Raw genomic sequence first — 72089 nt, 5'->3', positions numbered from 1 at the left:
AGAGTTTGTGTGGCAGGAATAAGAGTGCAGCAGGGAGTTATTTAGCTGCAGAAAACTACAAAATTATGCAGTGAGGAATATGGAAAGGCACTAAGAGCTACAACAAACAGATCTGCCACATCTCTCTCTCTCTCTCTCTCTCTCTCTCTCTCTCTCTCTCTCTCTCTCTCTCTCTCCCAGGAGCATCACATGAGCTGCAGAAGCAGACACCTCCTGAATTATTGAAGCAGATAAGACATCTCTCAAACCCACACACACTTACACACAAACAGTAACTGTATCCCTGTCCTCAGGGGGAAAATTAGATAATGACCTATTCAATCTGACATGGTTTTAGAGACCATAAACATCAGAGTGAGAGAGAGAGGGAGGGAGAGGAGAGATGCTAACACTGATCAAAAGGAGGGCTAAGGTTTGAAAAAAAAGGCTGCCTGTGATTTATTTCACACTGTGACACTCAGGGTTGGGAAGGCTACTTTTAAATGTGATCTGTGCAAGCACCACTAGACAACTCATGTCAAATCATCTACATCCAAAATTACCCTATTTGAGCTCTGATTTTTTTCCTCAAAAAGAGGACATAGAACATCCTATTTACAGAGTTTACCTCCCTTGCGGTGTAAAAATATGCATTTGGATTTAAGGTGTCTATTGGGTTATATTCCAGGGCTGTCTTGCAAGGCAAAAACCCAGGACCTCACACTCTCAATACAACAATACTATCATTGTGCGAGCAGGGACTTTCTATTTGGCAGAGTAACAAGCGGGCAAATAGGGCTGCTATGGCTCATCTCCACTCATAGATTCAACTTATAAAATGGATTACAAGACAAATCAAACACTGGCATATGGAGAGGCATAGAGAGAGCCAAACCCCGAGGAAGAAACATCTGATCACTACCAGTGCACACTGGGGGTGACAGCTTTATTAATTGCAATGGTAACACTCACACAAAGACATACAAAACTATTCTGACTTATAGAGTATGCATCTATATTTTCACTCTGACACAAAGACGTGATGATCAAAACAAGCTATGCATGATTTATGCATGAAACTATACACAACTCTGTTCATAGGTTCATCCGCAGGTTTTCACACACACACACACACACACACACGCACACACACACACACACACACACACACACACACACACACACACACACACACACACACACACAAACACACACACACACACACACACACACACACACACACACACACACACACACACACACATCCTCCCCTTCCATCAAAACCAGCTGCTACAGACATAAATTGAAACCCTACAATATTACAGACATATGTTGAAAGAAAGCTGTCTGTCTGTCATTAGAACAATGTGTTTTTTTTAACGACTGCAGAGATCCATGCCAATGAAATATAGTGGAATATAGTAAAGACAGCTTGAAGCTACATTAATCACTGCTGCATGCAGGGTAATGGAATATTAACACTTGGAATTCAAATAAAAGTGAATGTGTTTTAGTGCTGAAATGATTAGTCAGACAGAAAATGAGTGAACAATAACTTTGGTTATTTTATTAATTGAATAGTTCTCATCAACTTTCACTGGTTCTACATTCTCAAATGTCAGGATATGTGGATTTTCTCAGTTTGAAATCAGTGGAAACTGAATATCTTTAGTACGTGTCAACTTGGGCACTCTTTCACTATTTCTGACATTTTGTATACTATATAATCAATTACATTTTTAAAAAGTCAACATATTAATCAATGATAAGGGACCGTTCGGTATTTATGGAATGGACCACCGGAGGAAAATAGGGGAGGGTCATGTCTTTTTATTCTTTGTTGAGGGGAGGGTCATCCAATTGTTTTTTTAGTCTACGGGGAAGGGTCACCCAACTTTTGTATTCATGAGTAGAGCAACATTTCAAAGTGCCTTGTTTGGTGCATATTTATCCATGTAGCTCCATGTAGCTCTCTCAGTCTCAGCCCCTATCGCTAGCAGATGGGTCCCTCCCTGTTTAGTCAGCCAGACCTGTAGCTTTAGAGACCGTGGGATTACCCAAACTGAATAAATCCCGCTCGCCCATAAAAACACAAAACTGCTTTGCTAGCTCAATCGTGTTGTAACTAAGACATCTGATGACATTTTTTTTTTATTCATTAGCATGATTGCCGTACTGTTTAGTTCAAAAACATCCAAAACACCGTATGGAAACATAGCTGACCAGACGCAAGCTTTTATTTTGAAAAGCTGAAACTCGCGCCGCGGACAGCACCATCCGGCAGCCAGGAAGACATGAGACGGGAGGTATATCCTTTCGGTCCCGGTGATTATTTGTGAAAATGTGCAAACGACAGCCTTTTCAAGGCATTTGAGAAGGAAGAAGTGGTAACATGCAAGCTCCCAAATTGACGCTCATCTGAGAAATGGAGTTTTGGATAATGTTCAGCTTCGGCAAGCTTACCTATGCTAAAATATACAATGACTGAGGAAGTCTAGCAACCAGTGTTGAATTACCCAGTGTGCTTTGCTGAATGGTCTCAATGTTTTATTGTTTTATTTCATGTGAATACAAGTTTACTAGAGGAGTAACTTAGTATTTGAAGTAATGCAGTAATGCAGGAAGTGTGCATTTAGTTTCCATGCTTATTGTGTTTCCACAACAATGTTGGTGAGTAAATCTAATGAAATGGCCACCACACCATAACAGAGGAGTGGGATGCGTCAGATGAGAATGCAGAGGTTTAGTTACATATGTTATGGCTGTAGAAAAATAATGTGTACATCTTTGCCAAGCACAAAGAAGTCAGAATCATCCTCTTAAAACCATAAATTCCTGTATAAAAGTTCAATACGATTCATTCAATAGTTAAAGTGGTCTGACCATCACTATGGTGGATTCACGCCACTACCATGGCTAGAAGGCCAATATTGCTATAAAGCATTCCTCTTCAGATATATACTAATCAGATAATTTTTAGATCTCTGATGGAAGACAAATGTATAAAATATCATGGTCATATCACCTGCCTAAGGTCGAATTGTTTTTTTTAATGTGTTTTAGGGTATTTTCTAATGGTCTGAGGGTGTTTGTTCTCTATCTTGGTAAATCTTTAGACATAAGCAGCAAATCAAACAGAATCTCTTTAAAAGAATCAACAGCTTAGCAGGAGTGCTTCATATCATCGCCAAATAGATGGACAGAAAGACAATCCCCACAGAGAGAGAGAAGGGAGTTAAGAGGGGCTGCCATGACAAAGCTGACTGAAGTATACACACACACACACACACATTTTATTGATGACAGATTCCACATTCCTCCCATCCTTCAATCCTCCGTCCGTCCATCTGTTCTGCCCACAGTGTTGATGGGCTTCACATGAATGCTCCTCCTCTTCCTCTCTTCTCCTACCATATCTCTTTTTTCCCATACGCTCTTTATCGTTAGCCAAAATTACACTGGCAATCCTTTAGCTCCCCTGTTGTGTCTGTCTCTCTCTGTTCTACCCTCCAACACGCACGCACGCACGCGCACGCGCACGCACGCACGCACGCACGCACGCATGCACACACACACACACACACACACACACACACACACACACACACACTATTCATCCTGGTCACAGGGGACAGTGACCTTTTGTCTAGCCTGTGACCTAATTGTCCTCCAATGTATTTGTGTGCCTGTGCTTGCATGTGTGTTTGTGTGTGTATTCCTGCCTCTTCACACTCATATTGATTATATTAAGGCTCCAATCACGGTTACCAGGCTCTGTAAATTTACTGATCGATCTTTCCAAGAGCCTCAGGGTGGATGGGAAGCTATGTGTGTGTGTGTGTGTGTGTGTGTGTGTGTGTGTGTGTGTGTGTGCGTGTGTGTTTGGGTGAGCATTGGTACACATGCAGAGACAGCAGTTGGAGAGAGATGTGAACATTTTCCACGAGTCAGTTTAAAGGGGTACGACATGACACAGAAGAATCTCCGTCAGTGCAGAGATAAGAATCAGCCTTCTCTCATTTGAAATCAATAACTCGGAGGAAGGAGTGTGCATGCAGAAGGAAAGCATGGAAAAGGAAATAAGGATGAAAGGAGTAGAAAGTGTGAGAGTCAGGTTTATTTTTAAGGGCGCTGTTTCATTAAGAATTGGTCATGAATAAAACGAGAGGGGGGAGGGGCCAGGAGGAGAACGTGGAGGTGATAAACGGTATAAGGAGAAGGTAGGCTTAAGAGAAGAAAGTGAAATGGAGGACAGAGCAAAGGAGAGATAAGAAAGAATGACAGGTGCTCACCCAAGTCTTCACTTAATTGAAGGGAATACTGTATGTCTCCAGGGTGTGTATGCGTATGCGTGTGTGTGTGTGTGTGTGTGCGTGTGTTTGAGAGAAAAGTTGAAGGTGACTCCAGTGTTCGTCACGCCTAAGTTGCTTCTCTAAACTGCATCCCGCCCTTCCCCCTCAGCTGCGCAACCAGCCAATCAGGACACACACAAACATAATACATAACAGAAGACGACCAGTTCATCTGGATGCAGTGGGAAGCTCCCAGGTGTGAATGTGTCGGAGTGGGGCTGAAAAAAAGAACGTGCAAGCTCAGCAAAACCCTCTCCTCCATAAATGGAAAAGGGAAAAACATGTAATACAAGCTACCACACTGCCCAGCTTTAAAAAGGAAAATAATAGTGTCACTGAGGCTGCCTCTATTGCAGAAAAACACTTAACTAAAAAACTGCTGTACACACACACACACACACACACACACACACACACACACACACACACACACACACACACAGTCCTCTTCTTTTGATAAAGAGAGACAGCAGGGGTCGGTGACTGGCAGCCCTGAGAGATTGTCTTCTTCCAAAAGTGAATACTAATGATAAAAGATGACAATATTTAATTGTTACCATGAGGCTGAGCTGAGAAAGGCCACACACTCTGACAGACATAGTCACAATGCAAACACATACTTAGTACAATGAGGTTTGCGGCTTGCCAAAGATTTTCCCCCTGCCACCAGCTAATGTATAGACAGTCTGGAGACGGCATGTATTTACACAAATGTATGAAAAAATACGAAGCACACATCCTACGTGGTTCGCAAAAAAGATTTAATGCATTTCTGTAAACGTGACAGCATGCAAGCAGGAAGGAAGACAGGTTTTGGTTAGGAAACAAGAAAAAAGCAAGGGAAGGAGGACAGTAAAAACCAACAACAGGCTCAGAAGAGTGAAAACTACTTTTTCTCCTCTTGAGGATAAAAGTAGGTCTGCCTAAATGGCAATGACAAGCTTTTCTGTCACTGTTTGCAGAGAGAGATTCGGATAAGAGATACCGGAGAGGAGAGGAGAGGAGAGGAGAGGAGAGGAGATACAAGACAACCCAAGACAAATAAAAGCTGGGTATTTTTGGCAAAATTTGATTCAAATCAGTCAATCTGATGAAAGAATTAGTAAACATCTCTATAGATCTGACCTTTCTGTGCTTTGGGTACAACAGATACATTATGGTCTGTACCCAAAAAAGTATGCAGGTCATTGCCCACATACCCACTTGCCTGAGATCTCAGATATTTGATCCCAGTCTTTTACAGATTATATACAGACTATCAGACACTAACGCTAACTGTACCTTTACCTCAATACAAACTACCCAATCATTTCCACGCACAACATAAATTCACTAATAATAGGCTCGCTCAGGCCTGAACCAGCCAGCTCAGCAAGAAACAGACCATGATATTATGTGCAGTATTAGCTGGTAAGCTTCACTGCTGTATAAAAAGCAATTACACCAGGAGCTTTTTTAAATGCTGGTCTCCAATCTTCCAATAACCTCTAGAATAGTTTAGTTCCAAATTATCAGTATTTCCTTTCACTGCGGAGACCACAGAAGATTGAGGTCAACGGTTTTAACACGCAAGGTGAACGAGGTGAAGTAATTAGGAAAAACCTTTAGAAATAGTGAAGGACTATAATTAGCAGCTAAAATTGTGTCTATTGCTGTGAAAACACTTCAGAAAAGAATCCTCAGGTTCACTCAACTTACAAATATATGGATTGTAAATCTGTCTGAGCAGAGCGAGAGAGCACACATGCATTACCAGAAAGTGTAGAAATCACTGTAGTTGCACATTCAAGCGCCACAGCCTTAACCCTACATGCTGTTGTTACCAGATTTATATTGGTTAATAAGATTTTTTGTTTTACTGCTGCTGCTACTACCAATGTTCCAGCAACAGGACCCCCGATATTCACTTCTGTCCTGAGCAGAACACTCTGATGTAGCCAACAACACGAGGCAGCGGCAGGCTTACGACAGAGTTGACCCTGCATGAAACAGAAACTCAGTCGAACTCAGCACTGCATACAAATGTGTGTATATTCACTGCTGCTATACTTGATTTGCATAAAAGCTCATGCAAATTAAAGTGCTGATTGTAACCTAAGGAAAATGAAAACATTGTTGGCATAGATTAAAACGAGCGATATGGCAAAAGAGCAACAAAGATGGTCAAAAAAATGTAAGATTAGGAAATATTTATTTGGTCAAAAGCATTTAGATCCTTTAACAAGCTGAGCAAGCTCCACACCATGTATATAGGATACTTGAACCAAAGCCACTGCACTAGAAAAATAAAATAACACTTTTGAACAAGACAACTCAACTAATCAGACAGTTACACAATGGAGGCATGTGTGTATTCTAGCTCAGCCAGCAAGCCTGTCCACAAACTTCAGTCTGAAGCCAACACACTGTCATAAATTCCACAAATGAGTCCTTTTGTTAGATGAATCAATTATACAAGCAAGTAACAAAGACTTTGGCTTTGTTTTTATTGAAGAACTTCTTTTTTTTTGAACTGACAATATGTGATGGTAATGATAGACATTTGTTTTTATTTCTAAAGGATATCCTTCCTCAATAGATGTGGACTAGAATGAGACTGTCTCTGTCCATAGGCAAAAGAAAAAATCAAATTCTATTTTCCGTATGTTTTCAAGATAAGCCCCATGAACTTTGACTGTTTTACTATTGCACCAGCTCCCCTGCCAACAAATGGACACTCATACATTATGCAGGAGGGAGCAAGTGGCTCATCAGGGATGCAGAGTGAAACATGGCAGGCAGGGGAGAACAGCAGAGAGGAGGAGTCATGGGTGAGGGCAAAGTGAGAGGGAGGGGGATATGGAGAGGGTTATGGTTGAGGAAGCACAGGGTCATTCACAGCTCCAGAGACAGTGGAAGAAAATGAGTGAAAGAGAGAAGCGTGGAAGAAAAATGAGGAGTTCATGACTCGATGAGAATTAAGAGGAGGGGGGTGAGATTGACTGACAGAGAGACATGAAGGATTGTGAACAGATATTGTCCTTCACATGTTCAGGGTGTAAAGGATAATAAATGATTAAAATCTGGTGGCCAATTATGACATCAAATCAACATAGTTCCATAATGGAGCTCACTTGAGACTTGACTTTAAAAACAAGGATAAAAAACTGGCTGTTTTTTTTCCATATATATATATATATATATATATACCGTATATACCTATATATTTTTTACCAACGTTCCCATAAATATTGCCATGAAAGACCAAGACAAAATTATGTACTGCTGGCAAGGTAAATATGCTAGCTAACTACTGTATTCTGTGTCATTTCAATTCATATTCTTTGTAAATTTGGATCGTTGCATCAGTCACATCAGTGTGGGATTTTGAACCTACATTTTTGAATTTATAAGCAGTCTGCTTTTTGTCATCTCTAAATAAGCTGTCATGGACATGTCACACAGTACGGTTTAAGACCATGATTGACAAGTCATTTCACAACAAATTTCTCACAATTGTCAACTCTCATCAGGGAAAAATCGCATAATGTAAAAAGGGACTTTGAACACATCATGATCACATCTTCAGATAATCAAATTTATGGTGGTTGATGGTTTAAAAAATGGTTGTTTTTTTAGGTTAAAATTGACTCATACAGAACCACATTTTCCTTATCTAAGGCTTTGCTGTCTGTCATATTAAAGGGGTTGGTACCAGAGAGGGGAGGAGAGAAATGAGCAAAGACAGAACGGAGGAGGAAAGAACACACAGTGGGACAAAAGACAGCCAATGTTGCAGGAGACAAATTGCGACCAGCAGGTACACAATACACACAGACACACACATAAACACAACAGCAGGTTGGTAGCATTGCTTGAAATATTAAACATAAATGTCACAGCCTTTCCCTCTATCCATTTGCTCCTCTTCCCCCCTCCTTTCCCTCCCTCCTCTCTGCTCCTGTCCTCCGCCTTCCACTGACAGGTTCCTGTTAATGAGTTTCACTTGCACAGGAGACCACAGAGCGAAATAAAGAGTGGGCAGCACAAACACACACACACACACACACACACACACACACACACACACACACACACACACTGCAGGTAGTAGCCATTTCAGAACTGTAAGGGGAAGGCCAGCTCTAATAAGGCCGATGTTAGCCCATTGCCAACTGAAATCAAAATGGAATGGAAAGCCAGTGGTTACACTACTGTCTCCAGTAGTCTGATGATGACTGATGATGGTTAGACTGGAGATTATGTTAGTTTAGCATTGCTGTCATTCTCCAGCTGAGGCCAGAGACAGAGCTTAGAGTAAGACGGTAGAAGTCAACATATTGTGAGAAGAACACATACTTGTCCAATACCAAGAGTAACTGAAGTCATTATGTCCATGACATGATGCATTCAGTTCAAATACAACCAACCACTTTAGATTCCCCTTAAGTAGCTGTAAGCTTGTTAAAATCACACCGTCTGGCAGCGTCACACATATTCTCTTCCAGCTCTTCACTGAAGCTGTATAATGTTAACACTGAGTAAAATATTCAAACCCAAGACTGCATGTGTTTTTATGGCTGCATGATTTCATCAAATGGAAATACTCTAGATGTCTTGTGCAATGTTTTATACACATTTCCCTCAAAATTCAGCTTGATGTATCTGGTATCTTTGGTTTTGAACAATGTGGCTGCACAGCAACTGGCTGAATACACACTTTAGTTCTTATTTCACAATAATTAGGCCTACATGTGGGTGTCACTGCAGAGAATCATGCTTAGACTTTCAGCATCTTTGTATGAAGCACCTGCTGTATTCACTAAGTTGTTCTTAAGTCAAAGCTTCAGGCCATTTTTTTCAGAGCAATTCATTGGCATTTTAACCATAGCAACCAAGGTTTCAAACCTTGACCAAATCTCAGACAATCATGGTGGTTTATCCAAGAGTGAGACATAAATGCTTACACATCAATATGCATCTGTATTGACTCATTGAGTCAGCTGGCCCACAGTCAACTAAAGAGCTAACACAGCCACTTCTCAGTAAACAATATCATCCAGCTTAGGCCTGATATCCCTAAAGACTTGAGCCTCAATGATTCACCATAATGGATTTACATCTGAACTACGCACAGACATCTACACATACGCACTAACTCCTGTGTAGACAAAAGACTTTATATATATGTATAAAATATAATACAAAACCTAAACCATTACTGCACAGGTTGTTATTTACTGTATGTTATGAAATGCCACTGGACTTTCAGCTGTAAGTCACAAACTCACTTCTTGTGATTCTGACTGATATAGATGATCAATTATCAAAAGTTATAAAGCCCACAACAACAACAACATCAACGTTGGCAAATAAAAACAATTTGGTTGGGGAAATAATTCAGTCAGTCAAGTCATAAGCATCATTTCTTTCATCATATGCAAAAGTCTGATGTTCTCTGTCTATGAGTCTGCTTTCAACCAGGATTCGAACCTGCTGAGTTTCTAAAAGGTGGATTATGCCTGCTGGCGAGTGCTTAAGTGCTCACAGGGTGTATCAAGGGCGTAGCTCTTTACACACACACACACACACACACACACACACACACACACACACACACACACACACACACACACACACACACACACGCACAGACACACACACACACACACACACACACACACACACACACACACACACACACACACACACACACACACACACACGCACACACACACACACACACACACACACACACACACACACACACACACACACACACACACACACACACACACACACACACACACACATACACATACTATAGCCAATTATGATGCCCCTTTTGGCTAGATGTTGTGTCTCTCATCAGTTAAACTCACATCTCTGAATCTGTTCCAGGATCTGTCCTTATACTGAGCCACGGTGCTCAGCCATTTGTCGTTATTGATACCGGAGACCGCTGTTTCTCTGCTCAGCAAGAGAGCCACGACAGGTAGCAGAAAGAAGAACATCTTCTAAAGGGAAAGACAGAGAGAGAGAGAGAGAGAGAGAGAGAGAGAGAGAGAGAGAGAGAGAGAGAGAGAGAGAGAGAGAGAGAGAGAGAGAAACATAGGGACATAAGATGGATAGAGACATTCAGAGTGAGAAAACAGAAACAGAGGAGCATGCAGCAAAGTGTTAGATAGCAGAATGAAGTAATATAGAACACTTTACAGAACACAGAACTCTCATATTGTGACGCATACTGGCTCAGAATGTCAAAATAAAATGTAACAAGCAGCTAAACGAACCACAGTTTATGACTGTGGAGTGCTCATTTTATCTAATTGCTGATCCTTCTTCTAATCGGATAATAAACATTGGAGAGTTGTCACCGCGGCAGATGGGGCACCGCCAAACGATTAGCTCGCGAGCTTCCCCTCCGCCAATTTAAAAAAAAAAAAAAAAAAAAAGCTTTGTTTCGGCTCTCATCTGCTTTCTCCTCCGTCCAGCGGCAGCAGCACCATGAAAGTCGACAACTACTCACTTTCATTTCCAGTTTATATCTTTTGTTTAAAAGCCCAACGACGGCCAGCATCGGTGCTTTACCTACCTGGGATAGTTCGCTTGTTTCCAATTTATCTGATTCCAAGGGGAAAATAAGTCCACGGGCCCGGGCACTCCGGTGGCACCTGACTGCTTGTAGGATAGACTGCAAAAAGGGAGCTGCGAGGACGAGAGGACCGGGAGCTTTCTCCTCCTCCTCGGTCACCAGACACCGCCTCCTCTCTCTCTCTCTCTCTCTCTCTCTCTCTCTATATATATATATATATATATATATATATATATATTTATATATATATATATATATATCTCGCTCTCTCGCTCTCCAATACGCGCTCACAGTGTCATTGATTTTCAGCAGGGGTCTTCAAACACAAATTTCATTTTAGTCACGCGCCTCTGTTGTGTTATTCAAGCTCGTGTCCACTGTAGTAAATACAATTATGATACATAAACCATAAAATCAGCGCTGTGTTGGTGCTTGGAACGTCTCCAGTTTCAGCTCCCTGAGCGGATGGCTTGATACGCTTTTTAGCACCATGGACAGAGGCAGGCCACATAAAACGCTCTTTTTCATAATGAAAACACAATTCATAAACGGGCCACATAACTAGGGCGTTCATTTTGGTGGGGAATAAAACGATATATGTTGAAATATTTAATATGTAACTCTCTGCTTAGCTGTGTCTGGGTTTTCTTCGCTTTGGCAACACTAGTGTTTCTCTTTTTCTCTCTCTCTTTGCGTGAGGTGTGTCTGGATGTGTGGTAGTTCAGTGAGAAGATTGTTTCTGCTGTTCACTAAAGCTTTGGCGCTAGTGTTCGTGTCTGTGGACTGTTTAGTGGCATCACTCTCCTTTATGTGTGGTTCAGTTCAAGCCTGTTTTATTGACTTGTTTTGGCACAGAGAGAGCCAGGAGTTTGGTACAGCTCCTTATCTCCCGGTTTCACATAAAATCCTATTCTAACTTTTCTGGCTGACACCACAACTCTGTTTTGTATTGCTTGCACTTTTGGAAAGTATTACCAGTATTCATTTAGTCAAGAACAGTAGTCAGAAGAAAAACTGTTGTTTCCTTTTGCAATTCTGGATTGATGTTTAACTCACTGCCCTTGCAAGGCAGGTTTGGTTTTATATTTATATGCCTGAATTTGATTTATTTTAATGAGTCTGGATTGTTCCGTCACCCAAAGTTTAGTGTTGTTTGAACGCTGAACTTTTTTCCTCCAGGGAAACTAAACTTTATAGATTTTTCTTTTTATTTCCTGTTTTTGGTCCAGAAACAGAGCTCATTAAAAATGAAACAGGTTAAAGAAGTAATACGCACTAATATAAAATTGTGTTTGCTGTAGTGTAAAATTGTGAGGTCCGGTCAAGTGACCTCCTAAACCTTTATTTATGAAATACTGTATTTGTTTAATATGTATCCCCTTTATGTAAAGTTTTAAGCAATAATTGTGTGGAGAATGCTCATCACATCAACGAGCCTTGCTGTGTTTTGGAGCCTGGTGGTGCCTTCAAAATATACAAAAGCAGAATGGTTGGAGGAGGCCTGTGAGGTTTAATAAAGCCGTTAAACACTGCGGGTGGAGGAGCTTTTCATGGTGCTGAGAGTTTTTAACCCCAGCTGCTAAGTTGAAAAACAACTAACACAACAGAGACTAAATTATTTTTTTTCATTTAACTTTACAAGGATTAATTCAATTTCAATTCAATTTTATTTATAGTATCAAATCATAACAAGAGTTATCTCGAGACACTTTACAGATAGAGTAGGTCTAGACCACACTCTATAATTTACAAAGACCCAACAATTCCAGTAATTCCCCCAAGAGCAAGCATTTAGTGTGACAGTGGTGAGGAAAAACTTCCTTTTAGGGAGAAACCTCGGACAGATCCAGGCTCTTGGTAGGCGGTGTCTGACGGTGCCGGTTGGGGGTGTGATGAAGTGGCAATTATAGTCACAATAAAGATAATGGAACTATGACTAGAAATAGTAGTTGATGGCATAGCAGGGTACTGCAGGGCGTTACAGGACGTAGCAGGGTGTAACAGGGCACAGCAGGGCGCGCAGCAGGGCCACGGCGACAGTTGCAACCTTGATTTAGGTGCCACCCTAATCCAAGGAAACATGCTGGGCGAAAAAAACCATAAGGACTCCAGGGAATAAGCTCCCCAGAGCTAACAAACATTACAGTTTAGGGTACAAAAACAGTAACTTATGTACATAATATGCAGAGAAGTAGGCCTAGTTATTGGTTATGTGACATTTACAGTAGCAGCTGATTCAGAGTCAATCAGTGTATTAAGAAAGTGGTCTGTATACAGATTCACATATGTGGAGGAACTACTTAGATGCCGGTTAAAAACTTTGTGTTTAGAAGCCTGTTTTCATGTATCTTATTAATAATTAGCTGTAAGTTCCCAGTTTTAGTGTGTTAGCACAGTAGGGATATTTTTTCCCTGATCTGCAGTAGTCTATCTCTTCTATTCAGTCTTTCTGGACAGATAGTGTGATAAGATGAGCAAGTGCTCCAAGGCCACTAAAGAAAGCCTTAAATGTATATAGCTGTGACTGCATGTTTTTCTTTTTTTTTAAAGTTATCTTAATGTCCTGCAGATATATATAACATATTATTAACAGTGCAAAGACTGAAAGAGGAAGCAAAGATTTTTAGGTCCAAAACTTCCAGCCGTTTGATTTTTTGGTCATCGCAACACTTTGTCAGATAAATATAATGACAAAGAGGAAACTACCAATGTCATGACCTGGCTCAACGGTATGACAACATGTGGAGAACACACGTTTGCTCAATTAAATCAAATGTATTTAAATAAACAAAGGTAAACGTGCTATCAGTTTATCAGTAATGTGTGTAGTGTATGGAGGTGTGTAGGTGTAGCAATGTTAGAACGCAAAAGGAACAAGCAACCTTGAGGAGGGAGAGAGGAAGGGTGACTGCCCAGGCACTCCTATTTATGGACATGTGAGCAATCAGTTCATCCAGGTGTCAGTTATCAGTCCTTATTAGCCAATCCCCAGATCCCAGCAACCAAAGGGACTTAACAGGTCTTGAGGTTATATTTCAACTCACATTTTAAAAGCTGGGGAATATTGGAATTCAAGAAATGTCAATTATTGTTTTTGTTTTTTTAAGTAAAGTTGCTGACATTGAAGTTCTATATTGAATTTTGCTTGCGTTTATATCTACATCTAAAAGAGAAGATGTTAACTCATACTACAATTTTTTCTTTAAAAAAAGTAATCAAATGATCTGGACGATAGTTAACTAGATCCAGAAGGGAGGTTAGTCATGAAATGTGAGTAAAAGCCTGGCAGAAATCTTACATTATTAAATTTAAGAGCACATTGTTACTACCATACATTTTTATGGTTTAAAAAAACACTCAATTTGTGACATCAACATCATAAAGCTATTGGACAGAAGTGAAGGTCTGCATAATTCAGGCTAATAAGACTTTCCCTTTTTAAAAAAATGTCTCTCACTGTGCCATCTTATACTGTGAAGTACTGTGTGAGTGGCGGAATTGGAAAGTCCAATAGGCAGCCTATGAGCTGAATGATTATGAGACACTTGACTTTGACAGTTAGAGGCTCTTACAAGACATTTATATGCAGTGTATGTTAATAGTTATGTAGCCTATGTTAAATGGGTACCCTGACATTTACAGTAAATCTGGGTAAAGTTGGGACATTTGGAAATGAGATCGAGTATTTGTCCTTTAGCTCCTGGCAAGTGGCTTATTTACAAATCCCATTTCACATTTTAGCCTTTTAGCTCCAGAGAGACTCTACAATGTGGACAGCACAAATACATTCGCTCCAAGGGCTGGTGAGATGTAACGAGATAGCCTTAGATCTTGTTTAAAACATTGGCTGAAACCTGAAACTTAAGGCTTAAAAATAAAAGGTTTAAAGTATAGATGACAACTTATGCATCTCACATTTTGTCTTACCTAAAGTAGTGAAAATAGTGATGAAAACGAAACATGTATATATTGAGAAAGAACTAGAGAAAAGAACTGGCTACCTGGTAGTGTAAACTTTAATTGACATCATGGTTGTTTTGATGGATGTGTTAAGAGTGAGCATCAGAGGTTCACAGACATGTTTTTATTTGTTTTCTTTCAGATTTGACATAAGCCCATGCTTTCAAACATCAGGAAAAATGTCTCAATATCAGATAGATACCTTAGCATATTTTTTATGTGTTTGAATAGAAAACCAGATGGCTATATATGTTTGTGTATCATGTATCATTTTTCACCATTGTTCATTTTCATTGTGTTGTTATAGTAGCTTAGTGACAGACTCACCACTCTCTGAGTTCAAAGGATCCAATCCAGGCCCACTTCAGTCAGGTATTCCAGGGGATGGGGGGCTCTGGAGGATAAAGGATAAGAACATCTGTAGGGGATCCAATTTTGAATAAGAAAGATCGAAATATATAAAAGAAAGCAAAGGGGAGCTGTTTGTGTCCCAGCGATACATTTACTGTCGTACGTAAATCCCCCACATGGCAAATGTCGACAGTAAATGGAATAGAGGGAGGGAGGCGAGAAGGAAAACAAATATGATGAAACCACATCAAGTTCTGATGTTGTGTGCATGTGTGTTTATGCGTGTTGGAGACAAGCGTGAAAGAAACGAGATGGGAAAGTATGCGGGTGATGTTTGAAAGTGAGCAGTGGGGTGTGATAGACTGTTTCTTAATGAGCTACGTGTCTGTAACTTAACTTGTGCATGAGAACTTCAATTCCAGTTGAGCGACTCTGGAGAAAAGCTCTGTCTGCCTGAGTAATGGACCATGATCATAAAGCATATAAGCCTCCTAGATGATATCTGCCTGGGCTGTCCCACTGTGCAAGGTAGAAAATGTTGCATTCCCATCACACAACAATTCACATTTCAGCTGGGTGCTCTTGGGGGCATTTGTAAATCCAATAATACATCTGATGTTCCACATAGGATGAAAAGAGAAAACTCATAGAGCATGAAACCCACCAGCAAATGGGATAAAGAGTATAAATGTCTTAGCATCCCGATAGATGTTTTTTTTAAAATCCTAATCAGTTCTTCATCAAGGACTTTAGTGACAGTAAACAGAATATGTTGTTGACTTGCCCAATCTATAAACAGGAGTAATCTAGCATCCAAATAATAATGGGATAAAATACAGCATGTAAACACATGAAACACATCTGACTCTTTTAGAAACAACCCACCAATCGGCTTTGATGTTTTCATCTGTCATTCGGGCACTACTGCATTTATATGTCATCTTTTTCAAAGCAAAGAGATGGGTGCCTTTTTTGTCATTTCCCTTGATATCTGAGTGAAAAGCTGGTTTGTCAAGTTTTGAAAAAGTTCTAAATGATCACAGCATTTATTTGCTGAGCTAAAAAATAAGTTTTAGCCTAAAAAATGAGAAGAAACAAAATAAAAAAAGAAAACTATATGAACATGCTCTGAATTGATTAAAAGGGAACACACTTATTCTTACAAAGTACGTCAGATAGTTTTTCTCTCCACTGACACATCATTGGAGAATGTGACACCACAACATCCAATTATAGATAAGAGTACAACTTGTTTTAAATGAAATGTAACTATTGTTAGATGTTGACACATTGACATTTCAATTCCAGATAACTTAGCTTCGTTTGGCCTCTAACTACAGGAGTATCTGTATTTAGAGTACATGTACTGTATTTTCCAGGCAGCTGTGAAGGCTTGAGTTAGATAGCGGAGTCATGGGATTTGTAGTTATTAACTGGCATGCTCATCACATGAACATGTAGAAGCGTTTTCCGTTTTTTTTGGGCATCAGTTGGTGCTTTAAAAATACACATATCAGGATGGTGCAGCAGGGCTGGGTGGTGTAATGAAACAGATACACGTTGCAGACAGAGGAGCTGTCCAGGGTGCTGAGAGTAGCCACCCACCACAGTGCAACAGAAAAACAATCATCTAACAAATCAGTAGCTGACTTTTGGCTAATGTCTTCAAATTAGGAGAAAGAACATTGGTGCTCTAAAGTGGGAACCACATTCAAAATTCCTCCAACCTCTACCACAGAAAAAAACTGTTCATTTTAGTTCAACACACAAAATATAACGTGTTAATCAGTGAGCTTTTTAAAATACACAAACTAGGATTGTGCAGCAGGCCTGTAAGGGTTCATGGAGGACTGCAGGCAGAAAATCAGAGAACGACTGACTTGACTGATTTCTGTTTTAAAAGTAAGAGTGATGCCCTAAAGTAGAGGACCACATTCAACATTTCTCCATGGGAAAACTGTGGGTACTCTCTATGCAGCAAAAATTTCTGAAGAATGTGTTTGCTTTCTAATCAAAAATCATTAGGTACATAAATAACAAACAATTATCCATAAAATAACTAAATAGCCTTAAGTTATTGTAGACCTCTGAGGGAATCCAGTAATGGGGCATACAACATGAAATTGATCTCATGGTAGAACATAGAGAACATAATACAGAATATGGTCTTCCTGGAAAGAGTCTCTGATACTGACAGACAAATAGTGTAAATAAAGAGAAGACACACAGAACCAGAGACAAACCAGAAGCGAGAGAAAATCAAGAGAAAGGAGAGTCTAACTAAATAAAGGTTTGCTGAATTTGTCTATAGTATGACAAGACAGACAGTGCAGTTACAGCCAAGGACAGGAAAGTGAATAGTGAATAAGTAAAGAAAGAGTGGTTCAATGGCATAGACCCAGAATCAGGAAAAAGCCGTTCAGGGGTTCTAACAACACTGTACTCTGCTGCAGTTGCCATGTTCAGGGTCTAAAGATATTCCAGAAGAGAAGAGGACACAGAAGAAAAGAAAACCGTTTAGTGTTATAAACTAGCAATGACACCGAGAGGTTATCTTCCTAGAGCAGCCCACTGTTAGAGAGGACACAGCAGAAAGAGAGATGCCCTGCAATGCAGCACAGCACTAACAACTGCTGGGCCTCCCTCCAGGGTAACAGTGAAGAGGCAACATGCAAGGTCACCAAGGTTTCTTGACTCAGGCAGTTAGGAGAGACATTCTCAGGAGGAGGTTCTCAACAGTAGCCTACCTTGGGCAGGATGTTTGTCAGAGCTATTATCTGCAATGAAGCAGCCCTCTCTTCACCTTGTTCACATATGAACAACTGAGAGCTATATCCTCCCATGAAGAAGTTTATTTCTATTAGTTATGTTTTTTTGATTTTACTTCATTAGAAATGCCATGTTCCTACTTCTGTGTGTTTATGCTATTATAACATGTATGATTTATCTAACTGGTTTGTGCTTCACAGACAACAAAACAACAAAAGGGGGGGGAATAGAATAAAAGAAGAAGAAGAAATGCTCAAATCAGAGCTAAGTCTGGGCTTGGATAAAGGACATTTTCATATTTTGCATGTCTTAAGTGAACTGCTGTGTGCTTTTTTTAATGGTGTGAATATAGTTTGGATCAGCCAAAGTGTTCCGTCATATGAGACACTTGTTGTGAACTCAAAAACTAAACCATATTTTCCTGATGTTTCTACCAATATTGGCAACCATTTATTCCATAATCTTATACTTTCCTAGTGGTCTTTGTTATTTATGATAGGAAACAAAAACAGTTTCAGCCTTGAATAACAATCACATTTAAGTATTCTTTATTTCCGTGCTTGTCAGACCACCAGAGAAGGAAAACACCTTGAGCACAGTTATGTTTTTCTGCGAATCTCAAGAATAAACTGAGTTTGGATTTGGTGCTGATGTGGAAAGTTGATTAATCACTGAAATGTTCCAGTCATGAATGAGTTACCGGCTATATGGATCAATGTTTCAACAAACGTTTTTGTTGTTGTTGTTTGCACTGAGGCAGTGTGAGCTGACTAGAACACAGTGTCATTTCCTGGTTTGGGGGATGATCCAAAATAAAGGTGTGAACACACCCTGCGTCATCACTGCTTCCCAGTTTGATAAGACCCAGCACATTCTCTACCCACAGCGACAGAGAGGAAACTCTGTAGCTGACCACAGCGGTGGGCTCCCAGCTGCCTCAAAGTGGGAGGAAATAGATTACCCTTATCAAGGTTTTCTCAAAGGAAACGTGCAGCCGTGAAAGCTAATTACACTCTGGATCTGCAGAGAACAACTATAAAACCCACTGAGGTTAGGTTTCTGAACTTTGCTGGCAAATTGTTAGTTCTTCTGCGCAATCGTATTATGTGGTATGTGATTACATGTACAGTATGTGTTGATGCCAATCCTACTACAGGCAAAAATGTTAGGGGCATTATTGTGGATTTTGTCATCTTACTGCCAATAACCAAACACAGAAAAATTAAACAAAGAGAGGAAAGACAGGGACTAAAGACCAAAGGAAAGAAGGAAGGTCCACAATGTGTGTGCAGACAGTGTCCACATATTATCCTCGCTGCTAGTTTAATATGATCAAATTAAAGCTCGAAAACAACTCACTCAACTCCTTCAAACCTGTGTCACATTTGCAAATACTGTCAGTCTAAATCAGTCTCAGGCTTTCACTGCTCAACAAATCACTCATTCCTTCAAACATTTGACACTGACAGGGTCTGACTGCCAATTAAAAGGGATTTTTCTCCCTCTCTTTCTATCAATCTATTTCTATATGTCTTCCGTTCGTTTTCTTTTGTGCAGGACAAATTTATCCCAGGGGAGCGCTCCCCGTCTCATACCAAGACAGTCAATCTAAAAGACAAATTCTTGGCATGGCTGATCGAAAATGTATTCATATTCCACAAGGAGGCATTTAACATTCAACTGGCAGTTTCTCAAAGTTCAAGTGCAGCCTGACACACTGATCGTTTTGGCAAGACAAGTGAAATAAAAGAATAATAAATTGGTATATGTGTCTACAATAGAATCTGAAATGATTGGCTCTTAAATTGCAAAAGAGGCGACAACTGTCAGATTGTAAGTTATTTAGTAGAGTAGAGTGGGCAGAGAAGAGTGATTCCTGTGTAAAAACTAAAAATTATCATATCAGGTATAATATAGTAAATACAACATTCAATGAAATTTCTACATAACGAATAGAGAATAGTTAAAGACTTCACTTAGTTTTTTGAGGTCTATTTGCACCAGGGAGACAGGATCGTCTACAGTTCTATTTCAATGGAGAGAGAGTAATTGAAAGAAGGGCTTTAAGAACAACTAAATTGATTTATTAGACATAGTGTGCATTACAGCCTTGACAGTCTTTGACATCTCCTGAATGCATCCCCCAAACATTTACATTTCTTGAATTAAAAGACAACCTCTAGTTGGCTCTGTTGACGATTTAGTTTTTGTCCCGGGCATGTACATGCGTTTAAAGACCTTTCAAAGATTTGGGAAGGACATCAGATTCCAGTTAAATGGTGATGCTGGTGGATTGTTCCTTTAAATCTGTGTCATCAGAAAATAAGCCCACAGGGGACATTCAGTATAATCAGCATTTTTTTCTTTTTTCTTCTGCAATCTCATCTCATTTGTGTAGAATGGAAATAAAATGGTGGGTAAAACAAACAGCCTCAAGGGTAACGTAAATGAAAATTATCTTATTATGTTGTTGCAGATTGAGGATGTCCTGTGACAACAATGTATCTCCAAAAAGTCAACTTTTCATGACTGGGGTAAACACTCTTGGTTTAAGCTAGCTCACATTGCAGCCTAAGAAACCATCAAGAAATCATCAAGTCCAGATACATCACAATGCCGATACTCTGCAAGTCACTTATTGCCTCTTTCTGACTCCCATCCCTTTTTTCGCCCAATCGAGTGGTTGGTATATTTCCTCACTTTTCCTCCACCACAAATATTCCCTCACTCACTTGAGTTTTTCTCCCACTTCTCACCTGGTCTTTCTAGCTTGTTCTCAATTATTTCAAGAATCTGATCATCCAGCCTATCATCTTTCTAATTTTTTCTTGCTCCCACAACCCAAAATTGTTCTAACTTTAAGCTTCCTCTCTCATCTCTCTCAAGTTATCATTCATTTAAAATGCTGTAAATATCGAGTTTATTCTCTGTGCTTTTTCATCCTCAAACTTTATATTACTCTTACTGCCCAGTCTCTCAATTGCTCCCCCTGAACTCGCTGTAGATTTTGCATCATGGCTCAGGATGAGTCTCAGAGCACGCCTCTTATGCTTTTCACTTGGTGTGACCCAAATTGTTTTGGACCGACACGGCAGGCTGCCTGTGCGAGAGGTCCTATTGTTGGGCAATGATTCAGAAAGCGTAGTGGAAAACATTCGCACACTGAGAGACACTCAGATAGAAGGATGCAACACAGAGAGACAACACAGTCAGGTTAACTGTCTCTTAGAGCTCCACAGCTTGGTCAGGCAGGTTTTTACATTAGATGCCAGTCACACAAACAGCATCAAAACCTTTCCAAAGGCAGTGGAGAAGTTTCATGAGTTGCACTGTTACAGCAGAACTTGAATCATGCAGCTGCTGTCAGTATATGTCAGGGACCAAGCAGTTAAGCAAGAGGAGTCACAAGAGGATTTCAAAAAAGTTTTTTTTTTATTTTACCCACAAAATCATTACAACAAAATAGAGATAAAGTTTGGGCCCTTAAAAGAGGTCAAACAAACAAACCGAACTTAAGCTCTGAACATAAACTCAAAAATACAACTGACCTCCTATAACAGAAACAAAAGGGACTTATATACTGGCTGATCAGACCAGGTTTGACACCCAGGGGAAGACTAACAATAACACTAATACATAAACTACAAATAACCAAAAAAAACAACGAAACCCTTTTACAAAAGAAATGTAATCTTAATTAACATTAACCGAATAACTGTACTAGATACAACACGAATCAAAACTCAAATATCTTGGGAAAAATAAAGCTACACCCTCCCAGACATAACAAGTAGAAGTAGAGTCCAATTTGGCCACCACCCCTTTAAAGCTGCTGTTGTTCCAGACGCCACCCCTTTGTCCCAGCAGCCTGCATGCCTCACTCCAGGGTGTGGAATCCGCAACACTGGTAAGCTCAAAAGAAAACCATTATAGCAAAAAGACAATCCAAAACTAATAAAGTATGTATGTAAACCAAATCCAGTGTCTTGTACATTATTTAAACTAAATAAATGTTTACAACAAAATATATATTGTGTCTGAAAAGATATAGAAACCAATCTTAAGGAAAACAGCATAAACTAAGATAAATGTTAGTGTATGAGGTTACCGCCTTTAAGATGGCTGTGTGGCCACGGCTGTGGCCATCACAGTATACAAAAACATCCCAGAATAGTAGAAAGATTATTTTGATATTATGACATTTTTTTGGGAGAAAATGTGTCAAACTTGTTGCTTAAAGTGTAAAAGACCAAGAAGCTTACTGCTTAATACAGATAGAGAAGAGGAAATAATTGACCAGGTGAGGAAGTGAGTCTGGCAGGATCTGTTTTGCCATATGAATAACCCATGCGTTAGCTGGATTTAGAGGCATGTGATAAACTCTACTTGGGGCACTGACATAGATCTCTCATATTCTCTTATCACACACTGAGAATAACTTTCTACACACGTACAAACACACACAGGGTGGGAAATCTAATCTGCACCTACTGTTACCACAGCAGCACTTGTGAAGATGCCTTCCTCTTGCCCTCATCTCTTTCCACAGAAAAACAATTGAATCACTGGTGAAGAGAGAAAAGTAGGGGGGAGGAGGGGGGGCAGACAAGTGAAACAGAAGCTTGGGGTGCCACGTTGGCAGCTTATCAGCATCTAGTAACTGCAAAACAATACATGAGGCTGGAAGAAGACACGCTACTACAAGGAAACCTAGTGGTAGATAGATAGATAGTAAAGCAGCTGTTAAAACAAGGATAAACAAATGAGACGGATGTACAAACAGTGTAGCTATACAGCAGTGCATATAGTGGTGGAAAGTAACACTGTATATTTATTCAAGTAATGTGTTTAAGTACAATTCTGAGATACTTGAGAATTTCCCTCTTATATTACTTTATATACTCCACAATGTTTCAGACAGAGATGTTGCACTTTTGCAAACATTAAAGAAAAGACTATGACTATGAATAGTGATTAGTTTTTTTTTTGTCTTTCTTACCCCATTAATCATTTCACAACCCCTCAGAGACTTGTCTTGGGACCCTTTGGAGGGGGCCTGACCCCTAGGTTGAGAACCTGTGGACTAAACTACCTGTATATAAAGTAATTAGAGCTAGCTCCATCTCGACAAGCAACAACACTAAAATTCTACTTACACACTGATGCATCAGTATTAACAATCTAATAAGAATTGAACATTCTACTTAAGGATCTGCATACTTCTTCCAGTACTGGCACAAGGTTAACACTTGAATTATCCCCGCTTTAATATGGTGTAGACTATCACTAACCCCTTTGCAGAAAGAGAGAAATCTGCCACAACAGGTCAAACTGATATTAATCGACAAACTATTATAAACCACAGTGGTTACAGCTCAAGTAAAAGGTGGGTTTATTATCCTTTTAGAGAAAGATGTTATCAGACAATATAGTGGTGGATTCAAAGATCAAAACAGACAATAACTAAAGTAAACCTACAGTTTAAATAAGGGCTACATTACAGCATCAACCATTGGGACGTGAAAAATTGGAGAAACGAGATTGTAACTTGAACAGCCGCCGCTCCAATCACCAGTCAATGGCTTTCTTTTTTTTTTTTAAGATAATTTTTTGGGCATTTTAGGCCTTTATTATATAGGACAGCTGAAGATGTGAAAGGAGAGAGAGAGGGGGAATGACATGCAGCAAAGGGCCGCAGTCGAACCTGCAGCCGCTGCAACAAGGACTGATCCTTTGTACATGGGGCGCACGCTCTACCAGGTGAGCTATCCAGGCGCCCCGAGTCAATGGCTTTCTTAATAAGCTACTGCAGTCTACAGTAGAGGTGTTTCTGTTACTGAAATGAAATAAAGATTCTCCCCATTAAGGCAGTGGCATTAATAGTGGGCAATAAAAAGCAGATAGCATGAAGGACAAAAAAAGCAAGCTTCTGACAGGAAGGTTGCTGCTGCTTCTTACCAGAATGTAAGTGGAATGGGATCACATTGTATAACAGGGGCCAGTGCTGCAGAAGCCCAGAAAGTTTTTGACAAGAAGTTTGTTTGCTTAAATTCATTAAGCAGGTGGAAAAATCTGGACTGCAATGGTTAATGGAATTATCAGTGAGATATCCTTGAGCAATGTGTTTTTTGTTTTATCTTTGTCGAGAGTTTCAGATGCAGAAAGAGAGAATAAAGGCTCCTGAGCCAGTCAAGGTCATGTATGAACATGAATAGTGATTAGTTTTTTTTTGTCTTTCTTACCCCATTAATCATTTCACAACCCCTCAGAGACTTGTCTTGGGACCCTTTGGAGGGGGCCTGACCCCTAGGTTGAGAACCTGTGGACTAAACTACCTGTATATAAAGTAATTAGAGCTAGCTCCATCTCGACAAGCAACAACACTAAAATTCTACTTACACACTGATGCATCAGTATTAACAATCTAATAAGAATTGAACATTCTACTTAAGGATCTGCATACTTCTTCCAGTACTGGCACAAGGTTAACACTTGAATTATCCCCGCTTTAATATGGAGTAGACTATCACTAACTCCTTTGCAGAAAGAGAGAAATCTGCCACAACAGGTCAAACTGATATTAATGGTAAGGCATAGAAAGTGGATCTATTGGTTGGCATTGAACAAGTCAGCACAAATAGATTAGGACAAATTCTGATTTGAAATACAATACAATACAATATGCTCCCGTAGTCCACTCTTTATCTTTGATGTGCTATGCTGAGCACAAAGCTGCAACATTTAATCTTAAGGCCTTATATGGCTTCTCTATGTTGTCACTTGTGTGGGCCAACAAGGAACAGCTCAGGAGAAACTATTGATCTGTGCCATAGGTCAATTATCAAACACTGAATTATGTTTAGCTCAGATCAACTGAGAATGGCATAGCAGAAAAAAATAATAAATCAGTTATTTACAGATAAAAAAAAAAAAACAGAGTGACAGCATACTAACTAACATAAACAGAGGTGATGTCCTTTTAATTACTCTCTTAGGATTCCAGTTTATCGTGACATGTTGCATTGTTTTCAGACAGAATAACAATGCAGCCAAGTTGCATTGGAATTCTGTTACCTCAAAAAAAGAAGAAATTACAACTATTGTAACCTAACAACCAATTCTGGATTAAGCTGTGAGGGGCCAAGGACACCGTTTCCAACAGGCCTGATATTTAGGCTATTGAATAAACTATCTGCATCCCTTGCTTTATATTTCTTTATTGAAAAAATCACAGCAGTGATTCCAGTAAAACTAAAAGCCATAGTGAGCCTCCTCTAACAAACCAAAATTATGTGTCAGTGTTAACTGTCAGCTAGCAAGTGCATGCTAAAAGACGGCATACTCTATGCTGCAAAGTGTCCATATTTCTACTGGACTGTTAACAAGAGCTCTCTCATCATCCGTTTATTGCCCGTCTGCGAATGAAACTCAAAATGGCATTGCTAGGATAGAAAACCAATCTATTTTCAGCAGAACAAGGTAATTTTGATGAACTTTGATGCTAACAATAGCTAACTGCCAATAGGAAGTTCTGGAGGGACCAGACTGGACCAGACACACACCACCAGCTAGCTAACGTTAGCTAGCTAGATAGATACAATAAATCGTCAGAAAAATAAGCTGCTTGACATTGTGTATTTCAGACATAACGTTACTTACGTTGTTATGGAAGCGGTACAGTGTGGTTTTGATGACGTTTGCAAACTTATGCAACGTTACTGTTCTGGTTTTCCTCCAGCAACAGCCTGTCGATATTGTGACAAGTGTGGAGGACATGTTTCATCCTTACATTCGGAATAACGTTAGGACATTGTCAAGTACGACAAGAACAAGAAGTTCAGCACATGGACACATAACTTCGAAGTAACGTTACACCTAGCTAGCTAGCTACAAACGGTAAGTCGTTTTTAATTTGCATTAGTGGTGTGTTTATGTCGTGTCGGCCGCCGTGCCACGTACTGTGCCTAAAGTATAGCTAGCTACTTTGTGTGACCTCCAAAACTTGTGCCACTGCAGCTCAGTGGTTACAGAGTTTGTTATGATTAGCCTCTGTCAAACTATGGCACTGTGGTGTCATTTAACTGGGTGTGGTATGGTGCATTTATACTGTACATAGATAGTGATGTCTGTTCACATAAAACCCTGCTTTTGTATTTGCATAATTGCAGTATATAGTCCCAAATACTTGCGTCTGTGTGTAACATTGATACCTAAACCAGGACCAGAACTAAACCATGTTCAGCACACTTGAATTATTTGGAGATTGAGTCATTGAAAAGGAAAGCCAGGCGTGGTACATCATAAATCCTATTATAATTTCATGTCTTTTGGCCTAATTAGCTAGTTTGTTTTTCTTGCTAGACTGTAAGGGAGGCATTTTTTTCTTTTGCATGCTGTTTTTGGGACACTTCTGGCAATAAATGTGACTGCTTCCTTTCCCCCCAAGCATCACTTAAATTAATACAGTGTGTTGTTATGTATTAACTTGAATAGACTATAATGCTGGTTATCAGGACTAGAGTTTTTCAGTATTTGCTGTAACTGTAAGTGGCAACATACCATATTAAAATATTGTATAGTATGTAAATATTGTAATCATTCAAGATTTACAAGTGAATCTGGCATAACAGCCAGTGCCTATTAGCCACCTACATGCTGTTTGAGCTGTGTTGTCCTACGCTGTCCTTCATTGTTCTGTCCTTCATCGTTCAAGCTATCTATCCCTTCGCTCTCCTTCCTCTGCTCTGTCCTTAACACAGGCTCATTATTATAATTTTTCTACTTCAATCATTCTGTTCGTGTTGGCCTCCAACTTCCTCACTCCCATGCATCTGTATATCCTTGAGGTGTGTTTTGACAGGCACATTTCTGCAGCTCTCGTGTTAAAAGTTTAAGAACTGAATTTGGAGGAAAAAGCTAGAGAGAAGAAGAAAAACTACATACTGTATTTCAAATGACAATGCACCATCATTTAACCATGGGTCATAGGGTTGTAACCAGGGCATGAAGTTAACTTTTTTGACCACCAGCCACTGTGGCAGGTGGATTTTTAAATCCACCTGCCACAGGGACTTTTTAACAGCCACTTTTTTTTTGCGTCATAAAGGTGAAAAACAGGAATTGCTGTGACTCTATGATCCTGTCCTGTCCTATTGATGGTAGCCCGCCTTGATAATCCTGCATAGGGGCCCGGTGTTGGCTCGTTATGCCACTGCATATAAGAGATGAGATGACAAAATCAGGAGTAGCCTACGCACACCACAACAACAACAAAACACTGGTGAATGCGCACCATAACACATGAATGTTTTTTGTATAGTTCTTAAAAATAAAAAAATAAATAAAAAGGAAACTTGTTTTGGGGAGAATAATACTTATTACTATTAATTAATTACTCTAGGCTGAGATTTTCTAGGAACTTTACCAAAAAGGCTCAGGATGCTGCAAATGTTGGTAAAATATGAAAAAGGCTGGTGGATTTAAGACACAAAATAATTTATTGGATGAATCAAATATGAACATATCTGTCATTGTCATTGGCTTGTTGATCTTTACATTGTTTAGTTAATTTCCTATCCTGGCCTGGGACACACATTCATACGGTTTAATAAAGTACTTATTGGACTTTAACTTATCATTGCACTTACAATAACGTAGCTGTCCTCAATTTAGGCCATCCTGTACGTCTCATCTGCGTTTTTTCCTGCATCCACCGTGTGCGTTTGTGTGTGTGTCTGTGCGTGCGTGCGTGTGTTTGTGTGTCTGTGTGTGTGTGTTTGTGTGTGCGCGTCAGTCGCGGGGGAAACGGAGCAGCCCCGCCCGCTGCAGAGAGCCGACAATTTGAAACAGCAGCGCTGACTTTAGAGTGAAAAATCGTTACAGCGTACATTGATGTTAAAATGTCTACAGGTTGGCAGGACGGTCTGAAATGTTTTGCACGGTCTTTCGCTGTACGTTTTGTTTGTAATGTGAGATGTTCGAGTCACATACACGTCTCGTCTTCATATCAGAAACTAGAAAATTAATTTGACCCGTTCTCACTCCCGCTTGGTCAGTGGCTGCACGTGGGATGCTGGGATTGTGTGAGTAATGAAAATGCGATAGGGGGCCCCGGCTGTCAATCAATGTCTTCCAGTGATGCGGGCCCCTGATTGGACCAGGCCCGTAAGCAACCGTGTACCCTGCTTACCGATAGTTACGAGTCTGAATCACTCAATTCTCATTGGCTACGCAGGTAGATTGACAGTTTCACCCGCCAATCACAAAAGTTACCCGCATTTGGCGGTTGGGCGGGTGCCAATTTCATGCCCTGGGTGTAACGGTAGACAAAATGAATGGTTTGGTTTATACCACAGTTTAGGAGTCACGGTTCAGTGCAAGTTTGGTACAGTGGAAAAACCCCAAATGCATTAGGATATCTTTTTTTCATTTATTTTGAACAGACAGTAGTATTAGTTTCAAAGAATGACAAAATCCCCCTGCCTGGGACCGAGGTAACATTTACCAAAAGTTTCCGAGTGGAAGTCGTGCTTGTGAACTTTGGTTCCGCATTACGTGCATCAATCTGCATACTAGGCCTGGCAAACACAATTCCTTTTAAGGATTCAGGTTATATTCTTAGTCACTCACTAAACTGATCCGGGTTGTGCGAGTCACTTGAGTCACTTGAGTCAGTATTGATCTGTAGGCGAGCCGAGGCGAGCTTGCAATGTTTCGGACTGTCTGCTCGACCTAATTGCATTTTAATATACTACATTTATACACCAAACCTACAGTAGGCCTAGCTAGGCTACGTGCAGAACATTGTATTGTGTTATTTCAGAAGTGAAAGAATGGCTTTTGTTGTGGATTTGCTTTTCACCCTGACTCAAGGAGAGACTTCACTTGCTCGTCTGCTACAAAGCCACTCATGACAACGTAGCCGGCTGATTCGCGCGATTGACTGACTCACGCGACAACTCATGAGTCATCGACAACTCATGAGTCATCAAGGACTCACGAGTTCTCGAGTGAATCCCATGGTCTGCAAGTTTCCGGCTCTGAGTCTGCGGGTCGGGAAGTTCCTATAACCTGTCTCGGACTGTCTCTCTACTCACTCAGTCGCTTGAGTTGACTTGTGGAGTTGTGGTTGCCTACGAAATTGTAAGTTATTAAGCTTTTGGCAGCTAAGATGGCTAGGACTAGTAGTAGCTAATGTTGCAAGAGGTTTGTGTGTGGCGCTGTTATCATTTTAGATTGAACTGTAGTAGGACTCAACTGATCCGAGTTAATGATACTAGAGACTCGCGACTCATGAGTTAATTTAAAGAGTCGGGCGAAAGATCCGAGTGAGTCACGACTTAAACAGGTTTATTACATACTGTATTGTGCTTGCATTGGACCGTAACCCCCCCCCCCGTACTGTGACGGTTAGGTACGAATACACTCATACGAATAAACTGTTTCAGCCCCAATTGTTCAATACTGTTTGCAGACCAAAATTGTTGGAATTATTTGACAGTCATGGAACACAACAACGTAAAAAACATATAAAACAACCGTCCTGAAAACAGGAGAGAATTCGAGACGTCATTCCTCTGCCAAGGCTGAACACGGGTCCCACAAATGGTTTGGTGACAGCATCTACATCTAAATACACATAGAGTATAGAGAATCATGGGATGGGATGTGCCATGAAGATTCTTTATTTAAGTAGCCTACTGTAAGTGTAGTAGTTCATATGAAAAGTAATATATTCATTCATTCAACCTTTATTTAAACTCGAGAAACCATTGAGGGGCTGCCCTCATTTATAATTGAGACAAATTAAAAAAAAATATATATATATATATATATATATGTAATGTTGCTTACATTTGCTATGTTGTATTGATTTCAGCAAAAATATTTTTATTCATGTTGTAGTATGGATTTCAGCCATATCGTCCAGGGCTAATTGTAATTTGGCATAGTGTTGTTTATAGTGTTGTTTATGGTAGTTCAATTAAAAATCAGCATGCCTTCCTTTACAGGCCAGCGGGTTATCTTTGCTATATTTGCTCTTTGCTATATTCTCTCGTGCTACTAACCAGCCAGAGGAAGACACAGAAAACAAAGGAAACAGCAGGACAGAGGAGCTAGGAAGTGTGATAGCTGGAAAAGGCAATGATGGAGAAAAGTTGTTGACAGCACATAAATGGGTGAGAGGTAGACGGAAGAGAAGTGAGTGTAAAATAAAAGATTGGGGAGGTTTGACTGACAAACACCCCCCACACACTCAGTTAGAAAATAGGTGTTGTCAGCAAGCATGAGGCAAAAATACTTCATCTGCATGATATTTGACAGCAACAACTCTGCCCTGAGAGATCCTGCATCCCTATGCATTATATCAAGTTTATTTACTGTGACATGCAGTCAAAACAGAGGCAGCAGTGGGGAGTAAAGAGGGGGAAAAGTTGTAGTGTGAATGTAAGAGAGAGCAGAATGGACATCACTGGTCATTTTCAACTAACTCTAATGATGACCATAAAGCACAACGGACAAAAGAACAAGAAGATCAGACACGAGCAGATGAAAGTCAGCTCAGGAAAGTGCTTTTAGATACAATGATATTTGGGAGAGAGAGAGAGAGAGAGAGAGAGAGAGAGAGAGAGAGAGAGAGAGAGAGAGAGAGAGTGTTGGTTTATTTGACACAAATACGAAATTCAGAGTAGAAGCAGAGAACCAACACTGGAAATCAGTGTAATGCTGTTGACACAGTCCAGGATCTGAAAATAGATCTAGTTTCTCTTCACCCACACAAATCCACTCCCTTAACTCTCAGAGTCAAGCTCTCAGCACACCAAACACATAATTATAGTTTCTATTGAATAAAGATGGAGGGGAATTAATTAGGCAACAGTCAAGTTGGTAAAACACTTCTCCGTTACATCAACACTCTCTGTTCCCTTCATCCTTCAGCTTTAAACTAATGAAGGACAGAATTAGATAAAGAGAGAGCTGTCATTAATTGTCAGAAGCTTTTCTTTTGTGTTAAATGCGCCTGATGAACGTCAGGATTCATAAAAATGGTTTCTTATCAGAGAGTGATTAGAAAAGACCCGTCAAGGCAGAATACCAGTATGTATGTGTGAACAGTATGTGTGTGTGTTTATCTGAGCCACATGTTGCATTGGATTACTAATTATGATATCATAACATTAACATACTCTTAATAGCCTCCATGCGGTATTCATTATTCAATCTTTTTCAGCCTCAAGTATTGACATATGGCAGATAGATACATTCTCCAAACATACTGCTTCTAGCCACCCACTGGAAAATTCCCACACTGAAAGAAATGTTAGAACTGCTGTGTAGTTCCGTACATTTACATTACATTAGCAGTTTGCAAAATAAATAAATGCTGGCTGCACCACAAACTTGGCTACTAGGGCTGGGATGGTATGGATTTTTTCTTACCGCGGTTGAAAAGCAAGAAATTCCCGCGGTATCACGGTATACCGCAACCCCCTTACGAGAGTAGCGTAAGTTAGAGCGAGAATGGCAGGGTGCCTTAAGTGAGTGACGTCGGTGCCCGTGTGTTCGCGCAAGGAGAGCGAGCGGTAACGAGTGCCGCTGTGAGGAAAAGAGAGAGGAAAAAGAGATAGCAAAGTTGACGTAAAGTGAGTTAAAAGTGAACAATAAAACACCAAGCTAGAGCTTCCCATGACACGGTGGCTTTATCTGTTGTCAATACTGCCGGTAAAGTGAATGGCGTTACCCCCGAAAAAACATCGGCTTAAACCTTACAACATATGTTGCAGCCATAGACTGTATAAAAAGATTGCAGCACAGTGTTTCCATTTCAGCTCAAGGTGAGAGTCTTTACTGAGTTTTGCTTTCATTTAGGGCCACATTGGTTTTTCTCATCTCCGTTGATTCATTCCACAGACAAGCTCAGAAAGCTCTTTTGTCAATAAAGTAAAATATAAATAAAATAGTTTGCCGACAATGCCGAGTGCAGCCCGTCTAGCAGCTGAGAAGACAGAGAGCAGAGAGGACGACTTGGCAGTCCGCTAACTTGTTGCTCTCTCTACCAATATAAGCTGATCCGTTTTAGGCTACAAAACGTGCATGCAGGCTGAAATTCGTTTTAGCGGGATAAAGCTATAAACAGAAGGAAACTCCGCTAGCTGCTAGGCTAATGTGCAATGGTAAACACTGCAGCTGTAACGTCAATGTGTCTACCTCAGCTGAGAATGGAGAAATGTCTTTGCCTTTCCTACCGTGTATTACGGTAGGAAAGGCAACGACATTTCTCCGATACAAGACGTTATACCGGTACTCTTGCATATAGGCCTAATAGTCGACACGAATGGAATGTTATGTGTCATGGAACATTGCGCTCCCCAACTCACGAAAGGTCGGTAAAGTGAATGGCGTTACCCCCGAAAAACATTGGCTTAAACCTTACAACATGTTGCTGCCCGAGTGCAGCCCGTCTAGCAGCTGAGCAGAGAGGGCGACTCGGCAGTCCGCTAACTTGTTGCTCTCTCTACCAATATAAGCCGCTCTGATTTAGGCTACCAAACATGCATGCAGGCTGAAATTCAACCGTGCCGTTTTATCGGGATAAAGCTATAAACAGACGGAAACTCCGTTAGCTGCTGGGCTAATGTGCAATGGTAAAAAACACTGCAGCTATAATGTTAATGTGTCTACCTCAGCTGAGAACGGAGAAATGTCTTTGCCTTTCCTACCGTGTGACATTTCTCCGATACAAGACATTACACAGGTAGGCCACTCTCGCATACAGGCCTAATAGTCAACACGAATGGAATGTTATTATGTGTCATGGAATATTGCGCTCCCCAACTCACGAAAGGTCGGATTTGCTCCATCTTTTGGTGATAAGTTTTATTTAGAAAACCTTGAATCCATGTAAGACACAATGTCATCAGACACAATCCATGTCATTAGAATCAATGAATCCATGTCAGAATCAATGAATCCATGTCATTAGACTCAATGAATCCATGTCAGAATCAATGAATCCATGTCATTAGACTCAATGAATCCATGTCAGAATCAATGAATCCATGTCATCAGAATCAATGAATCCATGTCATCAGAATCAATGAATCCATGTCATTAGACGCAACGTGCACACATGTGCAGGCCAATGTTTTTTTGTGGTGATGACGGTGACGAGCTCAGACCCGCGGTAGGCGTCATTGTGACCGCGGTAATGCGGTAACCGTCCCAGCCCTATTGGCTACACATGTTTGCTGACAGTAAAGTTAAAGAGAGGAGCAGTAAACACAGGGCAAACAATGCCAGCCTTAGCAGATTATGTTGGGAGGGGTTGGAAAAGTTAAAAATGTATCCTCTTTAGGGACTGGCCAAAAAGTTGCCAACTGTACCACTACCTGCTTTTACTGTGGTTTGTGTGGCACAAGACAGTTTCTGGAGTATTTGAAATAGAAATCAAGGAAATAATGAATTGCAGTCCCACGTTGATCATTGAAAAATTTAAAAATATTGCATTTAAAAAACATAGGCCTGATGTATCAGCTTTGAATTGCAGTTGTCATATTGTTACAAATTCTGATTATGGACACTATCTACTGTAGATGTAAATTGAATTGTCTGAAAGGGAGAGATATACACCCATGATAGATAGATAGATAGATAGACAGATAGATAGATAGACAGACAGACAGACAGACAGACAGACAGACAGTTAGATAGACAGACAGATAGATAGATAGACAGACAGACAGACAGACAGTTAGATAGACAGACAGATAGATAGATAGACAGACAGACAGACAGTTAGATTAGATTAGATAGATAGATAGATAGATTAGAATTATTGCCACTTCTGAAAATGTAGAGAAAATCCTATTAAAACAGAATTCACATTCATGAACTCATGAAATAAAAATGAGAAAAGGTGAATTTATATGAATAGATAAAACAACATGAATTGTTCATACTCCCCATGGGTAAATTTGGCTCATCCCCTCTGCATCACTCAACACCTCAGAGGGAGTTGGAGGAGAGCAGCATTAATATGGGAAATACCATCTCTCTTTTATTTCCCTTCCTGTCACCTTATCACAAACACACACAGAGGGAATCTGTTTAAATATCTTACATACAGAGGGCAGTATACAAACAATCGGTTGCACATCTACTAAACAAGATAATCCCTCCATATCGATGTGTAGGTAGTGATGTGTGCCTTTGATTGCAAATATTAGATTAAGGTTCATTTCTTTTGCGTCTCACTGCACAGGTTTTTTCCTTTTCTTTGTACAGGAATGAATTTCTGCTCTCTCCCCATTTCACCTCCCACACAAGTCAAGCGTCAAGCACACACACATGAATTCAAAATATATTAGGACACAAACAGCACTTAACACACACGCGCACACACACACACACACACTCAAAAGAACAATGGAGTCTGTTACACTCCCACGTGAGAGAGAGGAAACCGATAACCATAACAATCCATTCTTTCTGTGTATACTTTCCTTTAGATTGCATTTCTCCTCTAGAATCTTTCCATCCATCTGCTGAAATCCCATTTTCATGACAAACAATATGACAGACACACTCACTCAGTCACTGCTCACTGTAGTTGCCAGAGAGCCAGACGAAGGAGGAGAGGGAGGGAAGAAGAAAAAACACAGGGAGGAGGGGGTAACAAAAGGGATGGAAACCATCCCAATCGCAAGACAATTTGAGGGATTACCTGTGTGTGTGTGTGTGTGTGTGTGTGTGTGTGTGTGTGTGTGTGTGTGTGTGTGTGTGTGTGTGTGTGTGTGTGTGTGTGTGTGTGTGTGTGTGTGTGTGCGTTAAGTGCTGTTTGTGTCCTAATATATTTTACACGCACGTGTTTAGATAGCGGCTAGAACATCAGATGTGAATCTGTTAAACATGCAACTCACTGATGGAGTCAATGTGGTTCCCTTCAAGGCCCCTTTAGTGACTTTATTTCAACAAATTTAGCCTAGGGATTAATCTATGTTTTGGGCACTTTTTATAACCACTTAAAGAGAGTATCCACCGCATGTGTGAAAATGGCATGGTTTACTCGTTCTGGTCAGTCAGTGTATCATGCAAAACTAGGCTTGCCTCATATATTCAAGCGTGGCCTCAATCTTTTGCTGAACATAGCCAAATGTTCTTAGTTTATGTCTATGCACATATATAAGGAATGTCCAGCAGTGGACACAACATGTTACTGATGAAAATGTGAAAGGGACTTTGTTGATGTTCCTTTCTCTATGCATCCATAGACTGTATTTGAGAAATTGTCAGGTAGTATCAGAATAAGTCTCAATGTAACTAACTCTGTGTGTGTGCGCCTTCCTATGACACACTATACAGTAACTGGACACATGTGAAGTTGCCAATTATTAAACAGCTGATGACTTCAACGTCACTGTTTTGCATGCTTTTTCAATGTGTTTGCTGTGTTTGAGCAGACCCCTTTTAGTAAACTGGCTGATCATCTTTGTCATTCACAGACATACCAGATGTTAGTTCAGATTCACGTTTGCCACCTGTATGACTGAAGCTTTTTATTCCTTAAAGGTCAACTGTACAGCTGCATCATGCAATGTTGAGTGAAAACATCAGATTGAGTGTTATCAAGTGTGGGACAATAACAAGCCCATATCTAGTATGTACGAAACACATGTTGCCTAAATTACACTTGTTTTCAAATTTAGAGGTCGACCGATATGGGTTTTCTCTTGCCGATGCCGATCTTTAGAAATCAGGGTCAGCTGATGGCCGATAAATGCTGCCGATTTATTTTGGCCGATATGTGCTTGTTTTCCTACTGCCCCTACTGCATAGCATACAGTAGGGCTATTTGCTAGGCCAATGTGATGGCAACTGACATAATGCAATGTCACCCATGTCAATCTTTGAAAAGCCTATCTGAAAATATAGTACTCATAAAATGTCTTCAAGGTTGGCAGGTCTGAGAAAGTGACATGTTATTATTAATCTCAACACTATTTCCTCCTAACTCCTGTTGAATCACATAAGACTAGGGCTATCTAAAGTCAATTCTTGTTCACCTTGTTTGTTAGATCATTGTTCATTTGTTTCAAGTGTTTTATCTGTGTTTTGGGGACCCTACTGTTACATGGCCTGTTGCCCTCATTAGGATCTTATCTGAGCACATTTCTGTCATTCAAACAACTATTGGTTGTAATTTAAAACTCGTCCAGCCAATTTAATAAAATTAAGGGTTTTATTCGTGCTCGATTCCATAGATGCAGTTAATGGATACAGGCACGGAGAACTGAAGGCTCTGTTAGCAACGATTAGCTCCGTTAGCGGTTAGCTCCAGTTATCGGAGTGGATGAGACTGCCACAGACAGGGGTAAAAACCAGACTCTGATAAATGACATTTGGGGAGCTTCCACAGCGGTGTGGCCGCTGTGTTTTGTACGGTTTTATTAGTACAGTTAATCCCAAGGTAAGAACACCAGCAATATGCTACTACTAACGGTAGCGTCTGAGCCTGAAGTGACTGTGCGAGACACACGGCGCAAGACTTCACAAGGGGAGGGGCTGGAGGCAGCTGGTCTGGGTGCGCTGTAAAAAATGTCGCCTATTCATGTTTTTAACACTAGGCTGCCCACAGATGCGCCTGCCTATTAATCGGCTTGATATACTGGGATATTGGCCGATGTCGATTATGTAAAAAAATGCCAACAATCGACCTCTATTCAAATTTGTAAATTTAATCTCATTCAGATATTGTCACTGCCATTTTGTTTTTGAAGTGACCTATTCTAGTTTCTTGTCACAAAACAGATGCAGTGTTTAACACACTTTTTTAGTTATAAAGTTCTAAAGCCAGCTGAATTGAGTCTGCCTGATTTGATAATAGTCAGCAGCAGGACAAATTGATCTAATCAGAGTGTGTCATTGCTGGAAGCTTCTAAAATACTGGTCTGTGACTGATGTAATTCCAAAACAAGCTGTTCCTAAAGGTAGACCTCCCCCACATGACACTAAAAGTTGATTAAAGAAACGTTATGGCTAGTTTCAAATAATGATTTGGTCTAAGTCTGTGTCAGCAGCTTGTTCTTCTCACAGTGGCCTTATTCAATCAGACAGTGAAAATATTAATTTATCATTTGTCCTCACTCACTAATCAGCAATCAACAGTTTTTTTAATCTCTTTTTCCTGCTACTTTCCTATCAAATTTGCATTCATTGGGAATGTGTGATGCCTTTGAGTGTGACTGGAGTATTGAACCCTTGTCTGAAATGACCTTAGGTTCTCTGTTTCTTCTTCATTTTTTTGAATTCCTTTTAATATCTTAAGCCTCTATTCTTTTAAATTATGAACTTTCACACCCAAAACCCAACCAGCACCCTGACTCTAAATTAAATTAGTACAGTACTGTCAACTGTGTGTAATTACATTTACCTTTTTATTTGTAAAGATGACCACAAACTTTTAACTCAGTGAAACTAAAACTAAAACAAAAATAGGGTGAGTCAAAATGTGCCATCTTAGTCAGGGAGTTATGGTTTCCTTGGTAGCCTTTCATCAACAATCTGTTAAATGGATGGTACATTTACATTTTAGCACTGTCGTACTATTTTAGGAAGTGAGAATGTGGCAAAAGTGATAGCAAATGATTCATTTATAGCAGATATGTGAATGTATGGAAAGCAATGCTAAAATGGGTTCCTTTTTCACAAAATGTTATTATCACTATCAGGACAGAAAATTTGCAAACCACACCCAGCCTTAACTACTTCAAATGGTGCAGTAATTTAACAGTATTCCTCTCCTCTTGGGTACGCGTGTAGAAAGGAAGAAATTCTGTGAGAAGAAATCCAATTACGAAATCCTTCCAAGAGAAATAATGAAAATTCAAAATGGCTTATGTAAATTCTGCCTGTTAAGTGGCTGGGGACAAGTGTGACAAATATGAGATTGTGTGTGCACACACACACACACACACACACACACACACACACACACACACGCACGCACGCACGCATGCGCGCGCACACACGTGTTAGCATTTTTGCTTCTCTAACACTTTCATTTTCAATATTCTAATCTGAATCCATCATTTCCTCCCTATCACCTCTTTGATAGCACTGCTAATGTTGCTTAATGAAATTTGTTGACAAAGGAACAGCACGCTGTGCTGTTCTCAACATATTGAATTAGCTGTCTAAGGAGGGAGGAGGTGAGAGAGAAAACCCAGGAGATAGATGACCTCCCCCAGTCACTGTCAGCACACTGAGAACTACTGAGAGTCTCTCTCTCTCTCTCTCTCTCTCTCTGGCTTAATATGGTTGTGTACACTGCTCACTGACTTAGTGCAGCATGAAAATAGAAAAGTGAAAAAGGGAGAGCAAGAGAAAGACAGTGTGAGAGAAGGTCAAGACAAAGAATAGTACCGGGGGATAGCAGTAGATGAACAGTAAAAGAACAGAGGATGATAGAGAAGGGGAGAGGAGAGCGAGTAAGGAAAAGAAAAAAGTAAGAGACGAGTGGACAAGAGCGATAGAGGGCCTAATGAGAGGCAGAGTCAGAATGAAATATGGGCGCAGAACGTGGAGGATAGCAACCACGAGAGGGGGGGGGGAGAAGGAGAATGAGAGTGAGGCATAAACTTGGAGAGAAAGCACCAGAGAGAGATGGGGAGGAAATGGTTTGGAAAAACAGCCATGACGTGAAATAAAAAAGAATTGCTCAGGAAAAAGGAGTAGTGGAGAGGAGAATGATGGCTTAAAAGGAGAAGGAAGGCATTGAGTTTGGTCTATAAACTCTCTTGAGATGGGAGCACTTTCATATTAAAAGGATCTGGAGTATGAAGGGTCAAGGTCGAGAGTGTATGTAATCAAAAATGGTAGAATAAATCAAGATCAGCTAGTGAGCTGACTTATGATTTTAGACGGGCCAGAGAGACTCGTTAGTATACCCAGTATACTCGTTACTAAACTGAACCCAGTCATTGGATATAACAAGGACTGTTTTCACCGGTTATCACTCACAACACTGAAAGACTGTCAATCTCTGACCCTATCCAGAGGAATAGTGTTACACCACTGGGATCCCCTTTCTGCTCCTCGCCTGCTTTTAAACCACCGTGGCCCTCAACACTTTAATCTGCCTTTCCTTTCTGTCCTCAGAATGGATGAGTTCAGGGCAAGATGTGTGTGAGACAGTGTGTTGGAGGCAGTACTATTGTTAGGCTGAGTTTCCTTTGTCATTTTATCATAATACAAATGACAGATAGGGAAGGTAAGGGGGCAGCAGCAAGGTAGCGACAACAGGAGAGTAAGCTTAGAAAGAATAAGGGGTGAATGGGAGAGGTTAGGCGAGTTCAATTTAAGTATTTCAGGAAGTGAAAGTATTTAAAGTTTGCACAACACGCAGGAAAACATGATCTATTCTATCAGGCACAGTTGCACAAAAGTACTGGAGACCAAAAAAAGTTTCACTGAAAATCTTATACTTTATAGATGAGACATTTTTTTCATTTAAAAAGCAAGTTGAAAAGCTATAGCACTGAGAAAAGAAGAGGAGACCAACTTGTACAGACACATGAGAAGCATGATAAGTGAAAGGGAAATCCAAGGGAGCTTTCAGCATATGTGCTGATGGCGGCTGCCTTTCCTTAAAGCCACCTAGACATGATCCACTGCAAAACCGCGAGGTAGGGCGCCCATGGTTGCGCCTTGAAAGGTCAGCGGCAACTAGGTCAAAGATGAAATAATTTGAACTTTGTTCCGAAACTGTTAGAAACATGCCATTTTTTTTAGGTCTGGTAGAATCCACCTCCGTTGATCCTGTTTGTTTCTTTGCTGCTTTTATGGCTGTACTAACGTTACAGCTGTAGAGTGCTGGGCTTACGTTTTTACAGGTATATCTGGCACCCCGGCCTGGCTGTCAAACTAGGCAGTTGATAACAACACAGGCCAAAAATACTGAGAAAATACTGGCAGCATTGTTGTCAGAAAAGATAGTATTTAAACTTAACATGTTTCCTTAATTTCTGATGACGCATTGGGGTCATGTTTGGATTCATTACAGTACATATATTACATATTGGACCTGTAAGTAACAGCCTTTAAGGCAACTGGGGTCTGAAACTGCATTTAGGAGTCCTGACCTTGCGTGTGCCTAATGAAGAAAACGATAGAAAGCACGTATTGCCACTCATGTCATTCAAAGATCATCAGTGAATAAGGGTGTCCTCAGAAATGGCTTTGACACTTCCTGTCAGATCATCCTTTCTGCTTTTTAAAAATGTTTTCCTGGTAGCTTTAACCCAACAGAGCTCAAGCGTGTTCAACACATCTACACTGAGCTGTGGACTTCCTTGGCCAGAAAACTCTGTCATGTGCTGATGGCGTTTGTTAATACACACCACACACACACACACACACACACACACAGTAGAGCTGCGGAAGGGATTATTATTAGGCCTGTGTGTGTCTTATTGACACGCTTATTGTGCACTGCTGGATGGATGGATGTAGAGGGCTGCATTGGGATTGGGTCCCGCGGTCCCAACGCAAATCTCGCGGGAGCGGGCGGTTTTAATTTTGCTGCGGGCGGTTAAAAAAAACACTGCGGGATCGGGATGTAGCCTGGAACCCCCCCACGCCTGCAGAAACCATAGATATACATATATACTAACTGAGTATATACTGTATAGGCCATCTATGAGCAGACACCAGCGTGTCTGAGCCTCCCAGGACGGGGGAGCTCCGAGCCAAGGCTCCGTCCACCGTCCGCTCACTCCCTCATCCTCGGCTCCTTCCTCCCCCTCTCTCCCTCTCCTCTCTCCCTCATCCTTGGCCCCTTCCTCCCCCTCTCTCCCTATCCTTCTGCTCCTTCCTCCCCGTCTAACAGCAGCAAGCACCTGCCTTCTTTGCCTTCATCTTCTCCCTATTAACCTATAAAATGACGTGTTTTCTCATGCGGGACGGGAGAAGACATAACGTCAATGCATCTCTATTATTGTGTGGGCATAAATTCTCAGACTTTTGCGGGTGCGGGCGGGAGTGGACGTACACATTGCGGGAGCGGGCGGGAGTGTAACACACATGTCGCCGGGCGGGCGGAAGCGGGATGAAAAACAGTCCCGCGGTGGGCTCTAGATGGATGCACTATATGCAGTATGCAAAGTATGCACTGCTCTTTAGTAATGTGTTAAATGGCATCCTGCTGTGGGGCTGTCAAAACCAGCTGCTACTTTCCTTATAAACACCCCCCCCCCAACCACTGGCAAGCATATTTATTTAAGTGTCCTTAAAGTCCTGTAAGTTTGGCGATGCAAGTGACTCAATATTACAGCATCCATGGGCCTCAGTGGCGGTGTTATGGAAAACACGGTTGAAGCTGTCAAATCAGAGTTTAGCATATTTTGTCATTGTTGCAATCAGGGACAGAGCACTGCATCATTGTTGCTGAATTTACAAAACTGAACCTGAAGTGAACTGATTCAACCGGCTGAAGTCTACAAAGCACAATTCACAGCTTCAGCACACCATTAGTGGCATGTGCAACCACATTTTTAACTTGGTGACTACATGTTTAATGCACAGTGCTGGAATGTCTGGCCCAGTACCTGTGAGACTGCATCGAATCATATAAGATCTAATTTAAACCTTCAACATCAAATGAATATTTTCTTGTTTTTCGTAAAACAAACTGATGGTTTTTTACGCATGTGTTCAATGTATGTAAAGGAAAATCCTCTTAACTGTGAACTATATGAGCTCAGTGTGAGCAAACATGCAGCATTTTTCATGATGTAAGTACTCAACAGACCACATAAGAAAAACAATGACTGATTTCTCTGGTTGGTAGAAAAAGTCCCAGAAAAGGAAAGAATAAACTGAAAGCAGGCAGAGGGGTGGAAGAGGCAGCTTCAGGGAATCAATTTATAAGCACAAACAAACACAACTTTGGCATAATATCTTTAGAGCTGAACAATTTATTATGTCTTTGTCACTTTGAACATTGGAAATAGTGATTAGCTGTTACTATAAAGAAGGTATTATTTTGTGTTTCAGGGCGTCCTGAAATATTTATTTGCTAAATAAAATGTTGTACCTTATATCAGCAATGTACCAGATACGTTTTTAAAATGTGGAGCTCTGGAGGCACTGACACTTACAACTCTTCAAACTAAATGTAAAACCAGTATTTTGTGTACCTACATACTACATACTCACTGTTTTATAAATATTGTATTTTTTTAATTAAGGATCATGTTTGCATAGCACTTGGGTGTGACATTTGTAGAAACATTTTGATTATATAAAATCATGTACATCACTGTAACTCTTCATTTCAAAAGCCTCAGTGAGTGGTCGTGTGGGAACGTAAGTTTCAAAGTGAATAATTTGTTTAATAGACTTGTCCGCAAAGTGAACTCCATTTCATTCAAATCCAAAACAAGTCCTTAAACTATCACTTTAATAAATAAAAGGATAACAGGTCAAATGTTCTGAACTAATGCATTTACACGATATCATCAATCTAAATCAGCAAGAAAACGAAAAGCTCAAGCAACCCTCTCAGTTTAAAAAGTCTTCTGAGCACCAAAGTTATTTTGCAATGGGACTGTACATCAAAAAGCTGAATGAGAGTACAAGCACAGCCCAAATAGTGTTCCTGTCCAGTAAAAAAAAATTCAAATATTGAAATAATCACAGGATTTGGCTTAATAATACCATTCAAGTACAGTAGGAACTCTCAGAAAACCTTGAATAATGTATCTTTACATTCTCTCCTTCTCCCCTTCCTCTCTGTCATTATGTAGACCAAACCTACAGTATTTACATTCATGGGAAAGTTTAAACTCCAAAAATTGGACGAGGATCAAAAGGAGAATAACGAAAGACATGTCAGTTAAAAAAAAAAGCATTAACAACTTAATAAGGACTATTCTTTTTTTGGCACCACTGGCAGGCGTCCAAGGCGACAGAGTTCAAAGCAGCTTATTGACTCTGAGCACTGTGCCATTTCACAAAAAGGCTAAAAGCACAAACTCACACGCAGGTGACATAGGAGAGGGGAAAAAAACAAGCTTGAAGTGGTGGCAGAAAGAAAGGAAATGGCAGCAATAGAAATAAAATTGAGCCTTGGGTACAGATGAAGTAAAGATGAAAAAACAGAGGTCAAGCTGACAAGCAGTGGACTATTGATCCGTGGTTTTGATGAACCTCACAGGCTAAGTCCATTTGTGTGAATGACAGTGACTAAAAAGATTACACAAAAAAGTCAAACTGGTAACTTTAAACATTAAGAAAAATAGACTAGATGATGGAAAAAAACATAATTTTTACATATGCACAGTGTACATTGAAACACTGCATTATAATAGCAGGTTTAAAAGCCACTTCAAAGTCAGATTTTATCATGACTTTTATATACCTGTATCAAAGCCATCTGCTAAATTATTTTTGCATTGATGGCCCTCCCTAGCCTCGTGAGGCCGTCCTGATCTCGCAAGCTCCAGTTTTCCACTCGCAGATCAGTCTGGCATCTTGAGGCAGAGAAAATTTGGAGCCGTTCGCCATCCGACTGACCAATCAGCTTTGGTTTTGAGGCGGGTTTAGGTGTGACGCAACATGGCGGCTTCCACGGATGAGATGAGCATAGCTATCGCACAAGTTTTTATCCATAGACTGTATATAAAATGGACCAACAGATCCCGTTGCTCTGGACAGAGACCAGTGAAGGATATTAGAAGCACTTTTCAGGTTACTGCGCAGCCTCCAACTGAGCTTGACGACGTAAATGTGACGTGAGCAACCTGTCTGAAAGTTGTAAGTCTTCTGGTAGCTGTGCCAAGAGAAAGGAGTTGTAAGGAGATAACATGGGCACAGGCTAATTATTGCAAACTAAAATGCTAGTTAACATTAGTAATTAAACTTAAACAGCTAATGTAAGTCGAAACTGCCTGCGAGCTTCTCCTGTACTATACGGTAATTCCTCTACTATGCGACAGTAAGTCACGTGGTTATGACACAATCGTTAGCCTATTTTTATAAAAACATCTGCTACGGAGCAATAATGTGAGGTACAAGGTAATGGAGCCTTTTATACATTGTCGTGTTTCTTCAGAAATAAACAATGCACAAAAAAAGTCTTTAAACGCTTCAGATGTAAAGTTATTCTCTGTCAAAGTGACGTCAAAATGAATGGCAGTCAATGGAATGCTAACGTAGGGTGATCGTTTGGTAGCATCAAAATGGCGCCATAGGAGGTTTGAGCTCTGAAGCGAAGCTTACCCCCTTGGTTTTATGCGAATTAGAAAGTATTCCTTCATTGAAAGAAGAGCAAAAAACGGCGCTGTAGGCTTTTCTCGGAGGAAAAGATGTTTTTGCTCTTCTTCAGAAGTGTACCGTGAAAACTTGGTGGGGATTGTTGTTGATGAGGTTCATGTCACATACAAATGGTAAGTTTAAAAACGTTAACGTTAGCTATGTTACCTAACTTAATTGTATGTTAAACGATGGCATTAGAAGAACCACAAGGTTCTTGAAGCCAAACTAACGCTAGCTACACTAACTTAGCTAGCATCGTTGATCTGATTGGTTGATTTGGCCCGTCTATCACCAACATAGGTGGTGATAGAGAGATGGTTTATCCAATCAGCTAACCAGTATTTTCGCCCATTCCCAAAAATTCTCCAACGGAAAGTTCCCAGATGGATATGCCAAGCAAATGCAAAGCAATCCATCTGGCGGAGTCAGGTTAGGCCCTCCCCCCATTATCGCATGTAACTGAATCACACAGCTGGTGTTTGTCGCACTCACACATGGAATTTGCATCACATGGCAGCTGTTCCACATTGTTGGAAAAAATAATGTTAAGGATTTGACTTTTCTTTTTTTTCTTAGTTGGTTCCAGTGAAAACTGCTATAGATCATAAGTGCTGCCATGGTTTTGAGTTGACTTAGACACAGTGAAAGACCTATTATCTCACCTTTCACTGTGTTATGTGGTTTTATTGTCTTTGAGTACTTTGAAAAGCCTGACCTGAACCTGACCAAACCCTACCGAACCCGACCAAACCTGACTGAACCCAACTGAACCTGACCAAACCCGACCAAACCCGAACTTCAGTTAGAGCTGAAGTTCTTTGCCCGAACCTGACCAAACCCGACCCCGAATCTGGCCGAACCCCACCGAAACCTGCCGAACCCGATCAAACCTGACAAAACCCGACCGAACCCGACGCCTAAAAGTCAAGGTGCTATACTTTAACTCCTCCTAGAGATTTCATCCAATGGACTTCAAATTTGGTCATCTCAACACCTTAAAGATGAAAAGGTATTAAAAGAAAAACCTTTCGTCAGATGGTGTGGACGTGGCGGCCATTTTGAGTGTTTAGCGATGAAGTTGTTGTAACTTGAGTGTACGTTGTTGTATCTGCCCGAAATTTCTTACGATTGACAAGGGTCCAGGCCTGAGGACATCTACAGGCCAAAATTGACTTTTGGTCATAGCGCTCCCCGCTGGCAACAGGAAATGCGCCTTATATGACAAACATCATCCGATTTACATGAAACTTATAATGTGTGGTCTATATGTGATAATGAGCCGCTCCCTATACTTTAACCACACCCACTTACTCAGGCCACGCCCCTTTCATAACATTTGAACCGTTTAAGGTAGAGTCTTGTGTGAGGTACCATTGAACTCAGCAGATAGTTCCTTATTCATTGGTGATGGTTTGGCCCACCCCCTATGCTTTGGCCACGCCCCCTCTCAAAGCTAATGAACTGTATGACGTAGAGTATTGTGTGAGGTATCATTGAACTCAGCAGGGAGTTCCCTTTTCATTGGTGACGATTTGCAGTGTCTGAGTGCTGCGCAAATGCATGGTCGCAAGGAGCGGCGTCCACCAGTAACCCCGACACGCACAGAGGCACGAGGGCCCGTTCAACGCTGCTTGCAGCTTTAATTATTATTATTATTATTATTAAGAAGATCAGGAAGAAATACTCTGGACATACACTGGCATTTGGTGTGCTGGGGACAGTGCACGCAACAGGGTCAGGACTGGTTGTTTTAAGCATGAGCATTATAATGCAGTAACGTTATACTAATCATAATGGGTTTTCATTTGAATTTATTGTTGAACAAGGTCTCTGCCAAAACAACTCATTCAAAGTCTTCATTTAGAAAACAAATCTTGTTAGAGAGTCATGTCCCATTGAAAGGATGACAGACGACTGAAAAACGGGTCAACTTATCCTGTGTAGGCAGCATGTAATATGCCTCGCTGAGGGCCGCTGTCAACGTTGACATGGGGTTCAAACAGAAGACCTTGTACTGACTACGATGGGCTTCTTCTGAAGTCAGTCTTATGTTGAAAATGGTGTTTAGACAGTGAGTGGGCACCAATAAAGTTAAGATTAATTGCAGCCAAAACCCAAGGCTTCTGCCATAAAGGTGACCGGCACCATGAATTTAAAACAAAATGACTACAGGAAGAAAGCATGCTAAAATGTCAGTGTTTACTTCCTGTTTTGTCCAGTTCAGCTTGACTCTCACAGGAGAGATATTGTGTCAGACAGTGAATGCAGCATGTTTTCATGTAATGTTTCTCTATGAACTACCGCCTTCCCAATTAACGATGATGCATGCAGGCAGAAAGTCACTCTCTCCCAGAGCTGTCAAAAGGTGCATTAAAGTGATTAGCTGGACAGCCACACGCTGGGATTAGACAGCAACCATCTTCTTAATGTGATTCTAAAGAGTCAGTTTTGTAAATACAGTATTTCTCAGAGTCAAAGCACACAGAAAGCATCAAGCTCTGACAGCCACCACCCATCATCAACTTTTCTGTATTAAAAAGGTGGGAATATCTTAAAATCAAAAACACCCTCATTACACGAAAGTCACTGCTGTGCTGTCTGTTCAAAGGTGACAAAACCAAGTTTGCATAGAGATGTTTTATGACACAAATCAATAAAAGCTCTCCAAAAGCTTCAGAAAAGACATTGAGATTAGGGCCAATTATTATTCATAGTGCAGAGCAATACACACAAGTCAAGCGCAATGTCACATTCTTCAACTCTGAATCCCTTGATTTATTTTTATTCAGCTGCTGAGCTAAAATGATAACGTACATTTTCATTCACAGCAATTTTACAGCTCCTTCTGTTCTCCTTGGTGGTCGCCTTGACTACACTATCATGGGGGGTTTAAATGAAGTAAGGTCTTCTGTTGATAAATGAGAAGAGGGGTTGCCAAATAAACAGCGGAGTGTGTTTTGCATATTTGTGTGTGTGATGAATGTGATGATTCTTCATCAGAGGCTGTGAAAAGACACATAGTAGTCTAGCTAATAAGAGAGGGACAGAGTGGAAATAGATTTAATCATGCTCTTTTACTGGAGCTTGTGTGTGTGTTTGTATATTTGTGTTTATGTGTGATGAATGTGATGATTCACATGATGGAGTGAATGGCAGCTGCCAAGGGAAGTATTGTAACGTGCACACACGCGAGTGATTTGTCTAACCACTGTCTTTTACTGGTTTAATTGTGTTATTGACAGCCCCAGGTTGGTTAATAGTGGAGTGAACTTAGCGCCACCCAAGACGATTGTGATTGGTTTAAAGAAATGCAAACAACCCATCTTTTTTTTTTTTACTCCTATCCCAGAATGTATGTGTGTATTAATAATGAATGTCTGTGGGACAGAATTCTTGATACAACTTGCATTTATTCTTCGTCAGTATACAGTAGATGTTAACAGTATTCGTATTCATTATAAATGCATTTATATGTCACAGGCTTACAGTTTAATGTAGGAGAGCCAGCAGCCTGTTCTTAGGTTTATACAAAATTATCTAAAACTACAAAGATAAAAGTAAACTTGGCACATGACTCATAAGCATGCATTTTTAACTGCAGTTAAAACCCCTTTTGTAGCATACAAATGTGATAAAATCATCTTTCAAATTATTGCGAAGTCATTAAGACAGAGGGCATTTAAGTCCCGCCCCCACCGGAGGGGAAAACATCTCTCCGCTCTCCTTGGACTTGTATTGCGTTAAGGTGCCTCCTCGTCAATTCCGTCTGCTAGCAAACAACAGAAAAATGCCTAAAAGCTGCTGTGTGATTGGATGCACTACCAGCATAGAAAATAACCCATAAATTAGTTTTTATAAGCTGTTGAACCGAAACATAGCTTTTAGAAAAACAAAAGTGGATACAGACATGAGGAATCTGCTGTCTTCTGTAAGTTAAGCATTTTGACAGTATGCAACTTGTGTTATAGTGGAATGTGGATACATCAGAAAGCTATGCAGCATTATGTTCGCAAGTGTCTTAGCTTGCTAACACATAGCTAACATTAACTTACTAACACTAGAAGTCATCAAAATAAAAGAAAATAAAATCTTACATGTAGGGGCTTTGACTGCAATTTAAAAATTAACAATGTTATAACAAATAATGAAAACGAGATAAAAAAGGATAAACTCAATGTTCCGATTTCTAGCAACCATTGACCTACAGACTTGTTATCAAGTGGCAGAAAGATTGATACACATTTAAAGCTTTAGTACGTAACTTTGTTATAATAATGAACGTCCGTTACATTCAAGCCATTGCCATATATGAGTTGATACAAAGCTGATTAAGCATATCAGCTCCACAAACCTCTCTCTGTATTTCCCAGTATGGCTATGTTGTGGTAAATGATGTAGTCTGGCGACTTTCGCGCACAGAAGCTCGAGTGAAGATAATTACATTCTGAAGAGGCTATCATGTTTTTTGTAATCCTCCGTGTCCTCTTTGGCTACAAGCAACTGCGTGGAGGAGGGTTGGTGCATGATCACGGAAGGCTTGTGTCATGTGGATGCGACATTGTTGTTGTCATTACTTAGAATTCCTCATGGGGGAGACAGAAACTACGCACTATAGCTTTAACTATAAATTTCCTCTTTTACAGGTTGCTAGAATGTGAAACATCATGAAACAGAAATACATTATTTACCCTTAAAATGAATATTCAACATTTCTTTAATTAGTACTATCATGAATATAGTTATTGACAATTGAATCAAGGGTAAAGCTAAAAATCAGTACAATTGTTACGCCCCAGTCTAGGGGTGCCTAGGACGCAACATGAAAAGGCCCTATCTTCCCCGTCTCCCAAGTAGCCACAAACAGTTTGTTGAGATAACAGCAAACTTATTTATTTTACAGAGAACGAAAATATATACATAACATATAGATGTATAAGGCTTCAGGGTGCCTACCACCAAAATAACAAACAAAACAATTCTAACTGGGAGATTAGAAATTAACCTAACAAACAAAAGGGCAAAAAGAATGACAAAAGACTTACCTCCCTAACTAACAAAACAGGAGAAAACAAGATTAACAAACCTGGCGGTCCACCCTTACTAAACAAAAGAAACGGTACCTAATCTAACACAAAACAAAGCAATAGTGTGGCCGGTTGGGAGATGAGGAGGAAGAGAAATGCCTGCTGCCCACAGACGGCCGCCATCTTGACTCCTTATAACAGGTGGTTTCCCCAGCTGCAGCCAATCACGAAGCTGGGCACGAGAGCTTCCCACCAATGAACTCCCAGCTATGGCACACACCTATTTGCATATAAAATTGGAACAAGAGAAAAAAACACAGCGCACACACAGCAGACCAAAGAAATAATATGACCACAGTCATAACAACGATACAGTATGCATACGGTAACTGAGTAAGGGATAATGCAGAGGTTAAGGTTGTCGGGAAGGTTAACTTTACTGCTGATGAGCTAGAATCTCCGGTGGAAGCCAGAGGCCTGTACTACGAATCAAGATCAACATGCCCTGGATTTCTTTCAGTTACCCGGCTTCACCTAACCTAACAACCGCGGTCCCGCATAAGCTGTGTCACAACGGTGGTTAACAACTTGTTCAATCAACCCAGGGTTTCCCAATCCAGCGGCGCGCACGTTCACATTAAAGAGGTGGTGTTTGCACAGCATGACCAATCGCAAACATCTACCAGAGCCGCATATTTTACATAAGAAGAGCAAACTATAACTCTACATAAATATGAAGAACACAGACACGGTTTTGCAGGCAAAACGCAATACAGTCGCTGCTTCCTAACACAGGAGGAAAGCTGGCAAAAAAATAGCCGACGCTGTTGATGCATAAATCACAACACTTGAACAAACTGAACATAATTACACTTGTGCTTTCCATAAACTGCCGTTGCTTTAGCCTATTATTTCAGTTGCAATCCTGGCAGTGGTTAGTGATCATGAGAGCAAATAAAAATTATACACGGCTCAACAAGCCGACAAATAGCCTATACGTAATTCCCTCCACTGAAAATCTATATCTTTCATAAAAATACCCATCAGGGAATGTTAACAGGGTTGTCGGTCTCTAAATGTTTTAACTTTTCTGAGCGCACCACTCTCTCTCTCTCTCTCTCTCTCTCTCTCTCTCTCTCTCGCACCAAGCTCCACAGGATCTTCTAAGAACAGTGACGCCGTTATCAATCGAGTGTTGATTGGTCAGTAGGCGGTGCTTTTACACCGGTTGATCTCTAATCTCCAACATAACCTGCTACCGAGCAGGTTAGGTGTTCAGCATGAGTTACCATGGCGATTGAACCCGGTAACAACAGATCCACCAACAAGATCCATTAACAAGGCTGTGTAATAAAGAAAGTTATTCATTTGACCAAGACATGTTATTAGTCAGACCTGTTAAAAGTGACCCAGCCTGATAATAGAAGTGAATTAACAACATCAAGTTGCTATTTATAGATTACGATATTATTCATAGTATTGACAATGATTTTTTTATTGATTTAATGAAGAAAGATTTCTACGAAAAATTCCCTCGATTTAATATCAAGGGTTAAAAAGGGTCTGACTAACTTTTGTTTTGCACACTGCATATTTAAAAAGCAACTTTACACTTCTTAGAGACGATCATTATTGCTTAAGTGACTTCTCTGGGGCGAGCTAGCCTCCGTTTTGTTTGACAATACATTGTCACCCAACATCGCTTAGAGCACCTTTAATGTGCTTTTGATTTTGTTTAATGTAACCCTTGGGTTACACTGATGCTGCTTTTCAGCTCATCCAAGATTCTCTGCAACTCGTCTGCTGCCTGCCTGATTGAATGAACAAATTTCATGATCTCAGATCTGATTCGAGTGGTATTTTGGGAAGGCTGGTCCTGTGCCTCTGATTTGTCAGACTTGTCAGACACATTTCCACCTTTTTCCTCTGCTGCCTTTGCCTGTCTGATGTGATGTAACTCTTTTGCATCCATGGCAATAAAGAACATATCCACTGCCACAAATAAGCCAGAGAACACACCTGTTGCTACCTCTGCCACACGTACTACCCTGGATGTTTGTGCTGCAGTCTTGCCGATGGTCAGCACTCTACCAAGTCGCACCGCTTCAGAAATGCCACCCAGGCACTTCCCTGCCCTGCAGCCAAGCTGTAACGTGTTGTTTTCATCTAACTCACTATCCTTATTGTCAGTTATGTCAGTTGATTCACATCCAATCTCCTGGAGCCAGGTGGCAACTGCCTTAACTTTCTGTTCAAGCTCTTTTATGAGGCTTCGAATAGCTTTGCGATCAGAAGACTGGTTGACCATATTAGTGATATTCGAGACACCAGCAGTGACCCCACCAGCCACACCCACTCCTACTCCAACCCCAGTGACAATAAGAGAGGCTCCCAAAGTGAAGGGAGCCAGTATAAGGCCCACTATGGATGTAATCCCTCCCACCGCTCCAATCACTCCACCTGCCAGACTGCCGATGGTGGTGCCTTCATGCACACGTTCCAAACCGTCAGCCACTTCCCTTAGCTTGTCCAACTTGGTCTGGAGTTCCTCCACAGTTGTTTTGCACTATCAAAAAAACACAGACATTGTCAGCGGAAAGGTAGGTACCTACAAACAGTTATTCAAATAAAGAGCAACTTAGCATAACACTGAACAAGACATTATTAAGCAACCAAATGTTCCAATTAACTTTGATGAAGTGAAAACACACAGTGAGAGGGTCAAAGTTTAAGACGAAAACACCCAAAAACAAGTTCACGGCTATTTTAATGTACACAGTGCCATGGATACGTATGCTAAGCCTCTTTCATGATTGACAGGTCAGCGTGTTACCACGCCCCTAAAGCATCTCCTGCTTTATTGTCAATTTTAAAATAAATGGGACCATAATTTACAAAATGAACATCATGCTCTATTAAAGAAAACTTGAAAGTAGCGATTGAGGTCATAAACTCATTATGAAAATGTTTACTGAGGTCAAGTGTGAAATAGGGTCGTTTTCCCATAGAAATCTAAACGGATTCAATTTTGCAACTGGGGTGTCGCCCCCTGGCATGGTCCTACCAGACTCTCGTACATTTCATTTGTACAGAGAGTCTGGCCACTCTTCATTGACAAGTGTTAACTGCCTTGAAGGCGGGTACTCTGTTGAAGTTTAAAACTATTGGATCTGCGCAGAGCCACTCTGGTAGCCTGGCTCCGCCCTCCTACATACTGTCTGGTTGGACTAGGCTAACGAGGGGACAACAATCAGTTTAGCATCGCTAGCGTTAGCCTTAGCCAACTCCTTAACTAACGGAGCGAGCTGGAAAATCATATATTCGGCAGTGTTGCCACAACGGACTGCCTCTTTCTCCGCCGCCATTACGGAACTACATTCAAACTACCGCGTCACGACCTCAACGTCATCGTTCTCAGTCACTCCCTCTGTTCGCTGATTGGACCACCAAAGATTTGGCCGGAGAAAACCCAAGAATACACCGCAAACCCAGACGGAGTACTGAAGGAAAATGAAAATTGAGCGGCAGTATGTAGGAGGGCGGAGCCAGGCTAGTCGCCCCCAGGTTTAAGGCACTTCCGCATTGGCTTCATTTTTAAGGCCCAGAAGCTTCGTCCATTACTTTTGAAATCTATGGTCTGGTTCCACTTGATCAAGAGAGGCACAAATTAAATATAATATTAAGAAGCTACATGCCTATTCGGTAGGCTATTTTACTACTTGACTTGGCTTTATCTGTAATAATACTGGAAATATGGATGCACAATTGTGGTCAAAATTAGAATCACAGTCTTTCTGAATTGAGATCACAATTTTGTAAAAATAAATTTAAAGCCTAATGGTAGGTTTCCACACAGCGAAATTTCGCTTCGCTCTCATTGAGGTTGAATGGAGACGAAAATCGCCGACGAAAATCGCCGACGAAAATCGCCGAGGCAAGCGAATCGCCGAGGCAAGCGAAACAAAGTTGAGGAAAGTTTAACTTTATTCAAATAGGACCACTCGAGAACCAATCAGGTTCGCGTGTTTGTATTTGGAGGTGGGAGTTACAAAAAAAGTCTGACCAAGTTGGCGTAGGTTATCGTATTGTATGTGATTGAATTGTTTCTACACGAACATTGGTACTTGTATCAACACGAATTGTGATTTATATGACACAAAAACTTAGTCAGGGCACATACACCACTAAATAGACCACTGTATATGTTAGTTTAAACACTCGAACTTTTCAGCTAGCCGACAGGCTAATTGCTAGCATGTTCGGACATTAGATTTCATTGTAAGCCTAGCCTGGCAGCTAGGTTATTGTGCATTTGTTTGATTACATGTTTTGTTGGCGAACATTGGCGCTTGTATCAACACGGATCTTACAACCTACAATAGCAACGATAGCTTGCTAGCAAACTACCTGCTAGCTACCTATGCTACCTAGCTTCAACCCTCTCTGCTAGCTGCCTAGCAGCCGGTGTTCTGTTGCGGTCTGGCATGTTGTTTTCGCGACCACGCCCCCGAGGCAATATTTCGCTGGCCGAAATTTGCTTGTTGTTTCGCTGTGTGGAAACCTACCATAATACTTTTCCTTTAACATCCAATTAGTTGGTAAAAAAGCTTTTTATTATTTTCTTTACCTCTAATCACTTTATAAAATAATTTATTTGATGAGTTTAACATTGTATTTACGAGTGTCATACCTTTTTTGAGAGACAGTTTACAATAAAAGGACGCTCCAGGATCTCACTGGCTGTTGGTCTTGATTGAGGGTCTCTATTTAATATATCATTCAATAGTTCACAAAGCTCTGGTGAAAATGTCTCTTTGAGAGATGGGTAAGGACCATTAATTATCTTGGGCATCATCTTGATCGTAGTCTCTGCTGAGAACTGAAAAATAATTATTGTTAGAAAACACTTAATACTAATTATAAGATCATATGTTATAGTATACACATACTACTATATATTATACCCTGTTTGTATTTATCAAGTTAATCTTTGTTGTACACTCAACATCAACTTTACTTACAACATTCTCACTTCAGGGAAATACTGAAAATATTTCCCTTGTTGCAATTACATAACACTGAGGATTGTCCTTATGCTCTGTCATAATGCATAGCAGCATTTTTGTTAAATTCTTTACTTTTAAAAAAAATTAAATAATACATAGCACAGTTGTGTTGGTCTTACATACATTTTTGATGACATGCAAAACTGTTACTTACTGCCAATTGTCGAGTACAGAGCTCATAGAGTATGCAACCCACTGACCAAATGTCACTATAAATGAAGCAAATATTATTATTATTATTATTATTATTATTATTATTATTATTATTATTATTATTATTATTATTATTATGTATTAGTGGTAGTAGCACAAAATAAATAAATAAATGTGATGCTGACAATGAAGGTAACATTGGACAAAACATTATTCACTTTCTCTGTATATTATCTAGACCTACTTTAGCATCCTGCGATAACTTCTCAGGTATGATTTGAAACTATAAATAAAATTGAATTTAACTCAGTTAAAGGAGACCTACTATGCTTTTCCATATTTTCTGTCATATCTATAATGTTACAATTTCATATGTTCATATTAAACGTGGCCAAAGCTTCAAACTATGAGGTAAATGTATTCAAAAGAAATCCCTGTTAGCCAAAAACTCAGATTTCAGAGTTTTCAATGATAACGCATCACTTTTGTGAAACCGGCCCCTGGTTAGCATCCCTAAATGAATCCTTCTCCCTCTCTCTGCCTCAAATACACACTATACACTGTAAAATACAGACTTGTTTTACTATTAAGGGATTCATTGCATTGATTTGATGCAACCTATGTAACATACAAGCTGGTCAAATAAACTTTCCATTTACTTTTTTTGTCCAGCTGAATTATGACAAGGAGGCTCTGTAGTATTTTTATTTTAGGTTTTTAAAGGCTCATCTGGCTCAAACATTGCGATTGTGGCTGTGGCGTTTTTCTGGTTTCTTTACACTGCACAATTCATTTATTGTAATAACAACCTAAACTGAGTGCATTTGTGGGGGGGGCACATGTAATACATTTCTCATTTTGGTAAAACACGTTTTACCTTTTAGCATCATAGGTCCCATTTACGAATACTTCCGGTGGCAGATAATTTATTTTTTCCAACAGATTTGCTGCAGTGTTTTTTGAACTGTGTGGGGGGAAAAAAACATCAAAAATGATTTGTATAAAACAACCAAACATACATGCATAGTACATTGACTGATTGATGAGATCTTCCAGTTTTTCCTTCCCGAAACTGATTCAGATAACTGAACTTGCGTTTTAGCTGATGAGTAAATGTATATTAATTATTTTTCAACAGCTGTACACTACTAACCCTGTATGGGTGTGATATAATTACTATCATTATTGTATGGCCTGGCTCAGGTTAATCCCTTGCTAAAACATGAACAAATACATGCAGAGATTGAATGCCATAGTCATAACAGAAAATAAATATATTCATGGATTATGGATTATCATATACAGAAACAGAAATCCAAAGGATAACATGCTAAAGTGAAGACAAAGACAACACAAAGAAGCACAAGACAAGACATACTGTACATACATACATGCATACATACATACATACATACATACATACTAGAGCTGTCAGTCTTCCTCTATAATACCATTCAAATTTCTTTTTTTTTTTAATATTCAAATAATAAATAATATTTGAATTAATGCTCATATGCAGCCTGTTATAAATATGTACTACACTACTCAGGCTTATGCATTGTCAATGCCACTATAAGCATGTGGTTGTTGTTACACATTCTGTCCACTGGAGGGACTTCCAACATCAGCCTGGCCATGAAGGGGATCTACGTCATGGCGCATTGCATTTCTGGCATGCTGTTCTCTGTTTACATTTTTTTCCACCACGCACACAGCGACAAACACAAATCAACAGAGAACTCTGTAATGAAACATTGTCTAACAAGTGTATTGAAGCGGCTCTGTTGTAAAGGCTAACGTTGCTCGGTTAGCACAATGACATCATGTTAGAAAGCACAGCCTGAGCGATTTGTCATAAACTAAGTAACAATAGTGTTAGCCACGATGCTAACAGCATTGATAACTAAGCCAAACTGTGCTGTCACTACTATTTTAGTGATTTAAAAGCAACCTGTTTCTTGCAGATTGGCACGTAACTGAGAATACAGCTGTTAGAAGGTAATATATGAAGTCGAAGCTAACTCTGACAGCTGTAGGGCAGCTAACATAATCTTTAGCTGTCTCCATGAAGCTCCCAGCTAAGCTCCTATAACTCACGACGCGGTTAGGAAACCAGAACGAGCTAACTATTGATAACATAAGCATTTTGGCTTGGTGGATGTCATTTTTAAAGTCATGTTAAAACTATTTCCCATCCTTCTTCTGATTTCCAGCTGCAGTCTGTTACTCCCCCCTGTACTAACGTTACTCGGTACGTAACGTTAGCTCACAATTCCTTGTGTTTCTCACTCCCGTAACTTATTGTTCATCAGACGTGACATGAGAAGAGGGAGATTAGCTAACGTTAGCCAACCTATTTATAAAAGAAATCACATTTGAATAGTAATTTCAGCATTCAAATAGTATTGATTTTTTTACTATTTGAATTATATTCAACTTTCGGAATTCGTTCCAACAGCCCTAATACATAGATACATACACACATACATACATGCATACATACATACATACATACATACATACATACATACATACATACATACATACATACAGACATACACATTGTACAAAAATAAATAAAAAATGTACAGTACTTTTCATGGATTTTTCCAAATCCATCCAGGCACACTATACCAAATTCTGTGAGGAGTATGTTCTATAAAATATGAAAAGGTAAAACTGTAACTTTAAATAGACACATTAAACATTAAAAATGAACACAAGTAATTTTTTTGATACGATTTTCCTAAATAAAATGTTGACAGCCCAAATGCCTATTTTTTTTTAATTTCATATGGGGAAAATATGTATGGCAAAGTTTCATTGGAATGATTGAATATCACATCATCAATACGTGTGTTTTATCTTCTGATGATATAAAAAAGCTAATGGATAAATTCTGTGGAAACGCACGTCTTTTTGCATCTTTTAATCAGTGTGTGTAAAATGTGTAGTACCTCTGGTGTCAGATGTTTGTGAAGCAAGTCTTTTTCATGAATGGTTCTCAAAGCCATACAGATCTCAACAATCCAGCTCAGTACCTAGAAAACAAATGATGGAACCTCTAGAATAGCAGGAATATCAATTAAATGCCATTCCACTCACAAAACAAACAATACAAATTTGAAATGTATTGTACCTCAAACTCCTTCAGAGAGTCATTCATCTCTGTGATCTTTGCAGCAAGGCTCCCTCCCTGACAGTAGTCCATCACAACATAGTAAGTCTTCTGATCTTTATCTTTATAACAGAGAGAAAATAGAATCTGTTGGTATTTTATAACTACAACTAATCCATAGATAGATCAAGATACATTGTTTTTTTTCCCCTCTGAGCTCACGGTTTAGTTGTTGATTGGTACTTAAAGTTAGGATTCAGATTTTCAATTGAATTGTCTCAGAATTAGCCCATGGCCCAAAATGGCAACTTGGTTATGAGAATCAGACCTTCTCTTACAAACCAGAAAATATTGATCATATTACTGCTATGGAAAAAAGCAAATGCATGTGTTTTAAAAAAACAAAACATTTTATCAACAATTGTTTTGGTTGTGATCAGACATCCATTCCACGGCCAAACCCAGCAAACATTGAGACGTTTAATGCCTGTTGTTTGAATGATGTACCTGGCCATCTGCTGGATGTTCTTCCTGGATGTTTTAGCAAAAATGAAATACAGTATTGCTAAAGTTTATTTAGACAGTGTGCATTCAGCAGCTTTATACAAGAACTGAAAATAATAAGTCAACTAAGTCTAAAAACATTGTTTGTACGAGCCAAAAACCTTTTTCCAAGCTGTCTATGATCCCACTTGGGAGAAGTTGCCTTCATGGCCTTCTGCCACAAAGTCAGTCCTTGTTGACAGGAGGTAGTGGTGGATGAACGGGTCAAATACAGGATTGTCAACCAGGAGACTGTAGGCTTGGGCCGGTGTAAACATTTTCAAACCGGTTTGATTTCAAGCCAAACACCGGACCAGTATACCGAATTCTACCACTAGGTGTCACTCTTGTCTCAGCCGCTCCCTAGTGAGACTGATGAGAGAGCCCATAATGACTGAATGAGTGTGGTGACCCACCGCTACTGAAATGTGATCGCTGTCATGGCGCTGCAGTAAATCGCTGTGAGACGCTAGCGGCTCTGTTAGTTTGTTTATGAACAAACATTATGTTAATTACGATGTCATATTCCTTATTACCAGTGTTGGGCAAGCTATTGGAGAGTTTAGTGAGGTAAGCTAACGTTACCAGTTATTCTACAGTAAATTAAGCTTCCCCACACTGAAGCGAACGTTAGCCCCCAAATAAATAAAGCAAGCTATAAGCTACATCAACATGGTCAGAGCTATTTTTTTATATGTCATGTATACATGTAACGATACACGTCTGTGTTTGGCGGTGGAATCACTAATCCTCAGCAGTTTTATTTCAGACCGCAGGAGAAAGCTCCGCTGTGCGTGTGTTGAGCTTTAGAATACTCTGGTAAATGTACTGTGTGGACACTACCGCACTACTTGATCAATACAAGTAGTAACAAATGCATGTATATAGCTGTCCATATTAACGACAGCGATGTACAAGTGAATTGCACTCTGAAACTCTAGGGGCACCAAATTGCAAAGAAATCCAATGTTGCTTTTAAAAACATTTTTCCCTCTTGTCTGCCATTAAATTTCTCGTACCGTAACATCCCTACACTGAGTAACAGCAGGTGTCCCAGAGGTAAGGACATAAGCTCTCTATTCTAATACATTTGTTTTAAAATTATGTTGAGTCTCATTACTTGTATCACAACTTTGTTATGTGCATACCATACTTGTGTATTAAACAGACATCAACATGTTCAGAAGAACATAAAACTTGAAGCAGATTTGTTAAAACTTACCTTTGAAAGAGTTTTTGCTGTTCACAATATGAGGATGGCTTGTTGTCTTGAGGATTTCTATCGCTGAGGTTAATGCTGGATCAGCATTTCCGGTAGTCTGTTAAAAACACCACTTGCATAAAAAATAGCCTGGCAGAGTGACTGGCAGCACACAGGTTAAAGTTGTATGCCTGAGATAGTAGTCAAAGAACTATATCCTTGAGCAAAACTCTTTACTTTGCACTTCTACCTGCTGCCTCAAATTGTCCAAAGGCTGGCTGCCTGCACATACCGAGGCAGTAGCTATTAAACGTAGGTAATGTTAGCCTACACTAGCAGCTAGCATAGGGTAATTATTTTTGCTTAACGCTAATGGGTTAGTTGGATTCACCAAAGTCACACAATAACACAGTAACCGATCGAGACAGCAGAAGACCCACAACAAAAGCAGCAGAACAGAAACTCCTGTGTTCTGCGAGGTAAAATTATTGTTTTTGTCAATAGACTCTGGTGGCTTTGAAGAGAGTATAGATAACGGCTTCAGGTCCCTGCTGGAAAGGGCTGTCTGATGGCAAGGTAAAGGAGTAAAAATATCTAAACATAGCATACACTTGAAGCAATAGTTTGGCTTCCCTCCATGGCACCAGCTATCAGTTTGTTAGTCTAACTTTTTTTTTCTTCTCAGACACGGAGTGATACCTATTGTGCAAAGAAAATAGATGATATAGCAGTGGTATGTGGTAATATATAATGTAGTCTCTCTCCTCCTGGTCAATTTAATCTATACGCCACATTTAAAGGCGATGAGGAACTGTGATTGATTACAATGATAATGTATTTAGCCTTTTACATTGCGTTGCATTGCTCCTGGTTTGTGCTACTGCTGACAGTCAGCAAAATTGAAACAAAATAGTGTGCCATTTCTTTCATAATCAATAATCTGCTATCAGTTCCATGTGGTGACTTTTTTCTCCGTAGTTCATAAAACCGTCCTATCACAGATGGTTTTTTTTTAGATTAGCTCAGGAACTCTTAACTTACCTGATCTAAAATGATCTTTTTAATGAGAAATGTGTCATCTCCCTTTGTGTAAACAGAACCATTTTCTGTTTCTTTTTGTAGTACATAGCCATTCTGTGCCAGGGTGCTCTGCTCTTTCCCCATCTTTGTTGTTGTATTCTATTGACACACAAATGATCAAGTCAACACAAATATGCCATAGTAGTGCAGCATGTCATTGTGCAATTCTGTATTATATAATGAACTTTGAACTCTCAGATGATTCTATTATTTACTTATTAACTTTCAATGTTTGCAAATCCGATGCTTTCCAGCAAAACGCTCATAGTCACACCTGATAAAAACAAAACAATAAAACAATAGAGCCTTTCATTGTGATTATTTAAATAAAACAAATTGTGTAGCAAACAAGTACTGTACATACCCAAATGTAACACCTGTAGGTGATCCAACATTGGCGAATGAGGCTCTGTTCTAACAACCAAAAATGAACTTTAGTTTATATTGAGGAGTGAAACGAAAGTGAATATGAAGGTCTCCACCCACTAGTGCTGCATCATCCTATCACAGCTTTCAAAGAGGTGTTGAGCTCATACAGTATTTGCATTGATGTGCCAGGTGGTGGAAAAGTACCACATTCTAACTAATGACAAAGAGAAAAACTGTTGTATGGGGTCCTAATAATATTTTTGAGAACTGAAGATTCTGCTGCATGCACTGCTATTGGCAAGTGAAAGCTAAAACTTGACGCGGCCCACTTGGTCAGTTAGGACAGAAGACAAACAACTTCTCTCATTTAAGGTGGTTTATTAAAGCTGGGATAATAATATAAACTTGTATACAAGGATATTTCCGGTTTGAGAATCCACAGTCAGCGGGTTGCTGTTTTTCTGTCTGTTCTTGCCCCAAAAAGAATGCAGGCTATTGTGATTGGTTAATACTAAGGCGGGAGGCAGCCATGGTTTAAAGGGGTGATAGAATGCAAAACCGATTTTACCTTGTCATAGTTGAATAACGACAGTTTATTGGGTAAATAGGACATACATAGAACCTCAGAATCGTTTCATTTATGTTCTGGTCATCTTCATTTTTGAGAAATCATGTTTTTCCTATAGTTTGGCAGAGCACATGGCTCTAAATACTACAATACCGATTTGCAGCCTTTGTTATGGAGAAGAAGCCAGTCCAAGGTGTAGATCAGATAACGGTGCTGCAAAGGGTCAAAATAGTAAAACTTGTCCAGCCAATTTAATAAAATTAAGGGTTTTATTCGTGCTCGAGTCCATAGATGCAGTTAATGGATACAGGCACGGAGAACTGAAGGCTCTGTTAGCAACGATTAGCTCTGTTAGCAACGATTAGCTCCGTTAGCAGTTAGCTCCAGTAAGCTCCGTTATAGGAGTGGATGAAACTGCCACAGACAGGGGTAACAACCAGACTCTGATAAATGACATTCGGGGAGCTTCCACAGCGGTGTGGCCGCGGTGTTTTGTACGGTTTTATTAGTACAGTTAATCCCAAGGCAAGAACACCAGCAATATGCTACTACTAACGGTAGCGTCTGAGCCTGAAGTGACTGTGTGAGACACACGGCGCAAGACTTCACGAGGGGAGGGGCTGGAGGCAGCTGGTCTGGGTGCGCTGTAAAAAATGTCGCCTATTCATGTTTTTAACACTAGGCTGCCCGCAGATACGCTTGCCTATTAATCGGCTTGATATACTGGGATATTGGCCGATGCCGATTATGTACAAAAAATGCCAAAATCGGCCTCTAGTTACAATGTAATCTGCCCAACAATAATAGGGTAACGCTACCATCATATTACCACATGTTGTAGTTTACGTTTCACCACTCAATATCACGGTTGTTATTTTGCACTAGCTGTAGGTCAAGGTTGCATAGTCATCACCTAGCCTAATCATAATGCTTGGTCCTAGTTTATATACATTTCTGTTGTTGTTTGGTGTTTAACGTTGCCAACGTTAGCTATCTTTAGCCGTAAGGGACCGTTCGGTATTTATGGAATGGACCACCGGAGGAAAATAAGGGAGGGTCATGTCTTTTTATTCTTTGTTGGGGGGAGGGTCATCCAATTTTTTTTAGTCTATGGGGAAGGGTCATCCAACTTTTGTATTCATGAGTAGAGCAAAATTTCAAAGTGCCTTGTTTGGTGCATATTTATCCATGTAACTCCATGTAGCTCTCTCAGTCTCAGCAGATGGGTCCCTCCCTGTTTAGTCAGCCAGACCTGTAGCTTTAGAGACCGTGGGATTACCCAAACTGAATAAATCCCGCTCGCACATATAAACACAAAACTGCTTTGCTAGCTAAATCGTGTTGTAACTAAGACATCTGCTGAAAAAAAAATGTTATTCATTAGCATGATTCCCGTACTGCTTAGTTCAAAAACATCCAAAACACTGTACGAAAACATAGCTGACCAGACGCAAGCTTTTATTTTGAAAAGCTGAAACTCGGGCCACAGACAGCACCAGCCGGCAGCCGGGAGGGCATGAGATGGGAGGTATATCCTTTCGGTCCCGGTGATTATTTGTGATTATTTGTGAAAATGTGCCAACGACACCCTTTTCAAGGCATTTGAGAAGGAAGAAGTGGTAACATGCAAGCTACCAAATTGATGCTCATCTGAGAAATTGAGTTTTGGATAATGTTTAGCTTCGGCAAGCTTACCTATGCTAAAATATACAATGACTGAGGAAGCCTAGTGACGAGTCCATAGCAACCAGTGTTGAATTACCCAGTGTGCTTTGCTGAATGGTCTCAATGTTTTATTGTTTTATTTCATGTGAATACTAGTTCACTAGATGAGTAACTTAGTATTTGAAGTAATGCAGTAATGCATGAAGTGTGCATGTAGTTTCCATGCTTATTGTGTTTCCACAACAATGTTAGAGAGTAAATCTAATGAAATGGCCACCACACCATAACAGAGGAGTGGGATGCGTCAGATGAGAATGCAGAGGTTTAGTTATGTACGTCATGGCTGTAGAAAAACAATGGGATCTGTACATCTTTGCCAAGCGCAAACTGGTACAATAAGTTGTTGGGGAGGGTCATCCCTTTTCTCCCAGTCATTTTGGAGGGTCATCCAAAATTTAATGCTGGTGAAGAGAGGGTCAGGTCTATTTTGACTAAAGGTCCCAAAACTCCTCTGGGGGCCCCTTAATTAAATAATGAACAGTCCATAAGCCTGTTCGCTATTGTGGAGCTAAGTGTTCAAAGACAATTGGGCACGAAAGACAACAGGGTAATAATAATAATAAGAAGAAGAAGAAGAAGAAGAAAATATGATGGTTAGTGTTGACTTTACAGTAGTGTTACTAAGATGAACCTTACGTCGCTGTGGTGCAACCAAACATCAACACAAATTGTGTATCAAACTAACTAGTTTTAACGTTATGTTTAGTGTGGACTTTACACCCTAACTTAAGAGAGAACTTAGACACAGATGGTGCAACAGGATGCTGATGTTTATCTTTCACTGTTGCTTAAACAGCTGTCATGTTTCACTTTCGGTTTCTCCTAAGTAACCTCAGATGGCTTTAATCTATGAGCAGTACTGTAATACCATGACCATGTATCTGTATGAATTAGACAAAGTGTTCACATTCAATGTAATAATGAAAACAAGAGAGATGTGTTGGAAAATGTCTAATTTATTCTGCTGCAGGGCAAAATAAGCTGATACGAGAAGATAGTGTAGACAATCAAACAATTAGTTGGACAACATGTTAGAGCTATGGGACCAAATTAGAGGAAGGATACCCAACCCAAGTCCGACGGGACCCGACGGGACCTGCCGGGCCGGGCCGGGTACGGACAGATGGGCCTGTTTAGAAATGAATTTCGGGTTTGGGTTGGGCTCGGTCACATCAGCGCGATAAGGCATTGAACATTTTAAATTTAAAACAGCTTATCATGTAGGTATCCAATGGGCCTGTTTCAATTGATGCAAAGGTTTGTTTTTGTAATTAAAATAAATTTAAAATATTACCCTAACATCCGTCTTCTTGTGTGCGGAAATTAGAGGTCGACCGATATGGGTTTTCTCTTGCCGATGCCGATCTTTAGAAATCAGGGTCAGCCGATGGCCGATAAATGCTGCCGATTTATTTTGGCTGATATTTGGCCGATATGTGCTTGTTTTTAAACCTCTATTTGAAAGATAAAATGTAACACTAATATACACAGAATTTCTCAACAAAAACTTTTTTGAACACTTCACCAATCTACACTTGTATACTGCAATTAAAAATGTATAATGTAAAAACATACTGTATATTGTATAAATAATGTATTCAAAATATATTAAATAAACAAAACAGGTAAGAAGAAAATAAACTTTGTCAAATAAACTTTTCAATGAAAAAATAAAGTTTAGTGCACTTAACAGCATTTATTATACTTCTGAGACTACAAATCTGCAAGCTTCACAGAAAGTGACATGTTATTATTAATCTCAACACTATTTCCTCCTAACTCCTGTTGAATCACATAAGACTAGGGCTATCTAAAGTCAATTCTTGTTCACCTTGTTTGTTAGATCATTGTTCATTTGTTGAAGTGTTTTATCTGTGTTTTGGGGACCCTACTGTTACATGGCCTGTTGCCCTCATTAGGATCTTATCTGAGCACATTTCTGTCATTCAAGCAACTCTTGGTTGTAATTTAAAACTCGTCCAGCCAATATAATAAAATTAAGGTTTTTATTCGTGCTCGAGTCCATAGATGCAGTTAATGGATACAGGCACGGAGAACTGAAGGCTCTGTTAGCAACGATTAGCTGCGTTAGCAGTTAGCTCTGTTAGCGGTTAGCTCCGTTAGCGGTTAGCTCCAGTTAGCTTTGTTATAGGAGTGGATGAGACTGCCACGGACAGGGGTAACAACCAGACTCTGATAAATGACATTCGGGGAGCTTCCACAGCGGTGTGGCCGCGGTGTTTTGTACGGTTTTATTAGTACAGTTAATCCCAAGGCAAGAACACCAGCAATATGCTACTACTAACGGTAGCATCTGAGCCTGAAGTGACTGTGCGAGACACACGGCTTCACGAGGGGAGGGGCTGGAGGCAGCTGGTCTGGGTGCGCTGTAAAAATTTTTGCCTATTCATGTTTTTAACACTAGGCTGCCCGCAGATGCGCCTGCCTATTAATTAGCTTGATATACTGGGATATTGGCCGATGCCGATTATTTAAAAAAAATGCCAAAAATCTGTCGACCTCTAGTTACAATTTAATCTGCCCAACAACAATAGGGTAACGCTACCATCATATTACCACATGTTGTAGTTTACGTTTCACCACTCAATGTCACTGTTGTTATTTTGCACTAGCTGTAGGTCAAGGTTGCATAGTCATCACCTAGCCTAATCATAATGCTTGGTCCTAGTTTATATACATTTCTGTTGTTGTTTGGTGTTTAACGTTGCCAACGTTAGCTATCTTTAGCCGTAAGCCTCTTCGCTATTGTGGAGCTAAGTGTTCAAAGACAATTGGGCACGAAAGACAACAGGGTAATAATAATAATAATAAGAAGAAGAAGAAAATATGATGGTTAGTGTTGACTTTACAGTAGTGTTACTAAGATGAACCTTACGTCGCTGTGGTGCAACAAAACATCAACACAAATTGTGTATCAAACTAACTAGTTTTAACGTTATGTTTAGTGTGGACTTTACATCCTAACTTAAGAGAGAACTTAGACACAGATGGTGCAACAGGATGCTGATGTTTATCTTTCACTGTTGCTTAAACAGCTGTCATGTTTCACTTTTGGTTTCTCCTAAGTAACCTCAGATGGCTTTAATCTATGAGCAGTACGGTAATACCATGACCATGTATCTGTATGAATTAGACAAAGTGTTCACATTCAATATAATAATGAAAACAAGAGAGATGTGTTGGAAAATGTCTAATTTATTCTGCTGCAGGGCAAAATAAGCTGATACGAGAAGATAGTGTAGACAATCAAACAATTAGTTGGACAACATGTTAGTAACATAAAACTATAGGAAAAACATGATTTCTTTTTTTCCTGGTTGGTGCGCAGGAAGGTTAGAATACCCAAAGCTTGCTCTCTCCTTTCATCAAAAACCCAACACCTCAAAAAGATGTGGCACTCAGCAGCACATGCAGTTCTATGCAGTGACTGTGTTGCAATGTAGAAAGCAATTCTGCAGCTATGGCATCAAACTAGAGGACGGATACCCGACGGGATCCGACGGTACCTGCCGGGCCGTGTATGGACAGATGGGCCTATTTAGAAATGAAATTCGGGTTTGGGTCGAGCTCGGCGCAACAAGGCATTGAACATTTTAAATTTAAAACAGCTTATTATGTAGGTAGCCAATGGGCCTGTTTCACTTGATGCAAAGGTTCGTTTTTGTGATTAAAATAAATTTAAAATATTACCCTAACATCCGTCTTCTTGTGTGCGGAAATTTGTTTATGTAGCTGTGACAACAAAACACGTGCATATTAGGCTACATGTGGCAGCGGAATGATGGAAGACGTTAAAAAGAAGTTGGCCTCAGGAGATATTAAAACCACCGAAAATGAAGGAAAGTTTACTGTGTGGAAGTATTTCTACATAGTTATCAAGGACGATATGTCTTCCTACAGTTGCTTAAAAGCGGGCTTTCCACACAAACAAACGTATGTGTCATGAGAAAAAAAAAAAGAGATTTCAACCGTTTGGCGTCACCTTTGACCTTTTTAACTAAAAGTTAAAAAGGTCAAAGGTGACGCCAAATCCTCCAGCATCGAGCCTCCTTTCAACTCGGACATAAATATCTTAATGCCTGTCGGGCTTGGGTCGGGTTTGGTTACTGCTCTGTCGGACGCGGGCCGGGTGCGGACAGAAAAATGCGGCCCGATCAGCACTCTTTTGTAATCTGCCTGCACTTTGTTATGAGAAAGTACTGCATGATACAAGCTAACTGTACAGTAGCCTACCTTCTCTATAATTGGTTGGTGTGCAGGCTGGTCTCAGCCTCTTGGCACTCGATCCATCCAATGGTAGAGGACGACACCCTGAAAAAAGATTCACTGCTCTCCCTTTCCCCCAAGTATTGTTCACTTGTTTACAAGGATGGTGTCAGATTTCTTTAAGAGGAATTCAAACCAGGGACGTCGTTAGGCCTATTTTAGGGGGGCTGAAGCTACCCCAAAATATTCCTAAGCCCCCCTAAATAATAATAAGAACAACAATAACAATTCGATTTATCCTCATTCATATTTAGATGCAATAAATGATATATATATATATATATATATATATATATATATATATATATATACACAAGTAGTATCAATATATGGTATTTACCCTCAAAACGGAATAGTGTTAAGTGGGGTCATGCATATGTTTATTGTACATCAGTTAGGTTTTGGTATGTGAGGCAAAGATGAACCTACTTCACTGTTTCGAGGCTTGTATTTGCCCATGTTAAATTGTGATATCACCAGTTAACATGGGCGTATATTACTCTCATATGTTAACCTGTGTTAACTTAGACTAAAAGCTAAAGACCGGGGAAGCTCCTTTAAGGAATAGCTCGGTGCACGGTAACGCTCGGTAACGGTGAATGCGCTCAGAGCAGACAGCTGTCGGCTATCAGAGCAGAGAATACATCAGCAGTTTATTTGTTAAGTGGTAGTAAATGTACAGTGTAGGTTTCCGTCTCTGAATAAATTCTCCAGATAGAAAGTTCCCGTGTCTTGCTTCTCAACATCACAACAAAACAAAAAGAGCCGCGGCAGTAGGGGAGAGCAGCAGTCAGCTGAAAAAACTCCGACACAGAGAGAGGAGACGAGAGGACGGGGAAGCCCGTCTACAAACCAATCAATTATAAGTATCTGGAGACGCAGCTCACGTATGTGATGACGGCAGGACGTAGTTTTGTCACGTTTAGATCTTTAGTGCGCTTGCATAACTGCAGTGTGAAACCAAAACTTACCGGATCAAATGTATACAATGTAACAAAAACATGAACCTTGGTCCGGACCTTGGTTCAGACTTTCATGTGTGAAAACACCCTAACACACAGCTGGTGCAACAGGATGCTGATGTTTATCTTTCACTTTTCTTAAACAGCTGCAGGGCATGAAGTTAACTTTTTTGACCACCAGCCACTGTGGCAGGTGGATTTTTAAATCCACCTGCCACAGGGACTTTTTAACAGCCACTTTTTTTTGCGTCATAAAGGTGAAAAACTGGAATTGCTGTGACTCTATGATCCTGTCCTGTCCTATTGATGGTAGCCCGCCTTGATAATCCTGCATAGGGGCCCGGTGTTGGCTCGTTATGCCACTGCATATAAGAGATGAGATGACAAAATCAGGAGTAGCCTACGCACACCACAACAACAACAAAACACTGGTGAATGCGCACCATAACACATGAATGTTTTTTGTATAGTTCTTAAAAATAAAAAAATAAATAAAAAGGAAACTTGTTTTGGGGAGAATAATACTTATTACTATTAATTAATTACTCTAGGCTGAGATTTTCTAGGAACTTTACCAAAAAGGCTCAGGATGCTGCAAATGTTGGTAAAATATGAAAAAGGCTGGTGGATTTAAGACACAAAATAATTTATTGGATGAATCAAATATGAACATATCTGTCATTGTCATTGGCTTGTTGATCTTTACATTGTTTAGTTAATTTCCTATCCTGGCCTGGTACACACATTCATACGGTTTAATAAAGTACTTATTGGACTTTAACTTATCATTGCACTTACAATAACGTAGCTGTCCTCAATTTAGGCCATCCTGTACGTCTCATCTGCGTTTTTTCCTGCATCCACCGTGTGCGTTTGTGTGTGTGTCTGTGCGTGCGTGCGTGTGTTTGTGTGTCTGTGTGTGTGTTTGTGTGTGCGCGTCAGTCGCGGGGGAAACGGAGCAGCCCCGCCCGCTGCAGAGAGCCGACAATTTGAAACAGCAGCGCTGACTTTAGAGTGAAAAATCGTTACAGCGTACATTGATGTTAAAATGTCTACAGGTTGGCAGGACGGTCTGAAATGTTTTGCACGGTCTTTCGCTGTACGTTTTGTTTGTAATGTGAGATGTTCGAGTCACATACACGTCTCGTCTTCATATCAGAAACTAGAAAATTAATTTGACCCGTTCTCACTCCCGCTTGGTCAGTGGCTGCACGTGGGATGCTGGGATTGTGTGAGTAATGAAAATGCGATAGGGGGCCCCGGCTGTCAATCAATGTCTTCCAGTGATGCGGGCCCCTGATTGGACCAGGCCCGTAAGCAACCGTGTACCCTGCTTACCGATAGTTACGAGTCTGAATCACTCAATTCTCATTGGCTACGCAGGTAGATTGACAGTTTCACCCGCCAATCACAAAAGTTACCCGCATTTGGCGGGTGGGCGGGTGCCAATTTCATGCCCTGAACAGCTGTCATGTTTCACTTTTGGTTTCTCCTAAGTAACCTCAAATGGCTTTAATCTATGAGCAGTACTGTAATACCATGACCATGTATCTGTATGAATTAGACAAAGTGTTCACATTCAATGTAATAATGAAAACAAGAGAGATGTGTTGGAAAATGTCTAATTTATTCTGCTGCAGGGCAAAATAAGCTGATACGAGAAGATAGTGTAGACAATCAAACAATTAGTTGGACAACATATTAGTAACATACCTAAAGACATCTAATGGACACTTCCTACAGGCCTCTGATTTCACCTGGTTTCTGTGTGTTTGTGTGCACATTTATGCATGTCTGTGTGGCCCTAGTTTAAAGAACCTGTGAAAAAAATGTAGAAGAGCTAATTAGAAGGCCCATATTGCAATACCTGTAACTATTGCAATAGTATGAATGTAATTATGCACTAGAATGCAATTTCACTACTTTCTACCAACAGGTGCATCTCTACTAATATTACACAGTTAAATAACTTGTGGGTCATGGAAGGCTTGTATCATGTGGACGCGCCGACAGTATTGTTGTCATTACTTAGAATTGCTCATGGGGGAGGCAGAAACTACGCACTATAGCTTTAAGTAAACATTTGAATACAGGACTGTTACTAATTAGTAATTAATAATTTAACTTAAGAAAAAATCCCATTTAGAGAAAGGGTGAATAGTAAAGGAAGACACTGTTTGAGTTGGAGAGTTAAATAAAACAGACTTGTCAAACAGGTTTCTAAGAGAGAGAAAGATGGGAAGATTGCAATCTAGGACAAAGCAACTGAAGTATAGAACTTTACAGATCGCATTTTCACATTTTCTAATTGACAAACTCGCAAAAACGTTTTTTAGCTACACTGCTTCCTGCCTTTAGGTTTGGTTCTGTGAGAAGATTATATATCCCCTTTTCATGGCAGACATTTTTGATAAGTCAAACAAGTGTAACCATGCAATGAGCAGTTTAAGTTGTGGTGACTTGCATTTTGTTACCAAATGGGAGTCGAGTCTCAGCAGCATTTTATGTTCTTTGACTTACATTTTGTTATATTGCAAAGATCCAGAGTCTGATATCAAAATGTGACTTGGACATTAAGCTGCAAAGAGAAATAGTTGATGAATTCAGACTGACCAACAGAGTACTAAATATGTGCGAGTGAATAGGAGAAAGGGCAATAAAACAAGAAAGAAGCAGATTACATCTGAGGTTTGTTTGACATACATATCTCAGCTAGTTTTAAATTCTTCCTGTGGCTCAGTCCAACCGTTGTCTTTCTGACTTGTATGTCAGCCTGACTGACTTGGCTTTTCTGTCTGCATATAAATATGTATGAACTCTCCAGGATTTCTTTTTCAGAATAGAAAATAAACAGGATTATATAAGCATCAATGGAAAAAGTCACACTAGCAGCAGTGGTCTAGATCTTTTAAAGTAGCACTAAAAAAAAAGAGTCAAATGCGTTTCATCAATATCTTAACCACATGGTGGGCATGTAAGGAATATCTGCTTCCTTCAATACTGATGATCAGAGAGAGTGAGAGAACATTAATGTAGTCAAAGACACAAAAGGCTGGTCTAGAGGAAAACACAGAATGCTCGATTACACCACTTTTCTCTGCTTTGTGAACTGATGCAAACAAAAAACTCTTTAAAACAATGTGTATTGTATGTGTATTTATGATTTAAAAACATTTACACAGACTCTGTAAATCACATTTCTTTTGTGTGCAGACATTTTAAATTGTGGATGTACACAGACGCTTATGCATCTGCCTCAGAGTTTTGCACTTTCTAAAACAAAACTCAAGTGTTGACCTATTTACCTCTGGAATCCTTGTTCTGCAAATTACTGCTAAGGTAACAAATCCATTAGTTTGACAAGGCTGATGAAACTCAATTAAATACTCCCTCCCACCCCCCTCTACTTTACTCTACTTTAATTTTTGTCTCTCCATTCCCATTGGTTTCCCTCTGCTCATCGTGATTTCCTTGTCTTTCTCCATCTCTCTCTTTGTCTCTCATTTTTTATCCAGTGACTCCAAGGTCTGGGCTCATTTAACCTTTATGGGAATGACTCCATTAAATGTGAGACTTTAACTGCTGAGTTGAATTGAAGCTTACAGCATTCAGACTAGTGTTAGCCCATTACCATTTAAACTAGTATAATGGCATTAACATGGGTAATATTGAGATTTGTAAGGGGGGGGGGGGCT

The 72089-nt window shown here is 40.1% G+C and overlaps 2 protein-coding genes across 6 annotated transcripts in view; both read right to left on the bottom strand.

Moving 5' to 3' along the window:
- Positions 1-11103, bottom strand: part of spock1 (SPARC (osteonectin), cwcv and kazal like domains proteoglycan 1) — a 107600-nt gene extending 96497 nt beyond the window's left edge. For 3 of the 5 annotated variants that reach the window (XM_031319403.2, XM_031319406.2, XM_031319405.2), the window contains exons 1-2: positions 10906-11103; positions 10193-10327 (exon numbers count right to left, since the gene is read on the bottom strand). In XM_031319403.2, the coding sequence (XP_031175263.1) occupies positions 10193-10324 (132 nt within the window). In that variant the 5' untranslated portion in view covers positions 10325-10327; positions 10906-11103. The remainder of the gene's footprint in view (positions 1-10192; positions 10328-10905) is intronic. The other 2 variants (XM_031319404.2, XM_036007640.1) reach the window with 1 other exon arrangement.
- Positions 11104-51042: 39939 nt separating this feature from the next.
- Positions 51043-60960, bottom strand: LOC116064432 (serine/threonine-protein kinase 33-like). The gene is made up of 10 exons (XM_031319648.2): positions 60848-60960; positions 60445-60582; positions 59425-59521; positions 57681-57781; positions 57499-57582; positions 57136-57197; positions 55419-55505; positions 54543-54597; positions 54013-54201; positions 51043-51888 (listed from the first exon to the last, which is right to left on the bottom strand). The coding sequence occupies exons 2-10, from the start codon at positions 60565-60567 to the stop codon at positions 51058-51060; spliced, it is 1629 nt and encodes a 542-aa protein (XP_031175508.2). The 5' UTR covers positions 60568-60582; positions 60848-60960; the 3' UTR covers positions 51043-51057.
- Between the last annotated feature and the right edge of the window lie 11129 nt (positions 60961-72089).

Source organism: Sander lucioperca, chromosome 1, assembly GCF_008315115.2.
Source record: "Sander lucioperca isolate FBNREF2018 chromosome 1, SLUC_FBN_1.2, whole genome shotgun sequence".
NCBI lineage: Eukaryota > Metazoa > Chordata > Actinopteri > Perciformes > Percidae > Sander > Sander lucioperca.
This window is presented reverse-complemented; position numbering and strand designations above follow the sequence as displayed.

Coding starts and splice junctions, on each gene's coding strand:
- LOC116064432 (XM_031319648.2), bottom strand. CDS start 60,567: ATGGGGAAAGAGCAGAGCACCCTGGCACAGAATGGCTATGTACTACAA. Junction 57,782..59,424: donor CAGCAAAAACTCTTTCAAAG/GTAAGTTTTAAC, acceptor TCTGTTATAAAG/ATAAAGATCAGAAGACTTAC. Junction 51,889..54,012: donor TAAACTGTCTCTCAAAAAAG/GTATGACACTCG, acceptor TTTTTTTGATAG/TGCAAAACAACTGTGGAGGA.